At 40.6% G+C, this 72,089-nt stretch overlaps 2 protein-coding genes across 4 annotated transcripts; both read left to right on the plus strand.

The window, feature by feature from the left end:
• The first annotated feature begins 3,441 nt into the window (after positions 1-3,441).
• Positions 3,442-18,830, plus strand: LOC124860285 (moesin-like). 3 transcript variants are annotated; one of them, XM_047353463.1, is made up of 14 exons: positions 3,442-3,553; positions 7,438-7,521; positions 7,603-7,698; positions 7,833-7,955; positions 9,314-9,465; positions 9,570-9,653; positions 9,739-9,885; positions 10,076-10,172; positions 11,151-11,314; positions 11,461-11,591; positions 11,779-11,939; positions 12,285-12,377; positions 12,873-13,106; positions 18,266-18,830. In XM_047353463.1, the coding sequence occupies exons 1-14, from the start codon at positions 3,545-3,547 to the stop codon at positions 18,428-18,430; spliced, it is 1,740 nt and encodes a 579-aa protein (XP_047209419.1). In that variant the 5' UTR covers positions 3,442-3,544; the 3' UTR covers positions 18,431-18,830. The 3 variants fall into 3 exon arrangements, with proteins under 3 accessions (XP_047209419.1, XP_047209420.1, XP_047209421.1); XM_047353464.1 differs by having other exon boundaries at positions 12,948-13,106; XM_047353465.1 differs by lacking the exons at positions 3,442-3,553; positions 7,603-7,698; positions 7,833-7,955; positions 9,314-9,465 and having other exon boundaries at positions 7,463-7,521.
• Positions 18,831-19,409: 579 nt separating this feature from the next.
• Positions 19,410-43,525, plus strand: LOC124860284 (androgen receptor-like). The gene is made up of 9 exons (XM_047353461.1): positions 19,410-21,874; positions 24,704-24,840; positions 25,067-25,183; positions 26,778-26,912; positions 28,687-28,887; positions 30,182-30,326; positions 32,338-32,468; positions 32,625-32,776; positions 42,444-43,525. Exons 1-9 carry the CDS (start codon positions 21,006-21,008, stop codon positions 42,606-42,608), a joined length of 2,052 nt encoding a protein of 683 aa, XP_047209417.1. The 5' UTR covers positions 19,410-21,005; the 3' UTR covers positions 42,609-43,525.
• The last annotated feature ends 28,564 nt before the right edge of the window (positions 43,526-72,089 follow it).

The raw sequence follows: 72,089 nt of genomic DNA on the forward strand, positions 1-72,089 counted from the left end.
ATGTTGTTCTTAGAGGTAAGTTTAACAACCCAAACTGAAGGTTAGATCAGCAAATATATTGTGATTTTCATGACTGCCTCAATTTGAGGTTGTCATGATACAACCCTGATAGGTATTGTGGATTTTGAATCAGATGTGATCAAATTCAAGATCCAGATTCCTTAAAAACATTGAAATAGCTCATTAATTTAACCCTCAATAGGAATCTCAGATTATATACTAACTTTGTCATTAGCCAGCAATGGTGTAAGGTCATATTTTTTTAACTGTGCTTAAAACTGTGCACAATACAGTGGGCTTCCCGCTCTATCTCTTTCTCTCTTTTTTTTGGTGCTCATGCGCCCTTAGACACAGTTGGGCCTTGGATGAAAAGCTAAATCTCCCATATCAAAAACCGCTACCGGCTTTTCTGAGCATTGATCAGAGAAGCAGCCAAGGGGCCCATAGTAACTCTAGAGGAGTTCCAAAAATCCAAAGCTCACATGGAAAAATGTGTTGAGAGGCCCTTTTTGAAAGAAAGCCACAAGAAATCCCGTCTTCAGTTTTGCCTTTCTGCATAAAGTTTGCATTTTCTTCCTGAGTATGCACATAGAATATTCTATTCATTTAATCTGCCTTTCTCCCACAGTTCATAAACATCCATGTTAGGTTAAATGGCCTTTCTAAATAGCCCCTTTGTGTATGCATGAATGGTTGTCTGTACTGTGAGTGTCTGTATTACCCTGGGATAATGGGCAGCCCAGCCTTCATAGACTGCTGGAGATATCTCCTCTTTACCTCACAAGAATCTAGCAGGTAAAGAAGAGGGATAATCAAAACAAGACTAATAATAATTTAGTTGTTATTATTGTTATAAAATCTAAGAAACCACCCTAAATTACACTCCAAGAGCAATAAAAGATCAGCACCATGATACCACAACCATGTAACAGCAAACAGCTCTCACTCAAACTCAACATTTCAACTCAGCTCTGTCTTGTTCTTAACCCTTCTACTGCTGGTCAGTTTTCATCTGCTTTTAGTAAGAACTGTACCATCCCAGAGACTGTGGGAAATAAAACCGAGGACCTCAGCAAATGGCTTTTGATCATTAAAAATTAGACATCCTAAAACCAAGCATGAACCCAGAGTAAATGATGGCACTCGGGGTGTCAGGAGAGACTGTCGCAGAGCCAAGCGCAAATGGAAAACGGAGAAATTACAGGTGTCACTCCAAATATTAAAGGAATGCTGGCGCCATTACAAAAAGACTGTGAAAGACGCCAAAAGAAAACACATGTCAAATGAAATTGTATCGAACAATCACAATCCATCTGTTTTATTTAAAACCATTGACTTTGTTCTAAATGCTCCACATAGGAGCTGTATAGAGACATCACCTGCTGTATGTGAAAGCTTTTTACACTTTTTTGTTGACAGTCACTTCTCTTAGGGCCCAGATCATACACTCCGCTCATGATCCCTCAGTCTTTGTGTCTTGATCTCCTGTTTTCCACAGTTTGAATCTGTGACCTTGCTGTCTTTGCAGGAGGTGGTTAGTCATTTAAGACCAACAGGTTCTCCGGATGATGCTATTCCACCTCAACTATTTAAAGATGCTTTTCTTACAATAGGTCCTTCAGTCCTTGCTCTTGTGAATAGCAGTGTGTCTTCAGCTGTAGTTCCTGAAAACCTGAAACATGCAGTTGTCCAGCCTCTAATTAAGAAACCTATCTTGGATCCCTCTGTTCTGGTGAACTATAAGCCTTCCTCTAAACTACCATTCCTTTCAAAAATCCTCGAGAAGGTAGTCCATCATCAACTAATGGTCTATCTGAAATAACTAAATATTTTAGAGGTTTTACAGTCTGGTTTTAAATCTTTTCACAACACAGAGTCAGCTCTTCTAAAAGTTTGTAATGATATATTTTTAGCAACTGACAATGGTGACTGTGTTGTCTTGGTACTGTTAGATTTATCAGCTGCTTTTGATATAGTTGACCACAGAATTTTACTTTATTGTTTGGAACTGGGTGGCGCATGGTGGCGCAGTTGGTAGCACTGTTGCCTTGCAGCAAGAAGGTCCTGGGTTCAATTCCCAGCCTGGGGTCTTTCTGGAGTTTGCATGTTCTCCCTGTGCATGCGTGGGTTCTCACCAGGTACTCAGGGTTCCCCCCACAGTCCAAAGACATGCCTGTTAGGTTAATTGGTCACTCTAAATTGCCCTTAGGTGTATGAATGAGTGTGTGCATGGTTGTTTGTGTGTTGCCCTGCAATGGACTGGCGACCTGTCCAGGGTGTACCCTGCCTCTTGCCCATAGACTGCTGGAGATAGGCACCAGCTCCCCTGTGACCCACTATGGAAATGACTGACTGTTTGGAACAGCGGGTGGGTATTGGTCATATGGCCTCTAGATTGGTTTAAATCTTATTTGGCCAAGTGTACTTACTGTGTCTGTCTTGATGGCTACATCCCCTCCTCTGCTCCACCATCCTGTGGTGTCCCGCCGGGCTCAGTTTTGGGCCCTCTCCTCTTGTCATGTTGTATCATGTTGTACCACCTCCCTCTTGGCTCTATTTTTAAGAAATATAGGATTTCTTTTCATTGTTATGCAGATAACACACAGATTTAACTGACTCCACCTCTCTTCAGTCTCTGTTTTTATGCTTGGAAGACTTGAAAGCCTGAATGGCCCTAAATGTCTTAAAACGTAATGAAGAAAAGACAGAGGTGGTGATTTTTGGTAGTTCCAGTGAAGACTCCCTGACTGATGTTGGCTCCTTGGCCCAGTATGTCAGCCCTATTATTACAAATTTAGTGGTTAAAATGGATGCTGGACTTAAGTTGGAAACCCATATTAGAGCTTTTGTAAAATCCAGTTTTTTCCACTTGAGGGAACTAGCAAAAGTAAAACCTATCCTTTCTAATCAGCATTTTGAAACAGTAATCCATGCCATAACCACTTGGCTAGATTACTGTAAAGCACTCTATAAGGGTGTCAGTGATTCGTGCATTTCCCAGCTCCAAATGGTACAGAATGCTGCTCCATGTCTCTTAACAGGTAAAAGAAAATGTGATCATATTTCCCCTATTTTAGCCTCTTTACACTGTACATTTTAGGATTCACTTTAAAATCCTTTTTATTTGCTTTTAAAGCTCTTAATGGCCAGGTATAGAAAATGGACGGCTTTCTTCTGTCTCTTGCTACATACATGTAATTTATTATGTGCAGCCTTTTCGTCACCAAGTTCGTGTCAATAAATTGTCTTTTACTTCTATCCTGACCAAAAACTGTCACATGAGTATCAAAAATCATATCTTATGATAATTTAGAAGAAAGGTGTTTAAAGAGGCAAAGACTGCCTCTTTAAAATTTCTGGGCCAGAGCTGCAGATGGATTAACTAAACAAGCAGCACTTAGGAACAATACAATGGCTTATTCTCACTCACTGTAATCCTTATAGGTATTGCAAGCACTTTCATATGACTCTGCAGAGAAAAGGCTTTGACAAACGCGTCTCTGAACAAGGATTTTAGTTGCTGATAAAAAAAAAAACAGCACAAATGTCCACTGTAAGTAAATATTGTTTTATATCCATATTTTAGTTATGTTTCATTCCTATCTAATCATGTAAATGACAGTTTGTGAAATGTGTGCTCAGTTAAAGCTATATCATTGTGATAGCTTTAACTGAGCACACATCGATTTTTTTCAGTATGGCATTTAGCTAAATAAATTAACTAAATGCAATAAATTAGCTAAATGCCTATTAACTGATCTTTTCTGATTTACGATGGTTGCGTTGCTGAATTTAGTCCATTATCAAGAAAAGGGTAGCGAGCACAGTTATTATTTTCATAAATATTTAGGGGAAATTGTGTTTTAAGCAAGATAATGTTTCTTATAATGGGGACCAACTGAAGGCTCTCTCACTGCAGACAGGTTTATATTGAACCATTTTACAGGTTTACCTCTTACCCTGTTTCTTTTGCTTTCTGGATCTAGCCGTGAAATTTCCTGTAAATATAACTGGCGAAAAACTTAAGAAACCACAAACAGCAAGGTGACCTATCTCTTAAATTTTACTGTTCATGGGTATTTTTTAGGTAAAATGAATATTTCTTTTTATTTTATAAACTGCTCTCAACATTTCCTCTAAATTCCAAATACTCACATTTAAGCATTTAGTTTTATGGAAAAAGAGAATAGGTCTTTTTTTGACAGATAATTATAAGGAGTTCAGAAATTAATATTTGGATGAATAACCCTCATTTTCAATCAAAGATTCATGGATCTTGGTATGCAGGCTTTCACATTGCTGCTGGTTGATTTTATGTCCCTCATAATACAAATATTCAAGCAGCTGAGCTATATTTATTTAATCTTTCTTTTAATCACATTCCAGAGCTGTAACTTTGGTTCGGGTCTTAGGATTTGGCAAGCAATGACAGGCTTTTGATCTTCATCCACACCTTATTTGAAAGCTGTGTGGCATGCCGTTGTCCTGCTGAAAAAAAAAAAACAGTCCTTAGAGTTGGGAACATTGTCAAAGGACATTTTCTTCCAGTCTTGACTCTATCCACAAATCTAGCCTTTATGCGAGAGTAGCAAGATAAAAGCCATCAGTCCTGTTTGCAGTTTTTCATGTGATGAAAGGCACAAAATCATGTGGAATAAGGTACTCTGGTTAAACTCAATCTTTTGGCCTATATGCAAAATGCTGTATGTGAAGCACAGCTAATACTGCATATAAAAACATGTTGGTGGCAGCATCATACTGTGGTGAGTACAGGTCCTTCTCAAAATATTAGCATATTGTGATAAAGTTCATTATTTTCCATAATGTCATGATGAAAATGTAACATTCATATATTTTAGATTCATTGCACACTAACTGAAATATTTCAGGTCTTTTATTGTCTTAATACGGATGATTTTGGCATACAGCTCATGAAAACCCAAAATTCCTATCTCACAAAATTAGCATATCATTAAAAGGGTCTCTAAACGAGCTATGAACCTAATCATCTGAATCAACGAGTTAACTCTAAACACCTGCAAAAGATTCCTGAGGCCTTTAAAACTCCCAGCCTGGTTCATCACTCAAAACCCCAATCATGGGTAAGACTGCCGACCTGACTGCAGTCCAGAAGGCCACTATTGACACCCTCAAGCAAGAGGGTAAGACACAGAAAGAAATTTCTGAACAAATAGGCTGTTCCCAGAGTGCTGTATCAAGGCACCTCAGTGGGAAGTCTGTGGGAAGGAAAAAGTGTGGCAGAAAACGCTGCACAACGAGAAGAGGTGACCAGACCCTGAGGAAGATTGTGGAGAAGGGCCAATTCCAGACCTTGGGGGACCTGCGGAAGCAGTAGACTGAGTCTGGAGTAGAAACATCCAGAGCCACCGTGCACAGGCGTGTGCAGGAAATGGGCTACAGGTGCCGCATTCCCCAGGTCAAGCCACTTTTGAACCAGAAACAGCGGCAGAAGCGCCTGACCTGGGCTACAGAGAAGCAGCACTGGACTGTTGCTCAGTGATCCAAAGTACTTTTTTCAGATGAAAGCAAATTCTGCATGTCATTCGGAAATCAAGGTGCCAGAGTCTGGAGGAAGACTGGGGAGAAGGAAATGCCAAAATGCCAGAAGTTCAGTGTCAAGTACCCACAGCCAGTGATGGTCTGGGGTGCCGTGTCAGCTGCTGGTGTTGGTCCACTGTGTTTTATCAAGGACAGGGTCAATGCAGCTAGCTATCAGGAGATTTTGGAGCACTTCATGCTTCCATCTGCTGAAAAGCTTTATGGAGATGAAGATTTCATTTTTCAGCACGACCTGGCACCTGCTCACAGTGCCAAAACCACTGGTAAATGGTTTACTGACCATGGTATCACTGTGCTCAATTGGCCTGCCAACTCTCCTGACCTGAACCCCATAGAGAATCTGTGGGATATTGTGAAGAGAACGTTGAGAGACTCAAGACCCAACACTCTGGGTGAGCTAAAGGCCGCTATCAAAGCATCCCGGGCCTCCATAAGACCTCAGCAGTGCCACAGGCTGATTGCCTCCATGCCACGCCGCATTGAAGCAGTCATTTCTGCAAAAGGATTCCCGACCAAGTATTGAGTGCATAACTGTACATGATTATTTGAAGGTTGATGTTTTTTGTATTAAAAACACTTTTCTTTTATTGGTCGGATGAAATATGCTAATTTTGTGAGATAGGAATTTTGGGTTTTCATGAGCTGTATGCCAAAATCATCCGTATTAAGACAATAAAAGACCTGAAATATTTCAGTTAGTGTGCAATGAATCTAAAATATATGAATGTTAAATTTTCATCATGACATTATGGAAAATAATGAACTTTATCACAATATGCTAATATTTTGAGAAGGACCTGTATATTGATCCCTTGATCCCTCATCTACATGTTGATGGACCTTGGCATGTGGCAAGTCATTTTCCTGCTGAAAAATAATCCTCAGAGTTGGGCAACACTGGCATACCAGAAGAAAACAACCTTTCTTTTGGTATGCCAGTATACCGGTGATTAACATGTGCAATGCGAAGATGAATGTCCTGATGATGATTGAGTCCCACAAAAGCATCACCAAGCCTTCATTACATTTTCCATCAGATCTGAGACCATGGCTTGTAGGCTTCATGGGCCTTCTTTCAAACCTTTAGACAGCCATGTGTTGGGTGAAAATCGAGGTGAAATTGACATAGAGAAGATAGCCTCACTCCTGTCCAATGATTGTTCGCAAACCTCAGCCTGGTAAAGGGCTTGTTGTGAACCTTATTGTGCACTTAACCCCCTTGATGCTATTTGCTATTTTCTATGTGTGTTGATGTCATCCAGTGATTCCTGAGAGACATTCAAAAGACCTGGTGGTCAACGTGGCTGGGGAGTCATTTTAGCCCTCTGCCGGTTTATAGCTTTGCTGTCCCCAATAAATAATCCACCACTTTGGAAATTGCAGGGATGAAAGCACAGAGATGCTTGTGTAGAAATTTAATGGACACATTAATGGATGTCAAACATGTAGAGGTGCTGATTTGCAGACAACATTTGCAGTGGTTTCTTAATTGTTTTCAGAGTTGTATGTCTGGACATTTTCACATTGTTTTAACAAATCAAGCAAAGTTTACTCCAAAATGAACCCCACATTCTTAGTTAAGACTGTATTGTGCTATGGTTTTGATTTATTGTAGTCCCCAACAACCTCTTGTGATTGGATTCTCCTAGTTGAACAGAAAAATGTAGGGAACTCTCTTTTTGTTATTTTTTCCTGTAAAGAAGCCAAGACATGTAGCACCGTTGCAAAGAACAAAGCAGTGTTATCGCAAAATAAGTGTCGCTGTCCTCCCAGTGGTGGCTCTGCTTTCAATCCAACACTTTTCCCAATGACTGACACTTGAGAAAACCTGGGAGTTTTTCCTGTTTTCTCTGGCAGATCAATGTCCGAGTTACAACAATGGATGCGGAGCTGGAGTTTGCCATCCTGCCAAGCACAACTGGCAAACAGCTTTTTGACCAGGTACGACTGATTTGTTATAACCAGATAGGAAGTCTGACAGAAATAAAACATGATCTTGATCCTATCTAATGATCTACATAGGTGGTGAAGACGATCGGGCTAAGGGAAACATGGTTCTTTGGTCTTCAGTATCAGGATAGCAAAGGTTTCTCCACCTGGCTCAAAATGAACAAGAGAGTGAGTTGAATGTCTAAATATCCACTTTGTATGACCCTTGTATAAATGCCTCTGTTATTTGTTGTGTCACCCCAATGAGACTAATTAGTGTCTATTTATTTTTGGACTCCCCCACTTTGGGGCTTCAATCCCAGGTGACGGCTCAAGATGCGAAGAAGACCAACCCCCTTTTGATTAAGTTCAGGGCCAGGTTTTACCCAGAGGACGTGGCCGAGGAGCTGATCCAGGAGGCAACACAGCGCCTCTTCTTCCTGCAGGTCGAATGATGCCATATTTTTCTTCTTTCTAATGGAAAGAATTCACATTCTGCAACTGTTAGCATCCTTCTTGTTGAAACAGAAGCAAGTCTGATGCTCTATTATGCATGTGTAGTAGCGCACAGAGAAATTAAATGAAGAAAACTAATCCAAACAAGATGTAGAACCTGTCTTAATGACCAGTGGGGCTTTCCTTGTGACTCACACAGATCTTCTAAACCCACATGGGTGTCCTGTAGTGAAGAACATACAAAAACAAAACACAGATGAAAATGTACACTCCCTTTTAAAAGTACACACATCTCTTGAACCTTTTCACATTTTGTCACATTACAACTACAAACTTCAATGTATTTTAATAGGATTTTTATGTGAAAGACCAGCATAATTGTGAAGGGGAAGGAAAATGGGATATTATTTTCAAAAATGTTTACAAATAAAAATCTGAAAAGTTAAATGTGCATTTAGATGTGACCCCTATGGGTAAGTGTTTGGTAGAACCACCTTTTGCCACAACCACAGCTTTCTCTGCTAAAAATAAGCATCCCAACAACATGATACTGCCTCCACTATGTTTACAGAGGTGGACATGATAGTAGACCTGGATGGAAGTTCGCTAAACGTTGGTCATTTCCAACCACAACAAGTTTTCTTCCAGATTTAACCTGTATTTAGCTCTTTCCACCTTCCCTGACCCTACTGAAGAAAACCTTACCCATAGCATGATGCTGCCACAACCATGTTTTAGGCCAAAAAGTTATATTTTGGTCTAATCTGACCAGAGCACCATCTGTCATGTTTGCTATGCTTTCTATATGGGTCTAGTAATGGCTTCCTGTCAGCAATGGCTTTCTTTTCTGCTGCTCTTCCAAAAACACCAGATTTGTGGGTTGGATGACTAATTACATGTCCTGTCAACATATTCTCCCACCTGAGCTGTGCATCTCTGCAGCTCCTTCAAATTTACCATCGGCCCCTTTGATGCTATTTGCCACTTGGGTGACTTCTAATGGCAACTGGTTGCACTACATTTCATTTAGGGATAACAGAGTAAAGGGGACTGAATAGAAAAGCACACCTTACTTTTCAGATTTGTTTTGTCATTTGAGAAAGGTGTTACTTTCTTTTTATTAAACAGTAATGTGGTACTTTCCAATGATCTATTACATAAAATCCCAACAGAAAATGCACCAAAGTTTGTGGTTGCAATGTGACAAAACAGTCCAAAGGGTATGAATACTTTGCGAGGCACTGTATACACCTGAAAAAATATATTGTTTTCTCAGTGGTAGACACTGAATCTGTCAGCCTGTATTGTACTTTTTCTCAGGAGCCTTGGTCTTTCCTCCTTGTTTCAGGTGAAAGAGAGCATCCTGAACGATGACATGTATTGTCCACCTGAGACCGCAGTGCTCCTAGCATCGTATGCAGTGCAGGTCAAACACGGAGACTACAGCAAAGATTATCACGTACCGGGATACCTCGCCAAAGAGAAGTTGCTGCCACAGAGGTAGAGCATCCCGTGCATATAAGTATAAACCAAAAAGTTCACCCTAATTCTACTTCCAGTCACCTGAATTTTAATCGGTTTGTCCTCTTTACGGATAAAACTAGGGTTTTCGAGCAGCACAAGCTGAATAAGAATCAGTGGGAGGAAAGAATCCAGGTGTGGCATGAAGAGCACAAGGGAATGCTGAGGTAGGGAGATCACAGTACAAAAAGTGTTAATAGGCTTTTAGCAAACCGATGTTTCTGCATGTCATTAAACTGTAAATCACTGCAGGGAGGATGCAATGTTGGAGTATCTGAAAATAGCCCAGGACCTGGAAATGTATGGAGTCAACTATTTCAGCATCAAGAACAAGAAAGGGTCCGAGCTGTGGCTGGGAGTGGATGCCCTGGGGCTAAACATCTACGACAAAAAAGACAAGTGGGTCACAGCTGGATCAGACTGGACAGAATGATGCACAATAAATGGGCACAGATCCCCCAGTTTATCAAAATAAGAGATGGATTCATTTGTGAGAGTCTGCGAAAACAACTGCAGCCTTTCATTGTTACTGAACAAGTTAACTACTTACACCTTCCCACGATTATAAAACCTACTAATGTTTTTGCAGGATGACCCCAAAGATTGGCTTTCCCTGGAGTGAGATACGAAACATTTCATTTAATGACAAGAAATTCGTCATCAAGCCAATAGACAAGAAAGCCCCTGTAAGTAAAAAACATGATAAATACATTTGATGTCAGCAGTATAATTGATAATCATTATTTAAAGTTTTTTTCTGTAATTTGAAAAGAATTGGTATCTTAAATTAAAAAAACACAAACTCAATCATATTTCATTAAGATTCATTGTAATAGATCAACAAACGTAATTGTGGATGGAAAGTGATATATGGTTTTGGAAATTTTTTAACAAGTCTATAGGAGAGTAGTGAGACCAGACAGGAGACTGAGCTGGAAGTGACAGAGTTGAAGATGCTGAGATTATAATGGGAGTGACCAGGATAGACAGAGTTAGAAATGAGCAGGTCAGAGGAACAGCCAATGATCGGCATTTAGGAGATAGATTTAGAGAAGAAGGTTCGGACATGTACCTAACAGCCATGAGAAGAAGAAGAAGCTCATGCACTGCTCTGTGTTGCTCTATCACATAACATCTCTGCATTAACATGAAGCTTGTAGTTTTAATGTAGCAAAATGTGGACTGACCGCATATTCGTCTTCATATCCCAATTTATAGACTCTTCTGAGTTAAATAAATGGTCTTTCTTTAGGATCATTCCTCTTAAAAAAGTTTCTTCCACAACTAGATTTGAAGTTTTTCCTTCAAATCTAGTTGAAATGCAGATTTGTATTTCTTTCAGTGTCTGTAAACAGGAGGTGTGACAGAACCCATTTGATACTGGTGAAATGATCAATTTCCAAAAGCACAAATTACAGCAAGTAGAGTTTCTACAGCAGCTGCTACTTGATCTCATCTACAGACATGAGCTCAGCCCCTTCAGCCCATCTTTTGACTCCATGCCCAGATTTAGGGAATCATCCAAAAGACTGGGAGGAAAAAAAAAAAGAAACAAATCTTCAAAAACAAAAATCGTTTTAGATTTGGACCCATTGCTTTATTGTAAAAAGAAAATGTTGGCATGTCATTATGCCTAAAAGCATTTGCTGATTCCTTTGATCCAGGACTTTGTTTTCTATGTACCTCGTCTCCGCATCAACAAACGCATCCTGGCATTGTGCATGGGAAATCATGACCTGTACATGCGCAGACGCAAACCCGACACCATCGAGGTGCAGCAGATGAAGGCCCAGGCCAGAGAGGAGAAGAACAAGAGGCAAATGGAGAGGTAGAGGAGGCTTAAATAATAGAGGGTTTTGTTATTTGATTTTTTTTTAAAGTTTACACTGTGTTCTCTCTACTTTAAGGATGAAAAGAAACTGTCAGGAGATGAAGTTTTTCTAATGTGTATTTATGCACAATTCTCCTTGTCAGGGCTCTGCTCGAGAGTGAGAAAAAAAAGCGAGAAAACGCTGAGAAGGAAACAGAGAAGATTGCCCGCGAGACCATGGAATTGATGGAAAGATTGAGACAGATTGAAGAGCAGACAAAGAGAGCTCAAGATGGTCTGACAACTTTCTGAATACAAATCTTTGTTACCCTCAGCTTTGTAGGGTTGTTTTCTGTTAAAGAACATTAAAAAAGCAGATTAACACATTTAAGCAAGCTTGATCTTAGGACTTAAAGATGTACCATGTATATGCCCATATCGGGTGCAGTGTGTGACCTGCACATGTGGGGATGTTGGTGTAGAGCTGGAGGAGCAGACTCGTAGAGCCCTCGAGCTGGAGAAGGAGAGAACAATCGCTCAGGAGGAGGCAGAGCGTCTGGACAACGACCGCAGAGCTGCGGTGGAGGCTAAAGCGGCCCTGCTGCACCATTCTGAGACCCAGATCAAGAGTCAGGAAGGCCTGGTATTCATGCACCATGCAGATTTGTTATGATTCATCTTTAATTATACGGAGTAAAGCCCTTAGGGGCTAATAAATCTGAAAAAACATCCCCATAATTCAAGATTTATAGATCAACGCCCCAAAGTCAGAAATAAAAGATTTCAGTTATGCAAAATAAATTAAAATTTAAAGTTAAAAATATCACAATGCCTGGAAATATATTACTTGTGCAAGCACTGAGACACGCACACACGCACGCTTATTCATTCTCTCCTGCACACTCTTTACATGCACCAACAGAGCACATTGACCTTAGATCAGAAGCACTCTTAACTCTTTTTCCATTTGTGTGCATGGTTTGTGCAGGCCACTGAGCTGGCTGAGCTTACCACTAAGATCTCCCAGCTGGAAGAAGCCAAGAAGAAAAAGGACGAGGAAACGCAGCGATGGCAGAAAAGGGTGAGAGAAAATTAGAGAAGGCATGAGAGGGATAGAGAATGACAGAGGGATGTGTGACAGCAGGTCTGTGCTGGGTAAAAGCTGATTATGAGCCAAAAACAGATATTATTTTAATTGACACATCAGTAGCAGCCAAATGCTATTGTTGAATCTTGGGAACTATTAAATGGTTGATGGAAATTTCTCTAAGGGACTATGTAAAGTGTATGCAATGCAAATCCGTGTGCAAATGAGGAAAAATACACTAAGTTATTTCTTTACAAAACTGTTGCAGTTTATTATTAAAATAAAGTGACTGTGATGCAAAATCATCATAACTAGAGATTTAAAAGAAACTGTGAAAATGAAATAAAGTTGCATATGTGTTAGCATAGGAATGCTATCTTTCCTATAAATCAATTCAACTGTAACAAGTTCCATTGTTTGGAGCAGGTCTGCAGGCTACCTGTAAATCATTTTAGGATCCAACCACAGCACCTTACTGTGTGTTGACAGGCCATGATGGTAGAAGCTGATTTGGACCGAACCAAAGACGAGCTGAAGACTAAACTAATGGGTGTCCAAATCCAGAATTCCATCCAACCCCACATGCATGAGCACGACGAGGCCGATGAGAACAGCGCTGAGGCGAGCGCCGAGCTGACCTCCCCTGGCATGGTCCGAGATCGCAGTGAGGAGGAGAGGGTAACGGAGGCCCAGAAGAACCAGAGGCTGCAGAAGAACCTTAAGGTGAGATGAGGCAGAGGTTTTCAGGCAGAGGCAGCTTTTAATTTGGGCAAAATGGCTTGGAAAATGGCTTGGAAAATGACGGCAATCCATTGAGTTGGTTTGTGGGGTGTTTGGTCACAAGCACTTCATGGAATAAATTTTCATATGCGGCCGGAGAAAGTTTTCTGTTACTTAGAAACATGCCCGGTCAATGTGGGTTGGGAGTCCCTGGTAATATCCAAGGTGTAGTCACAGTCCAAACACCAAAGCTGACTACTGCAGCTCAAGGTAGCATCTGAGTCAAAGATTCTGATTAATCATTAAGACAGTATTTTTTATTATTATTTGTTTTTAAGGAATCTGATCATTTTAAACACAATTTAAAATGCTTAGACTGGACTAACCTAAGTTGGATATTTTAACACTGAGCAGAGATTCTTCTAAACTGATTTTGAAACGTATGAAACCTGTATTCTATTTGTGAAAAGACCAAAACATTTATGTTCGGTGCTTCTTGGCATTAGGACCATATTTATTTGAAGCAAGTGTGAAAACTGTTATATTTAGACTAGTCCAACCTGAAATTAATTATTCTTGTTGGGATTATGAATCTGAGAATATGTATATGACTATACATACAGGTCCTTCTCAAAATATTAGCATATTGTGATAAAGTTCATTATTTTCCATAATGTCATGATGAAAATTTAACATTCATATATTTTAGATTCATTGCACACTAACTGAAATATTTCAGGTCTTTTATTGTCTTAATACGGATGATTTTGGCATACAGCTCATGAAAACCCAAAATTCCTATCTCACAAAATTAGCATATCATTAAAAGGTTCTCTAAACGAGCTATGAACCTAATCATCTGAATCAACGAGTTAACTCTAAACACCTGCAAACGATTCCTGAGGTCTTTAAAACTCCCAGCCTGGTTCATCACTCAAAACCCCAATCATGGGTAAGACTGCCGACCTGACTGCTGTCCAGAAGGCCACTATTGACACCCTCAAGCAAGAGGGTAAGACACAGAAAGAAATTTCTGAACAAATAGGCTGTTCCCAGAGTGCTGTATCAAGGCACCTCAGTGGGAAGTCTGTGGGAAGGAAAAAGTGTGGCAGAAAACGCTGCACAACGAGAAGAGGTGACCAGACCCTGAGGAAGATTGTGGAGAAGGGCCAATTCCAGACCTTGGGGGACCTGCGGAAGCAGTGGACTGAGTCTGGAGTAGAAACATCCAGAGCCACCGTGCACAGGCGTGTGCAGGAAATGGGCTACAGGTGCCGCATTCCCCAGGTCAAGCCACTTTTGAACCAGAAACAGCGGCAGAAGCGCCTGACCTGGGCTACAGAGAAGCAGTACTGGACTGTTGCTCAGTGGTCCAAAGTACTTTTTTCGGATGAAAGCAAATTCTGCATGTCATTCGGAAATCAAGGTGCCAGAGTCTGGAGGAAGACTGGGGAGAAGGAAATGCCAAAATGCCAGAAGTCCAGTGTCAAGTACCCACAGTCAGTGATGGTCTGGGGTACCGTGTCAGCTGCTGGTGTTGGTCCACTGTGTTTTATCAAGGGCAGGGTCAATGCAGCTAGCTATCAGGAGATTTTGGAGCACTTCATGCTTCCATCTGCTGAAAAGCTTTATGGAGATGAAGATTTCATTTTTCAGCACGACCTGGCACCTGCTCACAGTACCAAAACCACTGGTAAATGGTTTACTGACCATGGTATCACCGGGCTCAATTGGCCTGCCAACTCTCCTGACCTGAACCCCATAGAGAATCTGTGGGATATTGTGAAGAGAACGTTGAGAGACTCAAGACCCAACACTCTGGATGAGCTAAAGGCCGCTATCGAAGCATCCTGGGCCTCCATAAGACCTCAGCAGTGCCACAGGCTGATTGCCTCCATTGAAGCAGTCATTTCTGCAAAAGGATTCCCGACCAAGTATTGAGTGCATAACTGTACATGATTATTTGAAGGTTGATGTTTTTTGTATTAAAAACACTTTTCTTTTATTGGTCGGATGAAATATGCTAATTTTGTGAGATAGGAATTTTGGGTTTTCATGAGCTGTATGCCAAAATCATCCGTATTAAGACAATAAAAGACCTGAAATATTTCAGTTAGTGTGCAATGAATCTAACATATATGAATGTTAAATTTTCATCATGACATTATGGAAAATAATGAACTTTATCACAATATGCTAATATTTTGAGAAGGACCTGTATATATAAATGTTGCTGAAGGAGAATGAGCAGTTTTTGTAACAGCGAATTAAATAGTGAACCCAAGCAAGGGTGTATTATGAGGAAAATCCAACTTTTTCTAGATAGCTTTAGTTTTATTGGCAAGCTGAGAAGTCTGCAGAAGTACTTAACAGAGATGTTCACAAGTCATTTTTTGCAAGTCCAAGTAAAGTCTCAAGTCTTTGATCTCAAGTCCAAGTCAAGTCTCAAGTATTTGAGTGACACAGCAGTCAAAATGCCAATCACTTTATAGTTGTAATGGTCTGTCATGATACTTCTGCTGTATGGTTTACATAGAAAGTTGCATTGTGATATCTAAGGTACAATCATTAGCTTAAATTGGTAAATAAAAAAATACAATTTAAAAAACGCAAACACACAAATGTTTCACAAAGAAATTTGTTGGCTGTATTTTTCTCCAAAAATTTTTTATCTTACAAAACTGACATGTTTGAGGATACAGTATTATTTTGTTTTAGCAGGGAACATCAACTATCTTTTATTATAAAAGAAAAATGAGGGGGGTGAAAAAAGAAAAATCTAAATCCTGCCTTTTTCCAACTAAATAAATAAAATAAAAACCAAATCTATAGGTATAAAATGAAACTTAAAACAGAATTTAAATGGACATTGATAATTCTAACTTAAAAAACCCCACAGTAACAACTAGTAATGAACTAATGTTTGCACCGCCGTGGTACTAAGCTTGTATGTAGCATAGATGCTAGCATCAACCTTTAATAGTCAGTGACCAACCTTTTCGCGTGGCAAATTAAATTAAATGGGGTGGACCCAGTGTCCTGTATTTTTCTGCCTCAGATGCTACAGTTTGCTGCTCTTTTTTTTTTTTTTTGCTCCTTATGTGAAGTTTTTGTAGCCAAAATTTATTACGAACAGTGGGACAGAAACAAACAGGTGTGCTCACCGGCAACATCATGATTGTGATGGTTTGTACATGCGCCCGCATTTGGTCACGTAGCTTCATGTTACCGCTACTTATAAGGAAAATTATAACACACAGTAGGCAGGCAATCAGAGAGAGCAGATATTGTCACACAAAACACAAAAATTATAAAAAAATTAAAAATTGTTCACAAGTCTCAAATCCCGAGTCCAAGTCGAGTCTGAAGTCTTTTGAGTGCAAGTCTAAGTTAAATCAGAAGTCCCAAATTCGAGTCCCCATCTCTGGTACTTAACACTTACTTACTTAACACATGGATTAAAGCCTTTCTTTTAATAAACGCGATCTAAGAGCAGTTTACCTAATAATTGTCCATTGACTAACAAAAGTATTCATACCCCTCGATTTTATGTGATAGGCCAGCACAAAGTAGTGAATAATTATGAAGTACAAGACAAGGATATATGGTTCTGAACAGTTTTTACCAAAACAAATCTTAAAAGTATTGTGGGTGCAGCTGGACTCAGCCCCCTTTTCAGTTCCCCTAAAATAATAATCAGTCTCAAGACTTTAAGATAAATCTAGCTGCTTGGTGATGGTCCCAGAGGTTTGAGAACATTAGAAAACAGACACCATCATGAAAATCAAGAAACACAGCACAGAAAGTTGTGGTGCGGTTTAAGGTAGGGTTCACTTATAAAACAATATCCCAAGCTTTGAACATCTCACACAGCACTGCTCAATCCATCAACTACAATGGAAAGACATAGATGTCTCCCTGAACTGACAGGGGGAGTAAGAAGAACATTAATCAGAGAAGCAGCCAGGAGCTGCAGAGATCCACGGTTCAGGTAGGATTTGTTCAGAGGAAAACTATTAATTATGTTTTCTATAAATCTGCCCTTTGAACGTACAAGTAAAACACAATGTGTGAAGGAGAACTACCACTGCACACCCTCCTGAACACAGCAACCACACCAAAAATGGTGGCAGCATCATGCTGTGGGACTGCTTTCTTCAGCAGTGACAGGAGAGCCATCAGACTTGATAGAAAGATGGACAGAGCGAAACGCAGGGCTGTCCTGGACGAAAATACTTGAAAGTTCATGTTTTCCAAAGATTACCATTAAAATGACTGAGATTGAGAAATTTAGAAAATGAGAAAATAGATCAGCCTCTAGATGTGTAGAGTTGGCAAAGATACATCTGCAGCTGTAATTACAGTAAAAGGAGGTTGTACAAAGTATTGACTGAACAATGCATTCAAGGCTTGTCAGATTTTTATTTGCTAAAAGAATTTAAAAACATGTACAGTTTCCCTTCCACTTCACAGTTATGCTCTTATTGTTCAATTATTCACATAGAATCCTAATGAAGTACATTCAAGTTTGTAGTTGTAGCATGAATAAATTTGGAAACGTTCAAGGTTTTGATACTTTTAGAAAGGCACCGTTTGTTGATATAGCTAAACCCTGATGAGTGTCAGCATTCAGCATTTATCTTAGCATACATAAATACAACTGAACAAAACCTTCATCCTCAGTAATTAGAAGAAATTATGTTGAATATGTTTAAAAGGAGACATTTTATCTGCTTTACAAGCTTTCGTTTAACATTTTGCCCTCTCAGCTAGTTCTTCCTTTCCTGTTTTGTGTCACTTGGTTAGTACTCTGTAAAGCAAATTTGATGTTTTTTTGAGATAGTCTGGTTTGTTCTCTCCTATTTGCTTTTATACAGGTAATTGCTCTTTCACATTGTGCTTCGCCAGAACTAAGTGCACTTTACTTAATTAAACATTGTTGCACTCATGGTACATCGTAATTGTTGCAGATCTCGTCCACTGTCTGAACAACATATCGTGTTTTAGACCAGACCGAACGAAAAATAGCCTGAATAAATGATGTCAATACTGGGTTCTTTTTTTCCGATGGAACTGGGGGAGTATGGTAGACAGCAGTGAAGTTGCTGAATAGTCTCCCACACTGAGGCAGGAGTATTCTATTCTCCTCTGTTCTCTTTCAGTTCCTGAGCACCGAGCTGGCCAGAGCTGTTGACGAGAGCAAGAAGACCCCCAATGACCTGATCCACGCTGAGAACGTGAGGGCCGGCCGTGACAAATACAAGACCCTGCGTCAGATTCGCCAGGGCAACACGAAGCAGCGCATTGATGAGTTTGAGTCCATGTAAGACAGTCGGGCTCAGAGCAGCATTAGCAGTGAGGCCGACTTGGAAAGTTTAGACGAGTCGAAGCTGATTATTATCAAAAAATATGTCTTGATGTAACCGAATGTGACAGCAGATTATTTATTGTACGCTGTGAGTCCTTTGCCATCTCTTCCTGAAAATAACAACTGCCTCTGAAAGCACATCTCAAGTTTCATCCAGAGTTGGAAACTTGTATCTTTATTGTCCTTGTTCCCTGATATCCTGGACGGTCTGATTAAACACAGCTGCAATTTTAAAATTGCCGTTCTGAAACTTTACCCAGTGTGGACTGATTGGAAGCACTGGCATTTGAGCCAGCTGCAGTTATTCCAAGTACACTGTTGTTTATCTTAGAGAATAAAATACAAATAAGGAAATATCAGTTCTGTTCTGTTTTTTTGTTCTGTTTCCATATGAATGAGTGAGCATCACCTTCAATGTGCCTAACGAGGCATATTGTCACCAATTATTTACTTTTGCCATTCATGAACACAAAACACTGAATTCCCAGCATCATCTTTTATTACCCAGTCTTGCAAAAATGAAGCATTTTTTTTTAAACAAATCAAGCAGTTCTGTTGGTTCTTTCTTCCTTAGAGAATCAAAATACAAAGGTAAGTTATTAAGCAAAATTTTTCAGATTACTGTAATAACTGTTTTAACTGTCAGTGATTTGTTCACACTTGTAAATATCTCATAATTAGAAAATAAACACAAGAAAGTACAGCATTGGTATATTTCATTATGCATTTCATTTTGGGATTAAACTTGACTACAAATGATTGAATGGTGCCTTGGAAATTCACCATGCATCTGTATTAGACCCTCTCTGACTTATTACTATTACTCTAGAATAGGGGGGCACCGATTGCAGTTTTCTGACCAATTACAGATTACCGGACCGGCCAAATCCAATTTTGGCCGATACCAATTTCTTTTTCAATCTTATTTTATTTAAAAACATTGAACAGCACCCATGAAACAATACAAACGTGTTTAACCTGCACGATGCAGTGCTCTCAAATATAAAATACATTTTTATTTTTCATATTAAAAAAAGAAACAACTTCCACAATACGTAACACAGGTAGATAAGATTGGTGGATAAGATTGGTAAATAAGATCGGTTTCACATGTAAATATCGTCCAATCACAGATCTCCCAAAAGTAAGGAAATCGGGGGTGATCGATTGGCTGGCCAATCTATCGGTGCACCCTACCATAGAACCACATTTTGCTGCAGTTAGTTACATCCCCAAATCTTTTTGGGCTATGTTTTGTACCTGTTTTGCTTGTCTAGAGACCAAAATTTTTGCTCGTTCCTAGTTGCTCAAGCTCAGTCAGACTGATTAGAAAGTGTCTGTGAACATCAGTTGTGAAGTCCTGCCACAGAATTCCAATTGGATTTAGGTGTGGACTTTGACTATGTCATTTTAACACATGAATATGCTTTGATTTTAACCATTTCAATGTTGCCCTGGTTGTATTCGGGGTTGTTGTCCTGCTGAAAGATGAACCTCAACCCCAGTCTTTTGAAGCCTCTAATGATTATTCTTCCACGATTGCCCTTTATTTAGCGCAATCCATCTTTCCATCAGTTCTGACCAGCTTTCCAGTCCCTGCTGAAGGAAAGGTATCCCCACAGCATAATGCTGCTATCATTTAACTTCACAGTGGGGATGGTGTTTTCAGAGAGATGTGCAGTTAGTTTTTGCTATACAAAAAGTTCAGTTCAGTTTAACAATATGCATTGTTTTCCTTCCACTTGACACTTAAGTTCATCTTTCGAAAATCCTTTAAGATGCATTGAAGTTTGCTGCTATAAGGTGACAACAGATAAAAAAGAAAAGTTCAAGAAATACTGTTTTTAATAATGAATATTAGTAAAAAAAAAAAAACAGTCCATATGTCTGCATTTAACAGACATTGATTATTTGTAATGACTATTCGTGAAAAAAAACAGTCCATATGTCTGCATTTAACAGACATTTATTATTTGTAATGAAGGCAAAAGGGGAGCAAACAAGATTGTGTAACTGAAATATGACAGCTGCAGTCTTGCTGTTCAGTGTGGAGAGCGACATTAAGTAGATTTACTGTCTAATCGCAGCAATTCTCGCGAGACCTAGTACTTTTCGCACCCAAAAAACAGGGGGCGAGTCCACACCGAGATGAGTTACGTTACGGGTCGCCTGTTCCGTGTTCTTATTGTTTGCAGATCTGATTGAGTAATCAATCAAGATATAAAGTCCTTCCACCGCTGTCTCTATCGGTTACCCCCCAGTTTAATTTTAGTGGCGTGCAAATAACCGAACCGTCGCTCTGGAAAATGGGTTCTTTGTAAGTAAGACAGACAGTAAAAAGTTCTGCAGCGCTTCATTCGCAGATCTGTGGGACGTCCTTTCCCTTCAGCAACGTCCTCGGTTGATCTGAATTCCTCGTCCGCTGAGACGCATGAGTGGAGTCTAACTGAGTAGGCGTATTCTCACCGGGAGGGAAAAAGTCGTTTGTTTGCTCTCTGCGCACTCTGCTTTAACTCCAAGGACGAGAGCCGAACATGGCCTTTCGCCCCAGCCTGTCCGACCGAAACGAAACGGTAAACTACCTGATGATGACCGAGAGGGATCGCTTGGAGACCATCGACGCATACGCGTGCCCAACTCTGGAGCTCAGCAGAGCCGTATCGGTGTCGCTGGGGTTGGACTCACTGTCGTCTCCGCTCAGCGGTGTGAGCCAGTGCCCCAGCAGCGCTTTCGCAGACTTCGACCAAGCGGCCGCTGGCGGCGGAAGCAGTTCCAGCGGAGCGCAGGAGTTGCGCACGCTGGGAAATGCGAGCTCAGATGGCAGCAGGCTCGTCCGAATTGACAGCAGCCTCGGAGTGGACGAATTTGTGGAGGTGTGCCACGGCTTGCGGCAGGTGAGCTGCGTGGATCAGTTCACGTCCGGGGAGATGAATGGTGCACAATCTGTGACGCGCGGCTCGGTGATCTCCAGATTTGTTTCCAAGGACTCAAGCATGTTCATGAACTCAATAGCGCAGGTTCCCACGACCCCTCAAGTAACTGAGGTTGGACCTCTGAAACCACTCTCTGCCGAGGCGAACCTGTACAGAGAGACCCAAGGTGTGTGGTGCGCAACCGAGCGCGCATATGGCGAGCGATCCGAGCCGTATGGAGGCGCGTACGACGGACACAGTTTCTTGTGTAAATACTGCGGACAAACCTCTTTCGGACCCAGGCAAGAGTGCAACTGCGTGTGGTACAGGAGAGGGAAACGGAGCGGTAAAGGTGGCTCGCCAGCTTCCACGGTTCAGGCGTACGGCCAAGTGGAAAGTTACCCAGACGCGATTCCTCAAGGGCAAAGCACTTTTTCCACTATCAAGACTGAACCTTCCGTTTGGGTGCACTGTACAGATCGCAGGTTCAGGTAAATGACTGATTCTGAGTTCCTTTATTTATTTTAAAACAAGAGGACGGTCCCCAAGGCATAGGCAAGGTAAGCAACTGCTTAGGGTGCTCGGGCCATCAGGAGGACCCCAAGGGTGATATGCGTCTCACAAAGAATATATGGTGTGTACTTGGACTTACCAAGTTTGTAGTCTTAAAGAAAGCCCCATTTAGAAAAGCCAGAGTCGTCGTTCAGCATGAAACTCCGAATCCAACATGGCTGCCATGCATATAAAACATGGTGAAAGTTGCAGAATAAAAAAACTAATTAATATTAAGACATGTTATTGTCTCATCACACCCGTGGCACACATAAAGTTGTGCAGTCGTAAAGCTGTACATTCTTTATTTGTGAACCTGTTCTGGGGTTTGGAGACATACAATTGAGAGAACCACGTTATCAGTGTGTGTCCCTCCAGGTAAACACCACATTAATTAGTTGTATGAGTCTGACTCCTGTGTTATGCCTTCACAGATCCATGTTTCTACTTCTGTGACAAATCTAATATACTAATAGATCTCAAAACTTCACATTTATAGTTGGGTTTGGAAAGAAAAAAAAATTTTCTTAATTTTTAGCTTGAATTATTTCTGGAACAGAACAAACTCACCAATACATCTCAAGACTGTAAACTTTAAATAGTTGCGTTGAATGAAAATGTGAAAGAATTCTACAATTCTTCAGAGTTTTAAAAGTAAAAAAAATTACAAATGAATTACAAAATAAAATATCCATATTCACAGTTCTAATTTAATCTCACTACTTTAATCATGTCTGCTGCTCTTTGTATCAGTGCTGGAGACACATGTTGTGCCCACTATAATTGCAGCTTAATCAATAATTAAATGAGAAATATTTTCTTCCTTTCAGACTCTACTGAGTCTGCATTGAAACGTTGCATTCCAGGCATGAATTCCAAACCCAACAAGTGAGGCAGAGAAATAATCTCATCTCCACAGTTTATTTACTGCGTTTTATTTAATTGTGAACTGGAAAGGGGGCCTCAGATGATGTTCTGCTCAGTGTTCCATAAAATCATGGGTCTGGGTTCTGCCACTTTTAATCTTCACGGGCTATCAGTCAGTCTCTTCTGCATGTCACGGAAAACAAAAGAGCAAAGTGTTAGGGATCAGTCTTTATCACAGTATCCTTAGTGACAGGCATTAACTTTCAAAGTGCTGTGGTGAAACTAACTAATTTTAGATTTTAAACCTAATTTCTCTTCCTTTCAAAGGCCACTTGGCTTCAATAGACTGTTCAAAAAAACGTGACTATGCCCTGTTATTGGCCGTAACTTGCATTGTTACTTTGTGGAATCATGGCCCCATCCCACTGCAGCGGCTGCATATCTACATGAAACAGTTTGAGCTCTAGCAGGCTGCACCGTTGCACTCTTCTCATTTTGGCCTTGGCCAAGCTGCGTTTCAGCATACAGCCTGAGTGAAGCAAAGTTCACCTAGTCCCCAAACTTTCCAGAAACGCCCTTTTATTTGTGCCGCAGCTAACGCGACTTCCAGACAGGGAGTTCATCTATCAGTGGGGCTATAAACAAGAGATACAGCACCTGTTGCTGATTCTGTGTTTGGAGTGGAAGAGTTTAAAGTTGTGGGTTATGATTTCCAGAACTCTGGCATTCTTAAATCACAAGTTTTTAATTTTATTTGTATCGTAGTTGAATTCACTGGAGCTGATCAGCTCTGGGATTGGGAAATTCACTAGGCGTAATTGGATTGTATTCGAAGGTTAAGTAGTCTAATTCTCCACACAGAAAAGCTCCCTGTGACCCTAATCTATTAATATATATGTTTCACTTTGTCCTTAAATGCTTTCAAATGCATGCCATGGCTGAAAGTAATAAAACCATTTTTGAAATATTTTAAAACCATGAATTCTCATGGTACAAATGTTAAAATGTTATGGTTTCAAAATCGTTTAAGTCTTTCTTCATAATGTTGCCATATAAATAAGATAATCACTTTAAGTACAAACACCCCGATTTTGCAAGTTTTTACACATTTTGAACCAAAAATGTCTTCCAAGCATTAATAGGTATTGTTATGGGTGATATGGCCCACTACCCAGGGTGCTCTGGTGTTTGTGATTCGCAAAATAAAAACTCCTATTGCTTATTGTTCTTTTCAATATGGATTGGAATGCACTAAAATGAAATTCACTGAACTAATCAATTTATTAAACATCTGCTTTTATGATATTCATATATTTGTTAAACCTTAATTGGAGGATTTAAATCCAATGAAGCCTAATTGGTGGTTGCTTTTGATATGAGCAATATGGCTCACCGCCCAGGGTGCCATTGTGTTAGGGTGCAGCATGAGTACCCCCACCCTGGTGTTGTGTACGGTGTAAGCACTGTTACATATTTGTGAGTACACTTAGACTTGTTAATAAAATTGGCATTTGATTTGGGTTTGTTACCTATTGCATTTTTATTTTTATTTAGTTGAAATGTAAAACACACTAAACTTAACTGCAGTTTTCAAGTACTTTTTGTGCAAATTATATCCTTTTGCCATAAAGGTTTTTATAGTTACATAAGTATATTAGAAATATTGTTAGAGCTTTTTTTCAGCCAGCTTGATCGGCAGTATGCAGGAATGTGTGGAGGGTGGCAGCGCTATGTTACTCCACACTGCATACAGCTGGAAACGTCTCCCCTGCACTTTCCTTCACCTCTTAATTATATGGCAACATTATGAAGAAAGACTTAAGCAATTTTGAAACTGTAACATTTTAAAGCCACGGTTTACATTGATAACCATCCACGTTTGTATCTATGTGCACCTCCAGGCACGAGGATTTTTTCCCAGGCGTGTTCCTGTCAGACAGGAGAGTGTGTCAGGTGTGCGGCGACGATGCCTCGGGTTGTCACTATGGAGCGGTCACCTGCGGCAGCTGCAAAGTGTTCTTCAAGAGGGCCGCTGCAGGTGGGAGTGACACGCACACACACTCTCACTCAAGCATCTCTGAGTACACATGAAATTTACCGCATGCATCCCCTGATTTAATTTCTTACACCCACTCATTCTCTAATGCCTACAGGGCACAGTGACCTGACATTATGAGGCTGAGCAGTTTGTTATCAGTAAACACCCACGTGGGGTTGCTATGAGTTAAAGCCTAAGCAATGTGGATTTTGTTGTGTGCCTCCAGGAAAGCAGAACCACCTGTGTGCCAGCCGGAATGACTGCACCATCGACAAGCTGAGGAGGAAGAACTGCGCCTCGTGTCGGCTAAGGAGGTGCTTCATGTCCGGAATGAGCTTGAAAGGTACAAATCTACAGGCATGAAACCGTAAAGAGGAGAAATGGGCAGTGCCTTGCCAAAGTATTTGTACCACGTTACAACAGCAACCTTCAGTGTAATGTATTAGAGTTAAATGTGATAAACCTGCACAGAGTAGTGCTTAGTTTTGAAGTGGAAGGGAAATAATGCATGGTTTTTGAATGTTTATTAAATGCAGTTCTGAAAAGTGTGGCGTGTTTTTGTACTCAGCCCTCTGAGGTGATACTTTTTAGAACCACCTTTCCCTGAAGTTATTGATGTGAGTCCCCTGAGATGTGTCTCCCTTTCTTCTTTGCAGAATAGCTCAAGCTCGGTGAGAATTGATAGAGTGTGTCTGAGAAGAAGTTTTGTAACAGATTTTCCATTGGACTTTGAGCATTTCTAAAAGATCAATATACTTTGATCTAAACCTGCTAGCTGTAGCTCGGATGTATGTTAATGAGCCTTATCCTGCTGGAACCTCCGCCTCAGTCTCAAGTCTTTGGCAGACTCTAAACAGGTTATCTTCCATGGGTGCACCACATTTAGCTCCATCCGTGTTCTTCTCAGCTCTGACCTGCTTTTCTGTCTTTATAGTTAAAAAAGTATCCTCAAAGCATGATGCCCCCAGCATTATGTTTTACAGCTGGAATAGTGTGTTCAGGGTGATGTTCAGCACCTTCCCGTGACATACCGCAAACAGAACCTCTTATGGCTTTATTCTTCTCATTCCTCCATAAAGACCAAATTTGTTACAAAAACTAATAGTGATGCTTAACAAATTTTACCAACTGAGCTGTGGAGCTCTGCAGTTCCTCCGTAGTTACTGTGGACCTTTTAACTACTTCTCTAATTTTCTAGAACTCCGAATTCATCTCTTACTCTTTCTGTTTTTAGGTCATGGTTTAAACTATGGTCTTGGGCATCGTTTTATAACCTAGCTCTGTATTAAACATCTCCACAGCTTTCTCTCTGACCTGTCTACAGTGTTTATTGGACTTCATGATACTGTTGGTTCTCTAATGTTATTTAAGAAACCTCTGTGGCCTTCACAAAACACGTGGTTTTATGCTGCAATTACATTACACACAGACTCAATTTACTAATTAGGTGAAAGCAATCTATTTTCTCTCGACTTCACAATTATGTACTACTTTGTATTGGTCAAATGCATAAAATCCCAATAAAACACCATACAAGTTGAGAGAGTTAGAATAGTTTAGTAAGCTGCTGCATTCGGTGTGCATGTGGATAAAGGGGGTCAGTGTGGTTAAATGCCTTACATTCAACAGATCAGAACTGTTCCTGCTAAAATTTAGTGTAACAAATTTAATTCAACAGAGGTCAAAAAGAGCTTTTCATTTCGTTCTTATATCTGTTCAGTGGCAAAAAAAAAACAAAAAACTTTCCGACGTGTCGTTTATAGGATACCGCACAAGAAGCTTGTAAACAATTTTAGCCTCATTTGTAGTAACCATGTGCTGCTGTTTTCTATGGTGGCATATTTTGGCAAAAAAAGTGTGAGATCAGTTGTAACTAGGGCTTCCTGCTTTTAGTCATTTGTCTTTCTCCTGTCTGTGTCGCTGGTGTGTGATTTTAGGCCGGAGGCTGAAGGGAGTCGGACAGACGAGAAGCGGAGAGGAGGAGCAGCAGCCCGCTGCCTGGGGGCATGGAGAAAGGGAAGGGAAGTACGACGTTGTCTTGGAGCCTGGAAATGCTGCTGCCAGGGCTCAAGGTGGGGAGGATTAGTGGCTCACAAGCTTCAATATCAAAGAGATTTCCAAAGAGTGTAACCATATATATATATAGTGAACCTGGAGACCAGTCTTTTACATGATCTTCTTCCGCTGCTTCAGATGCTTCAGACACTCCATTACACTCACTTAGTCTCGCCGATCAGTGCTTTTCTTAAGGCTACATACAGGGGTTGGACAATGAAACTGAAACACCTGGTTTTAGACCACAATAATTTATTAGTATGGTGTAGGGCCTCCTTTTGCGGCCAATACAGCGTCAATCCGTCTTGGGAATGACATATACAAGTCCTGCACAGTGGTCAGAGGGATTTTAAGCCATTCTTCTTGCAGGATAGTGGCCAGGTCACTACGTGATACTGGTGGAGGAAAACGTTTCCTGACTCGCTCCTCCAAAACACCCAAAGTGGCTCAATAATATTTAGATCTGGTGACTGTGCAAGCCATGGGAGATGTTCAACTTCACTTTCATGTTCATCAAACCAATCTTTCACCAGTCTTGCTGTGTGTATTGGTGCATTGTCATCCTGATACACGGCACCGCCTTCAGGATACAATGTTTGAACCATTGGATGCACATGGTCCTCAAGAATGGTTCGGTAGTCCTTGGCAGTAATGCGCCCATCTAGCACAAGTATTGGGCCAAGGGAATGCCATGATATGGCAGCCCAAACAATCACTGATCCATCCCCATGCTTCACTCTGGGCATGTAACAGTCTGGGTGGTATGCTTCTTTGGGGCTTCTCCACACTGTAACTCTCCCGGATGTGGGGAAAACAGTAAAGGTGGACTGATCAGAGAACAATACATGTTTCACATTGTCCACAGCCCAAGATTTGCGCTCCTTGCACCATTAAAACCGACGTTTGGCATTGGCATGAGTGACCAAAGGTTTGGCTATAGCAGCCCGGCCGTGTATATTGACCCTGTGGAGCTCCTGACGGACAGTTCTGGTGGAAACTGGAGAGTTGAGGTGCACATTTAATTCTGCCGTGATTTGGGCAGCCGTGGTTTTATGTTTTTTGGATACAGTCCGGGTTAGCACCCGAACATCCCTTTCAGACAGCTTCCTCTTGCGTCCACAGTTAATCCTGTTGGATGTGGTTCGTCCTTCTTGGTGGTATGCTGACATTACCCTGGATACCGTGGCTCTTGATACATCACAAAGACTTGCTGTCTTGGTCACAGATGCGCCAGCAAGACGTGCACCAACAATTTGTCCTCTTTTGAACTCTGGTATGTCACACATAATGTTGTGTGCATTTCAATATTTTGAGCAGAACTGTGCTCTTACCCTGCTAATTGAACCTTCACACTCTGCTCTTACTGGTGCAATGTGCAATCAATGAAGACTGGCTACCAGGCTGGTCCAATTTAACCATGAAACCTCCCACACTAAAATGACAGGTGTTTCAGTTTCATTGTCCAACCCCGGTATATATATATATATATATATATATATACTCTTGAAGCTCATCAACAGAGTACCAAGAGTGTGCAGAGCAGTAATCAAAGCAAAAGGTGGCTACTTTGAAGAACCTAGAATATAAGACATATTTTCATTTGTTTCACACTTTTTTGTTCAGTATATAATTCCACATGTGTTAATTCATAGTTTTGATGCCTTCAGTGTGAAGCTACAATATTCATAGTCATGAAAATAAAGACAACTCTTTGAATGAGAAGGTGTGTCCAAACTTTTGGTCTGTACTGTATATCTATCTCACTTCTGGCTTCTGTGTAAACTCCTGCAGGGCCTCAGCTTTCAGGGATCCCTCCAGCTATGCGCTCCTGCCTCTCTCTGCTCACCATCCTGCAGTCCATCGAACCTGCTGTGGTCAACGCCGGGCATGACCCAGCCCAGCCAGACAGCCCCGCCTCTTTGCTCACCAGCCTCAACGAGCTCGGAGAAAGACAGTTGGTGACGGTGGTGCGCTGGGCCAAGGCAATACCAGGTAAACCAGAATGAGACGAGCTGACAGGTACAACATATTACCTTAAATCGATTCAAGCTGTAAATACCTGTAGTTGATTTCTCTGGATGAATCTGTGATAAACTAAAGCGCTAATAAGTTAGACCTGTGAACAGCCTTAGGCAGTTGAGCACACCTGTGTGACTCAACAGACTGTCGTAAAATGGAAACGTGTCAAACCTGGCATGAGAAGTATAGAGCATCTTTAAGCTATGTGCATTGCATCAATAGAGTTGGTTCAGGATTTTTGAATGGTTGTAATAACCGGATCTTAAGCAAGTAATATCTCTTTTGGCATCTTTATCCTGTATAAAACTGAAATGGATGGTCCATCATAAAACATTTTAATTTTTCACAAAAACATCTCAGTGTTTTATGCTGCTATTGTGTGAAACTTTAAACAGTTTTCACATTTGCATTGTGCAATTATTTACAAAGCAGCTGAGGATCATTTACACAAAAAAAGGAGTTGGGAGGCAGTGCACAACCAGTTATATTCCAGAGTGAAACATGAACTGAGAATGGAACATGTAAAGCATTTCAGATCTGAATAACTGTCTAATAAAAACTGGTTAGCAATGGAAAATATAATAAAATAGCATTCCCTGTGCACAATGGACTCCCCTGCAGAATCCACCATGCAGATCTCCCGCTGCACGACATCTCTTCTGCCATATCAGGCACTGCACTGTTGGCATGACCACAACACTCCAGGCCACAAAGTTATGCAGAAGGTTGCAAAAATTGGCAAAGGGTTCTATTCAGCTCATGCTCCTACCTCCACCTATCCATGAAATTTTGTCCTACACCATTCACCATTTAATGCAAACATAATGACTGTGGAAAGGGTCATAAAATACGATTCAAGGTTTTAAGACAGTAGGAGTCCGCTTTATTCGCTGTCCCTCTCAGACGTTTGGGATTAACTAATCTGGATTTAAACTAAACGAAGAAACCACGCAAGTTGTCTACTGCAGGTAAAATATCAACTGCTTGTAACCTTTTAACAGAACCTCACTTAAAAATACTTTATCTCTTTAGCACTGGAGCTGTCTGGTGCAAAGTAAACTAGCCTGTCCAAATATTGACTACTAGAAGAAAATATGTTCTTGTTTAAGAAGATGATGGAGAACTGAAAATAGGGGAGCACTGTCTCTTGTGTGATCTTTGTTGTTACTAGGCTGGATATTTAATTAATTGAGGATATTATTATTAAATTAGCTTTCCACTTCATCTTGAGCAGAACATTTTTCTTAAGTTTCAGTTTTATTAACAGGTTTCCGTGACTTGCATGTGGACGATCAGATGTCAGTGATTCAGTTGTCTTGGATGGGGGTGATGGTGTTCGCTTTGGGCTGGAGGTCCTACACGCTCACAAACTGCTCCATGCTCTACTTCGCCCCCGACCTGGTCTTCAACGAGTAAGTCATACAAAAAATGTTTGTTTTTTTTTCATCCCAGATGTCTAACATTAATAAGTTTTTTGGCTGCGAGTTGAGTAGTTGACAAAGGTTTTCCAAGCCTGTCGCCTCTTTATCAAATGGTGTTATCTTGGGTGTAATCAGCTGTAATAATCGCAGTGGTGAGGGGTTTGTTGGAATATCAAGAGGTTTTCACCTGTCACCATCACTAGGAAAGGGAACCATGGTGGAATACATTCTTCAGAGGTAGACTGACTAATCAAACAATGAATTGTCTGTTCTTAAGGCGAGACGGTAAACAAGCACGTTCTGATCTTACCACTACCTTTGCGTCTGATGCATGTGGCCGCAGAGAGATCAGCTCTGATGATTTATTCCATTTTATCTCTTTATAGAAGCACTCATCTCACCAAGATGTTCGCTTTTATTCACCTTGATATGTGCTGATTTGATTTGCGGCACAAACTTCCAGCCTCAACCAAAAATCTGCCTTTAACTGTCTTTTTTCTTTGCTTTGAACTTCCAAAAAACATACTAGTGCTTTTGTAACAAATTGCAGTGCGTGATATGCATATATACCTTGCAAAAATATTCATATGCATTGAGTGGTAAAAGGCAGCCATTGTTGAAACAAATCTATAGGAAGTCTTGTTTGCAGTTTGTCACAATTGATGTAGGAGAAGGTGTTCTGATCAGATAAGACTAAAATTGAACTTTTTGGGTTACATGTCAATGTGTGTTTCAAAAAGACAACTCTGCACAGCATGAACATACCACCGCTACTATAAGACATGGTGGTGGCAGTATCATGCTGGGGGGTGCTTCTAAGGACTCAGGGGGAGCTGCAGAACTACATATAGCACACTATATTTGACTAACATTAACTATCACCTTGAATACAACATCCTCACGGTGAAACATGGTGAGTGCAACATCATGCTGTGGGGACAGGGAAGCTGGTCAGAGTTGACAAGAAGGTGAGCGAGACGAGAATACTGGAAGAAAACCTGTTAGAGGCCATAAAAGACTTGAGACTGAGGCTGAGTTACATCTTCCAGCAGAACAGCAACCCTAAACATGCAGACATGTTTAGGGTTTAGAGAAGGGTTTAGTTTAAAATAGATAGTAATGTTTAAATGGCCCAGTCAAAGTCCAGACATAAATCAAATCCAAATCTATGGGAGCCCTCGAAAGTTGCTGTTCAAAGACAATTTCCATCCAATCAAACTGATCCTGAGCTATAAGACAAAAATTGTCAAATTTTAGTTTCTACATGTGCAAAGGTCCAAAAGACGTTGTTATTTAGGTTTATCAAAGTAAATGGGTCTAAATATAAATGCATGTCAAATTTTTAAAAATACTGATTTGTAAATATTTTGGAAAACCATGGATCGTTTTCGTTTTACTTCACTATCATGCATTACTTTGTGTTTGTCCTATAAAGTCCCAGTAAAATACATTGGAGTTTGTTGGTTGTAACGCAATAAAATGTGAAAAAGTTCCGTAGGTATTTTTTCCTTTGCAAGGCACTGAACCGATGCTCCTGCTTTGCAATCTGGTGAACTGTTGTGCCAGCAGAGAGTGCTGTTCAGATGGCTTACGACCAGTCATGGGCCTTTTCAGTTTTTCTGGGATTTTGTGTTACATTAGTAAAACGCTTTTTCTCTGTGCATTAGACCTCTGTCACTCCTACAGGGCCGCCTGTTGCTAGCATGGTTAATGGATACGCCTGCCCGTGTTGCTGACCCTCATTTTTCTCTGCCTATCTGTCCTTCTCCTTTTCCATTATCCATCTTACTCATTTTTCTCTCACCCCTGCTGTGCTTTCTCCGTTCTCCACTTTTCTTGTCCAGGCAACTATTAATCCTCTTCCTCCTCTCTGTATGTTTCTGTCGCAACATCTCCTGCCTTCACACTTCTGCTTTTGTCGCACCTTGTATTCAATCTCTCCTTATCCCCTTTAATGCTGTTTTTTTTTTTTTTGTCCCTAACCTCCCTCCCTCTCTCGCAGCCAGCGTATGCAAGTGTCCAGCATGTACGAACACTGTGTGAGGATGAAGCTGCTCGCCCAGAGGTTCTGCAAGCTGGAGGTTACCGAGGAGGAGTTCCTCTGCATGAAGGCCCTGGTCCTCTTCAGCATCAGTGAGTCAGCTGGCATAAATTCAAAAAAACAGTCTGAGCGTTGATCCTGCAAAGTGAAATACTACTTGAACGGAGCTGGGCCCATAAGCCGAAGAATTGATGGGGAGGGAAAACGTTTGTGAGAATAATTGTTGTGTTCTGGTTTTGTGGTCACAGTGCCAGTGGAGGGCCTGAGAAGCCAACGCTGTTTTGACAAACTGCGGACCTCCTACATCAAGGAGCTGGACCGCTTGGCAAGCCACCACGGGGAGACCACCCGGACACAGAGGCTGTTTCAGCTCACACAGCTACTGGACTACCTTCAGTCGGTAATACGTGCGACTCTGTAACCCAACCTCCTCCGCTCCTCACGTGTCTGATCTGTTATGTGTCATTTTGTCATTGGCCTAGAACACAGAAACTGTATTTGGCTCCCAGCAGTACAGTGTTGGTATATTTTTACCTAACACGTTCAGGTTACTTTACCAGAGTCTGTTTTCTGTTTAACAACAACAAAAAAGTGTCTTGGCAGAGGGGCTTCAGTTCAGTTCTTTTCATCTTCTCTGCTCTGGCTCCACCTACTGGCTACCGAGTGGCACTACTGGATTTAAAAATTTTCTGCTTATTTGTACTTTCTTAATTACTGCATCTGATTTGGTTTTATACACTACTGTATATTGCCAAAAGTATTGGGTCAGACCACCAAATCAATGAATTCTGGTGTTCCAATCACTTCAATGGCTGCAGGTTTATAAAGTATGGTGTGGAGAAGCCTGACTGGCCTGCACTGAGTGGTGACCTAAACCTTCTTGAACACCTTTGGGATGAATTAGAGCAGAGGCTGCAGTACTGTTTTTCTCATCTAACTATGAACACACTCCTAAACCTTGTGGAAGATGTTTACAGTATAGTTAAAGTTACTATTGCTAGCAACGGTTGATCCATCAACTAATTGGTCCTTATATATTAGGAATAGAGTGTCATTAGAGTTTATGTACATGTAAAAGTAGACAGACTAATACTTTTGGCATTATAGTGTATGTCAAGATAAAACATATTGAAAGCAAAATTTATTGTGATTTATTTCCATCCAGAGTTGCATACATTTTTTGCAAAAATCTTTTAAGAAAAATTATGGGAGAGTCAGACTGCTGTGCAAATTCATCTCCAGCACATCCCGAAGATTCTCAGTGTGGTTAAAGCTTACTCGGGTAATGAGCTGATCTTATTCTTTGGGCACATAACATAGCTGAACCTAGATCAGACCAACTGCAGCAATTCCAGACTAGGCACCAGACATGATGGGTGCACTCTCTCCTGATTCACCCACCATTTTGGAACACAGAAAATCTGGACTCATCAGAACACAAGGCAAGGCAAGTTTATTTAAATAGCACATTTCAGTAGTAAGACTATTCAAAGTGCTGTACATGAAGAAAAAAGAAAAAGAGACATAATAGGAAAAGTACATTACAGTGGCATAAATGTAATTAAATAATTAACAAACACAAATAATTAAAGAGAATAAAAATTAATAATTAAAATAAGATGATAATAAAAAAGATAAACATGAGAAATTAATGATAAAGTGATTGATAAGAAAATGAAAGAAGTTGGACTGAAAACTTATCTGATAATGTTTAGATGGCACAGTCAAAGGCCTCTCTAAACAAATATGTTTTTAATCTTGATTTAAAGTAACTTAGGGTTTCAGCACTTTTATAGTTTTTTGGGAGTTTATTCCAGATTAGTGGATCATAAGAACTAAAAGCTGCTTCTGGATCAACTGCAGCTGTCTAATCGACTTTTTAGGCAGACCTGTGAAGACACCGTTGCAGTAATCAATTCTACTAAAGATGAACGCATGAATTAGTTTGTCAAGGTCCTACTGAGACATTAGTCTTTTAATCCTGGAGATGTTCTTTAGGTGATAGAAGGCCGACCTTGTTACTGCCTTTATGTGCCTCTGAAGGTTTAGGTCCAAGTCCATCACTACACCCAGGTTTCGAGTCTGACTGGTGGTTTCTAGCTGTATTAACTGAAGCTGTGTGCTAACTTTTAAACACTTTTCCTTTGGTCCAAAGATTTGTACTTCAGTTTTGTTTTGATTCAGCTGAAGAAAATGTTGGCACAGCCAAGCATTGATTTCTTCTAAGCATTTACCAAGCGCTTGAATGGGTTCATGGTCACCTGGTGACATTGTAACGTATAGCTGTGTGTCGTCTGCATAGTTATGATAACTTCCTTTGTTGTTTATTATAATCTGAGTTAGGGGGAGCATGTAGATATTGAATAGGAGGGGCCCTAAGATGGACCCTTGGGGAACGCCACATGTGATTTTTGTGGTCTCTGATTTAAAATTACCTACTGACACAAAAAAGTCCCTGTCCTTCAAGTAGGATTTAAACCAGTTGAGTGTTGTACCAGAAAGGCCGACCCAGTTTTCCAGGCGCTCTAATAAAATGGAGTGATCAACAGTATCGAATGCTGCACTAAGGTCCAATAATACCAGCACTGTGGTTCTTCCACAGTCTGCATTTATACGGATGTCATTGAACACCTTGACAAGAGCAGTCTCTGTACTGTGGTGACCAGGAAGCCTGACTGGAAGACATCGAAGCGGCTGGTTGTTGTTAGGAAGTTGTTTAACTGTTGAAACACAGCTTTTTCAATAATCTTACTGATGCAGGGGAGGTTTGAGATAGGCCTGTAGTTCTGTAGTAGCAGCTTGTCCAAGTTGCTCTTTTTCAATACAAGTTTGATAATTGTTGTTTTCAGGGCCTGGGTGAAAACACCTGACAAAAGGGACGTGTTTATTATTTGAGTTAAATCAGATGTTATTACAGGCAAAGCTTTCTTAAGGAAAGCTGTGGGTAAAACATCGAGACAGCAGGAAGAAGAGCTTAGTTGGTGTACGATTTCTTCTAAGTTTTTTGTAGCTTATTTGGTGAAATTGTGAAATTTTGTCAAAATCAGTTCTAGTTGGAGACAACATTGGTACTGGAGTTGATGTGGATGTGCTGACTGGCCCTCTGATCTTTTGGGTTTTTTCAGTAAAGAATTTAGCAAATTCGTTGCAGGCCCTGGTAGAGTGGAGTTCAGATGCTACAGTTACAGGAGGGTTTGTTAACCTGTCAACCGTGGCAAATAATACACAAGCATTGTTAATGTTTTTGCTGATAATCTCAGAAGAAAGATTCTCTCACATGGAGACTTTGTAGATTTTATAGTGAACCTGGAGTCCAGACTTTTACATGATCTTCTTCCGCTGCTTCAGGCGCTTCAGACACTCCATTACACTCACTTAGTCTCGCCGATCAGTGCTTTTCTTAAGGCTACATACAGGGGTTGGACAATGAAACTGAAACACCTGGTTTTAGACCACAATAATTTATTAGTATGGTGTAGGGCCTCCTTTTGCGGCCTATACAGCGTCAATCCGTCTTGGGAATGACATATACAAGTCCTGCACAGTGGTCAGAGGGATTTTAAGCCATTCTTCTTGCAGGATAATGGCCAGGTCACTACGTGATACTGGTGGAGGAAAACGTTTCCTGACTCGCTCCTCCAAAACACCCCAAAGTGGCTCAGTAATATTTAGATCTGGTGACTGTGCAGGCCATGGGAGATGTTCAACTTCACTTTCATGTTCATCAAACCAATCTTTCACCAGTCTTGCTGTGTGTATTGGTGCATTGTCATCCTGATACACGGCACCGCCTTCAGGATACAATGTTTGAACCATTGGATGCACATGGTCCTCAAGAATGATTCGGTAGTCCTTGGCAGTGACACGCCCATCTAACACAAGTATTGGGCCAAGGGAATGCCATGATATGGCAGCCCAAACCTTCACTGATCCACCCCCCATGCTTCACTCTGGGCATGCAACAGTCTGGGTGGTATGCTTCTTTGGGGTTTCTCCACACCGTAACTCTCCCGGATGTGGGGAAAACAGTAAAGGTGGACTCATCAGAGAACAATACATGTTTCACATTGTCCACAGCCCAAGATTTCCGCTCCTTGCACCATTGAATCCGACGTTTGGCATTAGGATGAGGGACCAAAGGTTTGGCTATAGCAGCCCGGCCGTGTATATTGACCCTGTGGAGCTCCTGACGGACAGTTCTGGTGGAAACAGGAGAGTTGAGGTGCACATTTAATTCTGCCGTGATTTGGGCAGCCGTGGTTTTATGTTTTTTGGATACTATCCGGGTTAGCACCCGAACATCCCTTTCAGACAACTTCCTCTTGCATCCACAGTTAATCCTGTTGGATGTGGTTCGTCCTTCTTGGTGGTATGCTGACATTACCCTGGATACCGTGGCTCTTGATACATCACAAAGACTTGCTGTCTTGGTCACAGATGCACCAACAATTTGTCCTCTTTTGAACTCTGGTATGTCACACATAATGTTGTGTGCATTTCAGTATTTTGAGCAAAACTGTGCTCTTACCCTGCTAATTGAACCTTCACACTCTGCTCTTACTGGTGCAATGTGCAATCAATGAAGACTGGCTACCAGGCTGGTCCAATTTAGCCATGAAACCTCCCACACTAAAATGACAGGTGTTTCAGTTTCATTGTCCAATCCCTGTAGCTGTTTGGTCCCATTCCCTTTAGTTCTCTTTGTTCATGTAAACATGCTTTGACTTTCATCCTTGAAATTTTTTTTTACAATTTAAATTCACAAAATATTTAAATGAAAGCCGATCCCAATCGTTTAACATTTTTTTGCCAACCCCATCTCTTCTGCAAAGGTGATGGTTCCCCACCATCTATCCAGTTTGTTGTGCTGGACCATTCTTAATCTGGTTTTAGTAGTTTCAGCAATGATGTGCTTGATGCATGCCGGTGATTTGACCCTTCTGAAACAAATTAACATCTTTTTCATGACAACAAGATGTGTCCATATGGTTGTCTAAGAAATGAGAAGCTACTCACTCCATTAGTTTGGTTTATAAAACTTATTTATATAAAATGTAAAAAACACAAAAGTGGACTTTATTTTGTAGTTGAGGGACCTCTCAAGTAAATTTGTTACACTGGGTTTGAACTAGGGGCATCAGAACACTATATTTAGGCAGAAACTAACATCACATCACCTTGAATACAATATCCACACGATGAAACGTGGTGGTTTCAACATCATGCTGTGGGGACAGGGAAGCTGGTCAGAGTTGACAAGAAGGTGAGCGAGACGAGAATAGTGGAAGAAAACCTGTTAGAGGCCATAAAAGACTTGAGACTGGGGCTGAGTTACATCTTCCAGCAGGACAGCAACCCTAAACATGCAGACATGTTTAGGGTTTAGAGAAGGGTTTAGTTTAAAATAGATAGTAATGTTTAAATGGCCCAGTCAAAGTCCAGACCTAAATCGAATTAGAATATTTGGGAACACTTGAAAATTGTTCAAAGACAATTTCCACCTAATTAATTCAATTCAGTTATATAGCGCCAATTCACAACACATGTCGTCGCACTTTACAAAGTCAAATTAATCAAAGAAAGCATATTTCAAGTCAGGTTCATACATTCCAATTAATCCTAACTATCAAATGGTGCAGTCAGATTCAGTTTATTATTCAAATTGGTTAAAAAGTTTTCCGTCTAAGGAAACCCAGCAGATTGCATCCAGTCAGTGACTTGCAGCATTCCCTCCTCCTGGATGAGCATGTAGAGACAGTGGACAGTCACTGACGTTGACTTTGCAGCAATCCCTCATACTGAGCATGCATATGAGAGGACTGTGAGAAAATGGTTACAGGAAGCTCAAGAAGCTCTGCAAGGTTGCTTTGAGGCTACAGACTGGGACGCACTGTGCCAGCCACATGGAGAGGACATCAATGCCATGACTGAGTGTGTAACCGACTATATAAACTCATCCCCACCAGAACCGTGAGATGCTTCTCCAATAACAAACCTTGGATCACCAGTGACCTGAAGGACCTGCTTAACAAGAAAAAAAGAGCCTTCAGAGAGGGAGACAGAGAATTATTGAGGATTATACAGAAGCAACTTAAAGTCAAGATAAGAGACAGCAAGGAGGTGTACAAGAAGAAGCTGGAGTGCAAGCTCCAGCAAACAATATCAGAGATGTGTGGACAGGGATGAAGAAGATCACGGGCTTCAAGCAGAAAGAAGATCAGACTGAAGGAGGTCTGGACAGAGCCAATGAACTGAACACATTCTTCAATAGGTTCAGTTCAGAAACCAGCTTCGCATCCTCCTCTCCTGCTCACAGCCAAACAGACATTCCATCTTCCTTTGACCCACAGGACCCACAGCTGTCCAGTAACACCTCACATTTTTTATCTTCTATCTCAGTCCTAGACCCTTCTGCTTCTACATATTTGCCTTCAACCATATCAAAAGATGCTGATGCTTCCTTTGCTTCCCCCTTCCACCTGTGTGTCTCAAGACGTCAGGTGAAGAGACAACTGGAGAGACTGAATAGGAATAAGGCTGTAGGTCCAGATCATGTCAGCCCTAGAGTCCTGACGGCCTGTGCAGAGCAGCTCTGTGGGATTCTGCAGCACCTCTTCAACCTTAGCCTCACCCAGAAGAAGGTTCCGGTGTTGTGGAAGACCTCCTGTCTTGTTCCGGTACCAAAGAAAACTCACCCATCAGTCCTCAATGACAATAGACTTGTTGTCCTGACATCACACATCATTAAGGTCCTAGACAGACTGATTTGCTTTGTCAGAAACTCCAGAAGACTCAGGTGGAGGCCTCAACAATCTCCTGGATCAAAGACTACCTGACAAAAAGACCACAGTTTGTGAGACTGAAGGGTTGTGAGTCTAACCAGGTAGTCAGCAGCACAGGAGCACCACAGGGGACTGTACTCTCACCATTCCTTTTCATTCTGTACACCTCAGACTTCCAGTACAAGACAGACTCCTGTCATCTGCAGAAATACTCGGATGATTCTGCAGTCGTGGGGTGGATCAGAGATGAACAAGAAGCTGAGGACAGGAAGGTGGTGGACCGCTTTGTGGCATGGTGTGGAAACAATCATCTCATTTTCAACGTGACTAAAACAAAGGAGATGATTGTAGATTTTAAGAGAAACAGGAATAGGTCAAAAACTATTTATATCATGGGAGAAGAAGTGGAGGTGGTGGAGGAGTATAAATACCTCGGTGTTCACCTGGACAACAGACTAGAGTGGAGATGCAACTGTGAAGCCATCTACAAGAAGGGACAGAGCAGACTGTACTTCTTGAGGAAGCTTTGGTCCTTTGGTGTTTGCAGCAAGATGCTGCATATCTTCTATAAGTCTGTTGTGGAAAGTGTGATCTCTTCTACCATCATCTGCTGGGGAAGCAGCATCAGAACCAGGGACTTAAAAAAGCTCAACAAGCTGATAAAAAAGGCTGGTTCTGTTCTGGGGACTCCTCTGGAATCTCTGGAGATCATTGTGGAAAGATGGATTCTTCATAAAATGAAGAACATTATGGAGAACCCTGAGCATCCTCTTCATGAGACTGTCCTACAACAACAGAGTGTCTTCAGTCAGAGGCTTCTTCAGATTTGCTGTAAGACGGAGCGCTACAGGAGATCCTTCCTGCCCACAGCCATCAGCATCTACAAAGGCTCTTTGAAGAAACCTTCATAATATGAGCTACAACAACATTTAATTTCCCTTTGGGATTAATAAAGTATTTTTGAATTGAATTGAATTTAATTGAATGTAGCGACAGCGGAGAGGAAAAACTCCCTTTTAACAGGAAGAAACCTCCAGCAGAACCAGGCTCAGTGTGAGCGGCTGTCTGCCACGACCGACTGGGGGTTTGAGAGAACAGAGCAGAGACACAAAAAGAACACAGAATGTTCCAGGAGTACTTTCTATAGGAAAGAAAAGTAAAACACTAATGGTTGTAGCTCCTTCAGTGGCTTCATCTAGGAGAGAAAGACAGCTAAGCAGATTAAGTCTGAGCCAGTTTTCAAGTCTAGAATATGAAAGAGAGCATATACAGTTAGTCACAGTAGAAGGTCAGCCTGTAGCTTTGTCTAGGAGAGAGACGGGGTTAAACATTGAAAGACAGGACCAAGTGCATCATCTGTTGAAGGTAGCATTAAGCTGTTGGCAGCAGCAGCTTGGCCGATGCAGCAGCCATGTCAGATGTAGCTTCTAGAAAGAGAAAAAAACAGTAGTTATTATGTCCTCCAGCAGTCTAAGCCTATAACAGCATAACTACAGATAGCAAAGACAGCTCAGGATAACCTAAGCCACTCTAACTATAAGCTTTATCAAAAAGGAAAGCTTTAAGGCTATTTTTCAAGCTAAGCTCAAGCTATTTTGCAGGGGAAAATGGGCAAATTTCAGTTTCTAGATGTGCAAAGGCTCAAAAGACATTGTTGAAATGGAGGGATATCAAAGTAAATGGGATGAATACAAATCGATTGCACACTTTTGAGATTTTTATTTCCAAAAAGAACTTTTGAAAACTTTACATAATTTTCCTTTAATTTCATACCCATGAGATTCCTTGTGTTGGTTTATTTGAAGAAAAATCTGTATAAGACATTGAAGTTTGTGATCGTCAGTCATGTTCTATACCGCTTATTCCATAGTGGGTCACGGGGAAGCTGCTCCAGCAGTCTATGGGCAGGAGGCGGGGTACACCCTGGACACGTCGCCAGTCCATCGCAGGGCAACACACAAACAACCACACACACACACACACACACACACTCATTTACACACCTAAGGGCAATTTAGAGAGACCATTTAACCTAACAGGCATGTCTTTGGACTGTGGGAGGAAGCCAGAGTACCTGGGGAGAATCCACGCATGCACAGGGAGAACATGCAAAGTCCATGCAGAAAGAGCATAAAAGCAGGGAGTAGAACCCAGGACCTTCTTGCTGCAAGGCAATAAATAAAAAGGAATAAGTTCAAGGGGTGGGAATACTTTTGGGTTAGTGTCATTAAACATCTGTGCTATCAGGTTGTGAACTATTGAAGTAATTAACTATATATACCATTTTTATTAGTAGTATCAACTTTGGATAATTGAACACCTCGCAGGAATGCTTATTTTCCCCCTGGCAAACCAGCCCGACAGAGGGAAATTGGCAGCAGACGCTTGGCTTCTAAAAGTCATAAATTACACTGCGTATCTTTACATCGACTGAAGTCTGAGACAGTGGGTATGGCCAGACAAGAACCTCAAAACACAGAATGTGTTGCCATGTTAAAGGGGTCACCGTGCGTGTTTTTTCTCCATCCATCCATTTCTCTGTCTCTTTCTTTAAAACATCTGGGCACATTTGCCTCCAAGATAAATTCCATCAGTAAAAGCTGAAATAAATCACTGGCTGAGAGCTTGTTTATCATGCAGACATGTCAGGCAGGCTGTGAGCTTTCTTTCTGCAGAAATGTATCGCTTGAATATTTGTCGTTACGACCCGAGGGATCGCCTGAAACCAGAGTTGTATTTAGACAAAATAAATATTTTTGGTCAAGAAAACGCTTACAAATCACCTATGGTTATGGTTGGAACTGTGTTCTCACTGTATATCTTTTTATTTTAGAAAATTAATACATCAGCAGCTCTATTAGTCCACTGGCTTTTTTAAAAATGAGATACTAACAAACATTCGACCACTAGGGGGAGCAGATCGACCACTTTCCATCAGAAGTAGCCTAAGAACTTGAGTGAAAACAATTAACCACCAGGAGACAAACTCCTGAGATCATTGATTGTGTTGTAACCTCAAGAGGATCAGATCTCTGCTGCAGAGAGCAGTTTTGTCCCTTAAATGCTCAGCTATGTGTGTCATGAGCTGGAGAGCAGCCAGAGACGAGGGAGAAGAGCAGAACTGATTAAGGTCTCGCAGTTCAGGCTCTTTCTGTTTTTTTTCCACCCATCTGTAGAGCCTAGAGTGTTAGATGTCTTTTTCAGCACTAATAACCTCATATATATTTATATATATATTTCTTATACCTGTCTCTTTCTTGCTCTACCTCATTCTCTTCATCTTAGGTTGTGAGAAAGTTGCACCAGTTCACCTACGACCTCTTCATCCAAGCTCAGTCACTGCAGATGCGAGTCAACTTCCCAGAGATGATCTCTGAGATCGTCAGTGTTCACGTGCCCAAGATCCTCTCGGGCATGGTAAAGCCCATCCTTTTCCACAACACGGCTTAGAGGTCCCGGCCATGTCCGGCAAATCAGAAACACGAGGACGCTTTACGGTTTTACGAGGTGACGGAGCCATTGAATTGGACCCTGACAGACGGAGGGAATGACGCATTCTTATAGCGTTTTGTAATCCAGTAACGTCCATTCTGCTCTTCTTTCTGCTCACTCCATCACACACATCATATGGTTCTCTTTTTATGTGGGGGAGGGGGGCTGATCACAGCACTTGCATGCATTCCTGAACATCAGGGGCATATAAAACCTCTTCAGCTCTTCTTACTGATTATTGTCAGCTGAAAGATAAAGCCAGTACCGTAGTGAGAAAAACATGTTTGCAGTGTTCTCATCCCCAAAAGCTTTTCTTCTGTGTGCTGCAGTTTGACATTTGAACTAGCTTTTCTCCACAATGAATGTTATTGTGTGCACCTGAGAGAGAGAGAAAACTGCTTGATTGACAGTTATTAATAAGGCAGTTGTGACTTGCATGCTAAGAGGAAAGGCTATCCTGCCTGAAAGCATATAAAAACATTTTTTAAAGCAGTTCTCATGTCTTATAAAACTTGACTAATAGTTTCATGTATTGTTCAGTGTGTTAAAATGAGCACCTTTAAAGTGCAAGTGACTGCGGTTAAGCTGATTTTCAGTGTATATTTATGAAAAAAAGTAAAATAAATACTCATGATGCAAGTATAAAATGATCAGACAGAAAGGTCTCAAAGACTTGTCCATTAACACTGGGTGACTTTCTAAAAAAGAAGCTTTTTGGAGTGCCAAACACTGTCCATGTGCAACTTTTTCAAAGTGGATATTTCATACTGCTGTGGAACTTTTCTACTGTTTCCTAAAGGTGTTCTTTGCAAATGCTTTCTGGTGTGTCGTCATGTGTTCATTGTTGCTTCAATAATAAATGTTCAACAAAGACACTCCTCATTGGTCGCCGTGTTTCTTGCAAAAGTGGTGTCGGATTTAAGCGCTGAAGCATAGAAGGTATTAATGCAGACAGGAGACAAAGGGCATTGTTTTGTTTTAATGTTTGTCACTTCCATCTGTCTGAAGGCTGAGTTTACTTCAAGAGCAGCCTTGTTGTCTCATTGGAATCCCTTAAAAAAAAATATGGAAAAACCTAACAGGGTACCGCAACCTCTATAAGTGATCTATACTCTAGTTACAATTAAGTTATATATACTAACTAACTCTTGCATAAATATTGAATGTGAAAAATATTACCTTAAAGTATGAATGTGAAGAGTGACTGGTTTTGCTTTTTTACTTGAATGTGCACTGATAAAACAGACTTACAATTTCACCAATGAAGTTGGGGGCTAATGGAGCTAACGGTGGATTCAAGCTTAAAAGTCTTGCTCCAACTTAAATAAACACGTCTTATAACTGTTAAAATATTCATTCATAATGGACTCCCTGTAAACATATCAGCTTCAGCATTCCCTGCTGGACCTCGCACATGACGGATTAGAACAACAGTTGACTGAATCAACATCCTCATTCAAATTCTGACTAAAAGGTTTAGGTAGGGTTTGTTACCAAAATAAAGTAGCTCATGTTGTTAGAAATGTACCCTTTATGGACATTACACTTAGAAACTAATGTGCTTCATTATAGTTAAAGGCTGACATTTAATAGCTTCCAAAAATCCATTTTATAGTGTCAAGCTGCATTTATGTTTTTTAAGCAAGGATCTTTCTGCTGGAGTTTAATTGTCTGTCAGATTGATTTATTTCCGCCACGTTTTCCACTGGCTGGATGGTGTTTGGAGGACAAAACACAAACAGAAATCAAAAGGGTTGAAAGCTAAACATATGTAGCAAATTTCAGCAAGGACTTATGATGGGACAGAAACAAGAAGTAAAGTCTTGACAGTTAATTTCTGGTGAAAACGAGAGACAAAAAACACTTTCTAATCCTTTTTAAATTAATAAAAAACTTTTCAAATTTTCTTTGGTACATCTCGACTTTCCTTGACATTTTAATCACTATAAGCATTTTCTTGTATTGTATTTCCTGATTTGTGAAGATTAACACTGATCAGCCTCACTTGGCATGTGTTCTTGTTTCCCATTTTCAGAGAGAAAGAAATGGTTGTATATATACACACAGATACACATTATGTACATTGTACCATCTCGTGCTCCTAGAAAAATGAAATCGGAAATAAGCATAAGTGGGCGACATCTGTCAGATCTATTGACATTTGCCCTGTGATGTAATTGGACACAGATTCACTCCATGTTCGAGAGCAGTTTCCAGTGAACGATCACAAGAGTGGACCTCTCTGTACTGAAGGGTTACGGTAAATAAAAGATACATGAAGCAGACAAGGAATGGTTCGGGGTCAACTGACTTAGAAGTCAATCAGTCTGGCAATGTTTGCTCTCACTTCTGTTAGACAACACTTGCTTTCTATTTCTTAGTGATTCTGAAGACTGGAATGAGCTGATTTAGGATCAAGTCAACAAAGTGTACTTTACTGTGTTGAACTATGCAGGCTTTTTTTCAGAGATAACTAAATACATTTAAGCACATTACGGTAACTGGAGCATTTTTGTTAAAATATTTACTTTAAATGTAATACATTGTTTAAATGTAAGCCATTACTAAAGCAGTTAATTCACATAAAAAGGGCTTAATAATTGGGATTTGTTAAAACCCAATGATGCTACTCTTAGTTGCTTCTAACATCTGACTTGTAACTATGTATTAATTAAACAAATGCTGCTAATTGGTGTTATTTAAAGAGATAAAATCTAAAACCTAAAACTTCTGAGAAACATTTCAGAATTAAATCTATTAGTGGATCAGATTTATTTTAAAACATCTGGCATATTTTAATTCATTAGGAATATAGAAAAGACTGTTATTTTTAATTAGCAACCATAATTGCATTCTGTTTAGGTCATAGAACCTTCTTGTTTCCCATTATTGTTTTCTCTATGACAGATCTTCAGTCTCTTACTGGTGTTTAAATTTTATGACTGAAAACTCATCTGTTTAAATTTGAATGGCTTTATGACTTTTTTTTAGGGACAGAAACAGACAGATACACAGAGAAAAGGAGCAAAAACATCACAAACGCTGAAGCTTGTTTCAGGAGGATAAATGTTTGCTACAGTTCGCCTGCACAGCACAGTGGGTTCTGTCTACTCCACACAGGAAGAGTGTAAAGCTTTGTCTGCTGCTCTTAATACATCAACTGGATATAAGTACCTGAAAACTAAGTACAAAAAGAAATCTAGAATAGCACATTTATTGCTCTTGGAGATTTAAAAGCAATGCTCATGTTCTCAGATGTCTCTGAAAACAAAGTTTGCGTGATTTTGTAGCTTTCTGAAGGAACTGGCAAACTGTAGAGACGACCGGCAATTATCTAAGAGATTTTTATAGCAGCTGTCATGTGGCATTGTAGTCTTGGTGTGCAGCTCAGTGACTATTTTATACTTCCCTCATGTTTTAAATGTTGGATGTGACAATGTTTTATTATAAGGCCGTTTCATTTCTAAAGATTATTATTTAAAGATTTTTTATTTAAGAAAGTCCATATTAATTATATTTACATACCCATGAATTGGAATACTGTTGAAAAGTTCATAGAGTAACTTAGCTCATTAAGTGAAACACATTTTATAGATTAACTGCACACAAACTGATGTTTTCAAGTCTTTATTTCTGGTAATTATGAGGATTTTCTGCTTACAGCTAATTAAAACACAACATTTAAGATTACAATATTACATCAGACCAACAAAAAAAACAGCTTCTTGCTTTTTGAAAGGTATGTTTTATAACTGATTAAAGGTTGTTATTGTCAAAAAAATACTCTTAATCTGATAAACAATCCTCATTGGAACACATACTGTAATTTATTTAATATGACTGTATATGTGTTTTTTTATTTAACTTGAGAAGAATAGCATGGTTACATATTTGATGTAGTAGTCTTTCCTATTCTGCCTATTGTGGCCATTTCCATATTTGGGAAAAGAAGATAAAATAAACAGCCACCACTGAAAGTTACTGTAAAGCAAAGCAGTAAAATAGCTGCACTATAGTAATAATAACACTGAGCATAAAAATTATCCCCTATAGTGCCTTTCTGTTGGGAAGTTTGAACTAAACTATTTTTGTTGAGTTTTCACATTTATAAAAATAGTTGGAATTTATCTAATTGAATTACTTCCAGCTGTTAAACTTACCTAATATCTACTACTTAAAAATCTACCCAAATGAAATGTAATGTAAATTGTTGCACCAGTTTATTGGGTAAAATCAGTGACAGTTTTTACACCAAATGGAGAAACTGGATTTTTCTCTGCCCATCACAAAAATGAACATTGCTCATTTCTATATGAGGCATTTTCAATAAAAGAAAAAAAAGTAAGAAAAATACAGTAAAATCTAAATAAATACCTTTGACCTGAATAATTTTTTTATGTTGTGACAATATCTGATTTCATTTAGCAGTTTTCAGAAGGTATGGTCAGGAAATGGATTTACTGTAAGAGCTGGCTGTTGTTGGAGTGTTTTTGAAAGCCCAATCTATTTTAAAAAACTGTCTGTCTGGGTAAGCTCCAGCGCCATTTCAAGTCCTATTTCCTGAACAACTTCTTTCAACAAGTATTTGTCCCTCTCATACATGAACTGGCGCTGCAAACGCTGAAATATCACTTATTTCTAAATTTATATTTCCAACTGTCCTTACCAGCCTGGCCTCCCCCTTAAAAGGAGCGGCGTCACGTAGGTTTGCAGAGATCAAAAATGCATGTGTTGATGTCGACATTTGAACTTAGCTCGGATTCCATTTGATTTCTGTGTTTCTCCGAGTCTGCTCTGCATCAATATTACATGTGTGCTCCCGCGCAAGAGAGCTTTTTTTTTCTTCCTTTCTTTCTTTTCAGTTGTTTGTTTCTGCTGGATGAGGACGACCACAGAAAGTACAGTTATGCTGACCACAAACAACAAAAGTGGAAAGTATTTCCTTATGTTTCAGAGGGTGGGAAGATTTGCACAAGGACAAAGAGAAAAACAATGAACAATTAACAGAGCGCACTATTCAGTTAGAACATGACACCAAAGTAACAGAACAGGTTGAATATATTACAAGGAAATAAGTTTGAGAAAAGGTGGAGCAGTTCTTACATAAAAAAAGAAACTTGAGCAATATTGTTTTTAACACCAAGCTACTCAGCCCCACAGCTACAGTGACCAGAAACCAATTAGATTAAAAAGGTGGTAAGATGACACCCCTGAATGGGGGTGTTGGTGTGGTCTATCTAATGGAGGGTGACTCCTGCCCAAGCACCAGTCCATTAACAACCAATTAACTTCCTATTAATATTTTACCAGACAGGGCCTCTCATCCTGACATGTTTTAAGGAGCTTTTCCCAGGAGGGTCTGAACATGAGCAGCTTTTAGCGCAGCATAAAGAGGCCTGTGTAATGGGCTGAAGGAGGAGTAGGGGCAACCTGATAGCACTGAGAGCTGAGGAGGGGAGACAGACTTCTGCAGCTGGTCCGCCCCAAGCCGAGCCAAGCCTGAGTCGGGCCAAACACGCACAGAGTGCAGCAGTGTTGGGAAATCCACCGACCCCGACACAAGATCAGACATGAGTAACGGGCTTGTGCTTTGTGTTGAGTGTTTTGTTGGTTTTAAGATATGAGTGATGACTCATATGTTAAAATGGTGAAAGCAGACAACAGTTTTTGCCTTCAGGAATCCAACTTTCTATTTACTATTCGGGAGTTCATCACTAAAGACAGTGCCCTGCAAGGTTACACCCCTTGAACTTTTCTAAGTTTTGCCTCTGACTCCTAAAAACTTTAATATATCTTATTAGGTTTTTATGTGATACACCAACACAAAGAGGTTGATCATTGTAAAGTAGGAAAAATGGATTTTAAATGTATTTGTTGAACTGAAAAGTGTGGCATGCATTTGAATTTACCTCTTTTACCTAATGCCTGCTAAATAAAATCCAGTAACTTTAAAAATCACCTTATTAGAAAACAAAGCCTTCCTGTGTGTACTTTAATATAAAAAAAAAAAATCCAGAAAATGTAGAGCATAGCATAGCAGTAATGCAATCCTACCAAGACATGAACATTCTCCTCAGTTGAAAGGATGGGCAAGGAGAGCATTGATCAGTGAACCAATAGGTCCCAGGGTCATTCTGAAGGAGCAGCAGAGGTCCACAGCTCCGGTGGACCACAATAACTTTTTGTTATGCATTACACAAATTTGGCCGTCATGAAAGGCTGGCAAGAAGAAAGCCAAAAGAGGTCCTGTTAAAAGGTTGCCACAAGTCATGGCAAAAGACATCGCAAACATGTGGAAAAAGCTTTTTTTTATCTACATGCCAAACACTATTGGTGAAAAGATAACACTGCACATCACTCTAAACACACCATCCCCACTGGAAAACTTAAAATGGCAGCATTATGCTGTGTGAAAGCCGGTCAGACTTGATAGAAAGATGGACGTCACTGAGTATGGAGCAATTTTGGTAGAAAACTGATAGGAAACCGCAGAACACTTAAGACTACACTGAAGGTTTACCTTCCAGAGGAACAACGATTTAAAACATACAGCCAGAGCTGCAGTAGAGTTGTTTAAATGAAATCTATGGGCCATTTGAGGGGCTTAGTCAAAGTCTAGTACAAAGTTCAATTGAAAATATATGGCAAGATTTCAAAAACTGCAGTTCACCTATTCTCTCAGTCCAATCCGATGGAGGTCAAGCTATTTTACCGAGGAGAATGATTAAAAAGTTTTAGACTCAGTTAAGCCCAAACGTATTCATACCCCTGACATATTTAGGTTAAAATTAATCTTTTTATTTCAACCACATGTTGTACCTGACTGGAAATAGTGTTGCCATTTTGGAGTGGCCCTGCCACAGTTTTGACGTGAATCTGATAGAGAATCTGTGGAGGGAGCTAAAGATTAGAGGGATGGCAAAGAGGTCTTCTTACCCTAAAAGTCTTAGAGTGTTTCACCAAAAATAAATCATCATAACACCAATGGAAAGATGCAGAATCTCCTCAGTTATATTAATAAGAGTTTGATTGCTGTAATGTCAAAAACGATTTTTCCACTGATTACTGCAAAGAGTATAAATACTTTTCGACATTCCGTGTTTATTTAAAATGAAAATACAACCAATAAATAAATTTTTTTTCAAAATTGATACTCCTTTTGCTTTTTACTTTCTTATCTTTGGGAAACAAAATTGCTTGAATATAAATAATAATACGTTTAAATCTGCCTGAGGAATAACTCTGGGCTTGACAAAGCTGGCAGAGACTTCCCCCTAATGACTTGAAGCTATAATTGCAGCAAAAGGTAATGCTAAGTATTGACTCAGTGTGCTGAATTTAAAGGCACGACACACTTTTCAGACTTGTGTTGTTTAAAAAACAGGTAAAATCATGCGTCCTTTTGCTTCACAATTATGTACTACTTTCTGTGGGTCGATAACATAAGATTCATTTAAAATACAGTGAAGTTTGTGGCTGTAATGTGACAAAATCCTAAAAATGTCAAGGGGTGTGAATACTTTTGCAAGGTGGTATAAGCTAAAATAAAGACGCATCTCTGATCTTCTGATCTTCCCTGAACTGTAGCTTTCTGCTGCGTAAGGCTGGTCTGTGCGGATATTTAAGAACTGGTTCAGGGGAAACTCCCTGCTTTGAGAGGAAAGAGAAACAGAGAGGAAAGGAGGCCGAAAGAAAGAGAAGCCATTATGACTATAGCCTCGAGCTACTCCCAACGGATGAGGCATTTGTCTTCACTAGAAACTATGATTTATTTTTCCAGCAGTCGGAAGGGTTATGTTTGTCACCGCGCAGTGAAAGGACTTTTTAGAAATAGCAACAAAAAGCTGAAATGGGAAAAAAGGAGGTCTATATTCTAATGCAGACCTAATGTTTTCCTCAAATACTTCCCTTCTACGGTTACCTTGTTTGGGATCACTTTCAGTGCTCATTAGCTTTAGTTAATCATACTGAACCTTGTGTCTAATTTATCAGCGGGGGCATGTGTCTCTGTGAGTTGATGGTTAAGAGAAAGAAGGAAATGGGGAGCTGGGGGAAGATGTGGTTGTATCAGGTTCCCTCCACTGGGTGTAGATGTGGTCTTAGATTTCTCTTTGGGCTGCTGATTAACTGTGTGTGTGTGTGTGTGTGTGTGTGTGTGTGTCAGAGCTGGGAGTGCATCAAGGAGGGGAAGAACCTCAGCTTTAATTTCCCCCAGCTCCAGATATTACACCCCCCCGTTGCTGCTCTGTTTTTATTGGAACAGAGACCAAAAAACAGCAAGTGTTTACGATGCATTAAAACATGCTGGGGAATTTGAGTCTGCAATTGTAATCTATATATTTGGCTCCATCTCTCTCTCCCCGGCAGAATTAATTCTTTTATAGAGGACGTTTGCTGTGTTTTACAAAGACTGATGTTTGTAATGTGCCGTGAAATCTTGTTTATCGTCTTGATATGGATGGTAAGGTTGGGGGGGCAATGGTGTGGCGTGTTAAGCATCAATAAAAGGTGGTGGTGGTGGGGGGGGGGGGTGCACATCAATAAAAGGTGGGGGGGGGGGTGCAGGGAGGAATTTAGGGAAGGAAGAATAAGGGAAAAGTTGAGTGTCACATGGAGAGGTAGGAGGAGTTGTTGAGTTTTGGCTTTGCTTTGCTCTAATGTCCATTTGGACAAAGCCATGGTTTAGGAAACCGCATTACATTCTATTAACTGGGCCTGTGTTGTCAGTGAACTGTTAATGATGTACAAAGGAAGCTCTGCAATGCTCTTCTGGACAATGCAAGCTCTGTGCCTCTAATTATTCTCAGGGAAGCACGGTAACCTTTATACCTGGGGACGCATTAGCCATCACTAATTAGAGTAAATATTCTTTCTGCTATAACACCAGCATTGCATCGTCACTCTAACAGTAATTAACTCTTTTTCTGCAGAGCTCTTCATATCTCTCACCCTATCACCCGCCCCCCTATCCTCCTCGTCTCTTGTCTTCACTCTTCACTTCTCCTTTTGTCCGTTTCCCTCAGCAGCATCAGAGGTACCACCATCTGTGACAGAACCGTGGCGTCCAGCCTACCTTCCAAGTTCATTATCTGTACACACACAGACAGTTCATCCCTTGCAGCCCCTTTCGTAGCCCCCTCGTAGTTCCCACGTCGCAGCCAAATACAATGTGACAGCACCGGCATCACAGGACATATTTCCTCTTCCAATCCCCCCTGTCTGTGTCCTGATAGATGGCACCCCTGCTTTTTGCCTGTGCATGCATGTGGGCAGCCGTGTTGTTACTCTGCGTGTTCATGCAGTGCAATTTACGTCTCTCCATTCATCTTGCATGTGTAAGGAGAAGGCCTACATCGGAACACTTCCCTTTTCAGTGTTGATCTGTAAAACAATGCGTTATGATATTACAGGACGTTGCTCACACACTGTTTTTAGTTTTAATGTCCTCTGCATACATTTTCTGCCTGACTTATAGAGTGCCTCTCAGGTTTTTATTCTCAGACCTTGCATTTTCTTTGGCGTACTTATTGAAGCCCCCCTGGGGTAAGCACATCTGACGCTGGGGGAATAGCTGCAGCAGACTTCAGATATCTTTCCCTCACACACAATTTCTCATATCTCGTCTCTCCTCTTTACTCTCCTGCCTTCTAAACATTACACTTGTAGCTGGTGCCTAAGGCTTCGGCTCTGTCATACTGGGAAGGTCAAAACAGACACACACACATGCATACATATAGACACAGCACATACACACACTTATATAATTCAAATATCAGCCCTCAGAGGATCAGATTGTTTTACGGGAAATCATGTCACGGGTCAAATGATTGAATTATTAATGCAGGTTCGGTGCAATAACAATCTGCCTTTGTCTGTTGTGAGTCCAACGTGATATTCGCAGGCTCTTCCCAGTCTTATTTGATCATACAATGTTACAATCCAAATCCAATAAAAGACTCGGCAGAATAATGTCTCCCCCCTCTTCTCCCTTACTATTGTTTCATCAGTCAAATAGCAGTCGTAAGTATATGTGCCTCCGAAATCAAGAGTAAGTCCCCAGAAGCGTATTGACGTCTGTGCCATATTTCCGAGGACAAGACAATACATTTCTACCAAAGCACACGTGGTAATAGTAACCCACAATCGGGGGGCTTGATTCTATCACTGCTTCTGAGAAAACATGCCTTGAAGGGATGATGATACAGCAAACCACTTCAATAAGTCACATCATAAATAAATAATAATAAGAAAAGAATAAGGTGCAGGAGTTTGTGATGGATTTATTAAATATGCAGGCTCAGATATCTACATACATCCCCACTAATGTTTGGTTAAAGCCAGTTAACCCTCCACAGCATACTTCATGTATTCTCTTCAATGAGCTTCTGGCATATTTCTAGCGATATATTAAGTATAAATACAAATACTTTTTTATTGTTTTGCAGCACTACTGGCCTTTATTTTGTAATTTTTTTTAAAGTAGGAAGACAGAAAATGGGATGAAGAGAGGGGGAAGACAAGCTGCACAGGTCGCCGTGGCTCGAACCAGGGGACAGCACTGACGAGGGCCAAAGCCTCTCTATACATAGGCTGCGCCGTGCACTAGTTCTTTTAAATTGTTTGTTTCCCTGACATAGATCTGACAGTTGAAAATAGATTATAATATTCAGGTTTAGGTGAGGTCAGGGCGTTCCAAAAGCCTATTTTTTGCTAATCCAGAACCAATTTTAATGTGTGTTTGGGATTACTATCCTTTTGGGAAAAACACAACTGCGTTCTTAGGTTTAAACACTATACCTTGACTCCTCCAACAAGCCAGAAAGCTTTGCCTTGTCTGACCATGAAACCTCTCTCTGGAAGGCATTTGGCTTGTCCATGTGGGAAGCTGTAAATTTTAATTGAACTTGGTGCAAAAGCATCTCTCATTGCCCTCTCACTTCAAAGGAATGTGAAGCTTGCTCACAATGCGGAGCACCCTTCAGGTTTAGTGATTTCTAAGTTGTTTTTAAACATCCTAACCAATTCCCTTTCATCTGAAGGCGGCCGTTTCAGGCAGATTGTTGAAACCCGGTCACCATTAGGCGTTCTATCAGAAAAACGATCCCAGAAACACATCAGAGCTGGTTTTATAATGGATAAAGCAGGCTAACATTAAGCTTCTTGAAAGCCCTGACCTCAACCAAATTTAAAATGTGTGGACTATACTTAAAAGCTGGGAGCTTGCCAGGAAAGCAACCCAATTCTGCCAAGAAGAGTGGTCAAATATCCAGCCAGAATTATGTCAGGAGCTTGCTGACGGCTACAAAAATCATGTGGTTTCTCTGTAAATTGCTAAGATGGGCTAATGCAGAAATTAAGGGTGGGGTATGTATATTTTTGATTCTGGTGTATGATTTTAAACCTGTGTGGATTTGAAAATAAATCACATTAAACATCACTAAAAGCCTTAAAGCTTTATAAGATTTATGACCATGAGGGTATGCAAACCTCTGACCTGCACTGTAACTAACATGATATGTGTGTGCATGGATAATGCAGTTTTCTTTTTAAAAAATGCTTTTTACGCCTTTTTGCAGAGCCAAATATGGATTTTGTTTCTGCACATAGCTTAAAATCAACCAAGCAAATCTGAGGCTTCTTCATGACTCACATTATGGAAATGAAAGCAGACAATTCAGCATTCTCTCATTTGCATATGTAGAGAACGGCACTCGGAGAGGTACAAGTATTTTAACCTAATTTGAAACATGAGAGATTAAAGCGAAAGCAATATGGTGCTTTATGATGTTTTGAGAGGAGTTCACCACAACCTGAGACCATTCTCATCTTCTCTCCCTCCGGGCCTGTTTCTCCCCAAGCCTATATGGAAATGAATGTTATTGTACAAACACTGGTGATGGATGCCTGACCCCAGTCGAGGAGGATTTGGCGGCCTGGTTCTGAGCATGACCGAAGAGCAACACGCTGGAAGGAGCCGCGGGGTCAAGCCTTTAGCATTTATTATCCGCCCGCGCCAGAAAACACAACTCTTTTAGACATCCTAAACATAGCTTGCTGGACACATGGGCTGACAACTTCACTTAGGAACAGCAAATCAAACAGGCTTGTTAATGCAGCTGCTGAAAACAGTCCCATTAGGAGCAGTCACTCCTACTATTTGTTTTTTCTTATCACTTGTACTTGCCTTTTCATAGTCTCTCCCTGTTGGCCACGGAATCCAAAGTGGTGCAGAAATAAAAATATGTTCCCCCAAAACATTTAACAAAGACATTTCTCTTCCGCTTATGGCTTGGGATGGATATCACAGTGAATAAAACTGGAAAAGAAGAAAAGAGGCATAATAGATTTTTCAGTTTCATATTTCTCCGAGAGGCCGTCGCTATGTCGGGCTCTATCAAGCTTGTTTGAGTCATTATGCATTCTCATTACAGCTTTAGCAGAAGTTTCCCATCTGGAGAAGCAATGTCCCTGTTTACAGTCCTCTCTTCCTCCCATTTCAAACCCCATAGACATCCTCCGAGGCCTAAATGAGCTTGAAGACAAAAAGAGCACTGTGTAGTGTTACACAATGCTGCACAGAAATTAGCTTTTTTCCCTCATTATGTTCCCCCGCTTTATGGGAAATAGAAAACAAAAGACGACATATGTAATTACCGCATGAGTAAAGCGTAAACATGAGGCTGCGCTTTCGGCAGAAGGCTAATTGTAAGTTTCCCCCCTTCTCCTTCAGTGCCCGAGTTTTGTGATAGCTCACGGTGAGACCTGAGAATATGCATATGTGCTAGCATGCAAGCACACACCCACACAGATGCTCCCATGCTGCGTGTGCGCTCAGGGCGAATTTACTTTCAATCTTTCAAAAAAAAAAAAGAAAAAAAGAGGAGGGGATGCTCCTCGGTGTTGTTTACTCGCTTTATTGCTTTTACAGTGCTGTGAAAAAGTACTCTGACTACATGAAGTAGGACAATGAAAATGATAAAAAGCACCCCCAGGTCCACCTCTGAAAGGTTAATAAAACAAAAGTTTATGTTTTAGAATGGTCTAGTCAAAATTCAGACTTGAATCTAATTCAGAAGCTGAAGCATGACCTTAAACATCCCATTCACACTTGGAAGACTTCCAATATGGCTGCATTAAAACAATTCTACAAAGAATAAAGTCATCTTCAGCGATGTAAAAGTCTTATTGCTAGATGGCGAAAAGCCTTGATGACAGCTATTGCCGTCAAGGTAGCAAAAACCAGTTAATACGTTTAGGGAGCAATTACTTTCCTAGGGTCAAGTTTATTTGGAGAGCTTTTCTTCCTTAATAAATGAAATTATTATTTGAAAAAACAGCATTTTGTAATTACTCAGGTCATCTTTATCTGATATTAAAATTAGTTTGATGAGCTGTGACAACAAAAAACGATAAGAAATCTGTAAGGGGGTAATTACTGTTCCACAGCACTGTATACATGGAGTTACGTGGCTGGAGTGAAGAGAGGTCGAGCTATATTCTCTTGCATGTGAGAGCCATAGAGGTGTGTGCTTTGCACTTTGTTCGAAATAAAAAAAAGATTATACTTTTTCTGTTTTAAGAGATCCTGCTTGCCAGTCACAGCCTTAAAGCCTCCTCTGGCAGTTAAACCACATCGCTACAACCATGAATGGCATCCCGGCCTTGGACTACACTCAGATCATTCCACACATTACTCCCTTCAGATCTCCTTTTGATGTGTCGGAGGGAGAACTAGCCACTGTTCCACAGCTCTTTTTTTATTTTATTGCTCACTCTGCAAAGGGAATGTACATGTACAGCATATATGTGTGTTTGTGAGTGAGCCTCTGGTCTTCAAAGGCAGCTAAGGAGCTATGCTACTTAAGGCCTATTAAACCTGGAGCTCTGTTCCTTGCAGCCGGCAGAGGAAGAGCTGCTTGCTGAGGCAGACAAAATGGAGAAGGGATACCTTTGAACTGGAATCATGTGGGAGCTCACATTTTCACAAGTGCTGCAGAACTGAAAACAATGTTTTGGTGAGTCCCTTGGTACGAGTTTCTCTTTTTTTCCTGCTAAGGGCCAGCTAACAGAGAATCTGTTAGGACTTTGCCCTGATGGTGTGATATTACAAGCCCACAGTACATAATCCAACATAGTGCGAGTTATTAAAATATGACCATAGCAGCTCCCCAAGGCTATATAAGTTGCACATAAAGTGTCTCTCTCTTACACATTCACAGACACACACTATGGTATGCATTCCTAAGGCACAAATGCACACTGTTTGTCTGTCTGTCTGTCTGTCCTGCTATATTTGGCATGAACACACAGAGTTTTATCCAAACCTAAAAACAAGTTTATACAGAGCGTTAAAAAAGTTTTCATACCCCATAAACTTTTCCACATTTTGCAACATTAGACACACACAAACTTTAATGTGTTTTATTTGGATTTTATGTGTCAGACCCAGACAAAGTAGTGAAACAGAAAGAAAAGCCTACATTGTTTTCAAATAAAAGAATACAAGATGTGGAATACATTTATATGCAACCCCCTTTACTCCAATACCCCTGAAAAATGTCCAACACAACCTCTATGTATGTAGCATATTTATAGCCCAAGTTTTTAACTTTTTACAGAACACTTTACAGTCTATCATTTAAAAATAAAAAGATTGTTGCCCAACTGCAATCCTACCAAGAGATGGTCATCCATGTAAAGTGAAAAGTAAAGTGTAAAGTATTTAGAGAAGCAGTCCAGAGGCCTATTGTCAGTCTGGAGAATAGTTCTGGTCATATCATACAGAACTGGAACTTGTTTTATTATTATTACTTGTTAACCTACATGTAAAATTGTCATAACTACGGTATTTTGGGATGGACCAGAGGCAGACAAGCACAGAGAGAGCAGAGTAGGATCAAAACTCCTTCTTTAATTCACAAAGTTCAGAGCGATAACTTACAGCGTTAGCGAGATGCAGGTGTACAGGACATCCTGAGAACAAGGCAACTTTAAACAGAAACCCAACTGGGTCCGAAGCCGGGCGAGAAACCACAGAGACATCAGGAGGACATATCACAAGGACATGGAAGAGACATGACGACAGCGCGTGGAACAAAGGACAAAGGCAAACTTAAGTACAGACAAAGGTGGACATGAAACAATAGGGCAGGTAATCAGAGGAACAAGGAACAGGTGAGACAAGGAGGCAGGGAAGCAGAGAGAGCAGGTGAAGCAGATAGGAACAAACGAGGACATGGAGGAGCTTGACGAAGAACAAACTGTAAACACACCCAGGAAACCAGGACACATGGGAGAGAACAGAGACAGGAGGACAGGGCAGGAAATAAACTTCATAACCAAAAACAGGAGAAAGAGATCTAAACAGATAATCACCAAAACCATAAACACAGGGCAAAGCAGAACCTAGAAAATAAAACACCAGAAACGGGAACTCAAAGACTAAAAACATCTGATTAAACATAAACAAATACAGAACCAAAAACACACTGTGACAAAAATGGTGTTTTGGCATAGAAAATCATGCTTGTACATAATCCAGAACCATCATCCCCACAGGGAAACATACAGGTCCTTCTCAAAAAATTAGCATATTGTGATAAAGTTCATTATTTTCCATAATGTCATGATGAAAATTTAACATTCATACATTTTAGATTCATTGCACACTAACTGAAATATTTCAGGTCTTTTATTGTCTTAATACGGATGATTTTGGCATACAGCTCATGAAAACCCAAAATTCCTATCTCACAAAATTAGCATATTTCATCCGACCAATAAAAGAAAAGTGTTTTTAATACAAAAAACGTCAACCTTCAAATAATCATGTACAGTTATGCACTCAATACTTGGTCGGGAATCCTTTTTCAGAAATGACTGCTTCAATGCGGCGTGGCATGGAGGCAATCAGCCTGTGGCACTGCTGAGGTCTTATGGAGGCCCAGGATGCTTTGATAGCGGCCTTTAGCTCATCCAGAGTGTTGGGTCTTGAGTCTCTCAAAGTTCTCTTCACAATATCCCACAGATTCTCTATGGGGTTCAGGTCAGGAGAGTTGGCAGGCCAATTGAGCACAGTGATACCACTGGTCAGTAAACCATTTACCAGTGGTTTTGGCACTGTGAGCAGGTGCCAGGTCGTGCTGAAAAATGAAATCTTCATCTCCATAAAGCTTTTCAGCAGATGGAAGCATGAAGTGCTCCAAAATCTCCTGATAGCTAGCTGCATTGACCCTGCCCTTGATAAAACACAGTGGACCAACACCAGCAGCTGACACGGCACCCCAGACCATCACTGACTGTGGGTACTTGACACTGGATTTCTGGCATTTTCTTCTCCCCAGTCTTCCTCCAGACTCTGGCACCTTGATTTCCGAATGACATGCAGAATTTGCTTTCATCCGAAAAAAGTACTTTGGACCACTGAGCAACAGTCCAGTGCTGCTTCTCTGTAGCCCAGGTCAGGCGCTTCTGCCGCTGTTTCTGGTTCAAAAGTGGCTTGACCTGGGGAATGCGGCACCTGTAGCCCATTTCCTACACACGCCTGTGCACGGTGGCTCTGGATGTTTCTACTCCAGACTCAGTCCACTGCTTCCGCAGGTCCCCCAAGGTCTGGAATCGGCCCTTCTCCACAATCTTCCTCAGGGTCCGGTCACCTCTTCTCGTTGTGCAGCGTTTTCTGCCACACTTTTTCCTTCCCACAGACTTCCCACTGAGGTGCCTTGATACAGCACTCTGGGAACAGCCTATTCGTTCAGAAATTTCTTTCTGTGTCTTACCCTCTTGCTTGAGGGTGTCAATAGTGGCCTTCTGGACAGCAGTCAGGTCGGCAGTCTTACCCATGAATTGGGGTTTTGAGTGATGAACCAGGCTGGAGTTTTAAAGGCCTCAGGAATCTTTTGCAGGTGTTTAGAGTTAACTTGTTGATTCAGATGATTAGGTTCATAGCTCGTTTAGAGACCATTTTAATTATATGCTAATTTTGTGAGATAGGAATTTTGGGTTTTCATGAGCTGTATGCCAAAATCATCCGTATTAAGACAATAAAAGATCTGAAATATTTCAGTTAGTGTGCAATGAATCTAAAATATATGAATGTTAAATTTTCATCATGACATTATGGAAAATAATGAACTTTATCACAATATGCTAATATTTTGAGAAGGACCTGTAGTAGCAGCATCATGCTTTGGGGATGCTTTCTTTAGCTGGGAAAGTTAAGCTGATCAGAGTTAAGTAGATGGGAACATGGATGGAGCTACAGTGAAGCCCTGAATTATTCATATATTTGAATAAAGTTTTAAATAAATCTTTGGACTGGCCCAGGCAGAATCCTGAAGTGAATCTGGTGGAGAATCTGTGGAGGGAACTAGAGGTTAGGGCGATGGCGAAAAGCCTTCCAAAGTTTTGAGCAAGTTATTGAGCAAAGGTAAATCGTCAAAATACCAGTGGAAACATGAAAAAAGCTTAGCAGATACAAGAAGGGTTTGGTAGCTGTAATGCCAATTGAAATTTTTCCATTAACTATTTAGGTGTGGAGTGAATTTATATTGAACCCCTTAATTCTGATACCACTAAATAAAGTCTAATGCAACCAGTTATTTATATAGTGTAATTATATACATAACTGACAGTGGACAGTGCCTTTTTTGTTTATATTAATAAAATAAATGAAATCTTAAAATCTATTTGTACCTCTATATATGTTATTTTTGAGATTTTTAAATAGCAAATAAAAATAGATATATTTTTTTGATACATTATTTGATCATCTTTTTAAAAATGAGTGTCTCCTTTTATATCAAAAACAAAACTCTTGGTTGAAAAAAAAATATATTCTCCGTAAATCTGTATGAATAGTATGAATAATTTTGTGCTTAACTGTAAATACAGGGCAATCCTGGAAGAAAACCTGTTAGAGGCTGCAAAACACATGAGATTCAGGCAGAGGTTCACCTTCCAGCAGAACAATAACCCTAAAATATGCAGCCGAAGCTACAATGGAATGTTTTAGATCAAACCATTTTGATACGTTAGAATGGCCCACTCAATGTCCAGACTTAAATTCAACTAGAAAATCTCTGCAAGACCTAAAACGTAACGTTTACAGATGCTTTCCATCCAATCTGATTGAGCTAATTTGCAAGGAAACAAAGTTCACTATTTGGAAAACAAAAGGGGGGTTGCCTTTTTATAGACTATACAATTGTGCTCTACTTTGTCTTGGCCTATTGCATAGAATACCAGTAAAATACAATGAAGACTGTGGTTGCCAAAATGTGAAAAAGTTCAAGGGGTAGGAAAAGTATCACAGGACACTGTATCTCAACGTGGACTAGGTGAAATATATCTATAAATCAATACTTTACTGGAGTTTCATACCATCAATACAACCTCTTTACAGTCAGTTGCCTTTGAAGTTGAATATTAAGAAAAAGGATCATGTCTGCAGGGTGGTCTGTGCAATGCTGGATTCATCCCCAAACCTAATTTCTAATAAAAAAGGACTGATCTGACTGCAAGTCCTGCAGTAATGATGGATATGCCCATACTGGATTCATTTATAGACTGGGAGAGGAACCTATTGTTAGACTATTATTCAGACAGCCGGGCTTCTTTCAACTATTGTAGATGAGACTCCCAAGAGCACAGTGCTTCAGTTTAGTCATCTGCATTAAGTGTGCAATGGCACGCGCACACATACACACTCTGCAGGCTCGTGCAGATTTGGTGCTCATGCAGTCCCCAGGGGTGCAGCGCAGGACAGGAGATTTATGTTCTCCATCGTCCGTGCCCTGTTCTCCTGGCTAGCTCGCCGCTCATTAGGGGCTCCTGTACGGCCATATGTGTTACTCTAACAAGCCGAATGGAGTCTTCCCTCTAAAGCCTCAAGGATTCATGAGCCGAGTGTTTTCCCTCACTGCGAGAACCCAAAGGAGACGTCACGACGTATAAAGAATCGCCGGGCCAACTTATCTTCATCCAGACAGGAAGAGGACTGTGGAGCTGCTCGGGCCATCTATCATTGTTAGCTGCATTTATTAGGCCTCAGCTTAATGATCCTCTTACAGAGACAATGTGCTTTAAAATTAAAATGTTTGCTTTGCTCACTCTGTGTGTGTGGTTGTGCAGACGGCGACTTATTGCTGCTGCAACGGCAACCGAAGCGGGACAGTTGCTCATCTCCATAGTTAGCTGATATGAAATGAGTGTCATTCTCTGCCGGTTGTGGAGGCTGGAGCAAATATGAGAGGAAAAATGAACACAGAGCTGACTTGTTTGGGAACTGCTCTGCTTACAGGGTTTATCAGTATTGTTTCTAATCCGCTTGATAATGAACCCACAAGTCTACTTTGCAACTTACACCTGACTGATTAAAGCATAGTGCTTACAGGAGAGACACTGACACATCTTTCTATTAGATCAGAGCCATCTCAGAAGCTAAGTCCAATTGGAAAAAGGCTCTTTACTTTGTTAAAATATAATTTCTTGTGAAAGCTCAGGCAATAACTGGTAATATTGCTGCCATTGAAGCTCATTTCGTCTGAGTTTGTCCCGCCGCTTTGGGATTTAATCAAAAATCCTCCAGCAGTTCACTTACAAGAGTTGCGATCAGGCTTTCCATTCCCATGGAATACATTCTAATGATTTCTGTAATGAAGACATATTGCTCATTCCCCGGACCGGCCATCGAGGCTTTAATCAGAAAAATAAATGAGCTAACAACAGCTAATAATCTCCCACCGGACCGCTTCATTTGCCCTGCATGGTGAGAGCGACAAAGTTCCAGGTGGATGAAACGTTGCATTATTTACAGCCTTGTAAGTGCAGCAGGATGCACCAAAGGGATGGCCCCTGCATGCTTCAAACGAGCATATTTCAAGCACAGCCATCATGAAGTGGCAAATAAAACGTCTGCAGTCAAATTTTACAGACCAGTAAAGTGTAGGCAGCGAAATGCACGGAGTGTTGACTGCTGCTGTAGTAGTGTGGTGATTCCAGAGTGATGGAGGATGCCATTAACAGTCCCATTAATGAGCCAATTCAGTGTCTTCGTAATCAAATGAATCCGCTCAGTCCCACTGTTTGTTTGACACAAACAGTGGGAACTTAAAGCTGCGGGGAGAGCAGTGCCTTCCTCCTGAAGCCGTTTCTGAGTAATCATTCTGAAATTTTTGTGCACTAGGTCATTCACCTCAGCTCGCTTTGGCAGCAGCAAGTGGCTTGATGGCTCTTAGGAAATGGTATTTATCATCTCACCAAGTACAGGCTTTTTAAATGCGGGACAGGTCAATTCATTTTACTTTTTAAAACTGTTTGAGTTGGCTCGCTCTACAGGTTTTTAAAAAGATATTTAGCGATCTGTAGGGAGTTTTGCTTTTCGTACTCGACATCCAAAATAAACCTTTTCACGTCCAGTGATACGGAATCAGAAAAGCAGACCCAGAGTACTGCCACTGGAAATGAATTAGCAGTTTGGAGGAAGGAAGTCAGGGAGGAACGTTCTTTGAGTCAGACAAACCCCACTGCCCTGGCTGTGATGTGGCCGGCTTCCATGTTTCATGAGAAGCCAAGGCAAATTTGAGCTAATAGTGTTGGCCGGGCTCGTTGCTGTTAACCTCTGCGTTATCAGGGCTCAGGCCAATTATCTTTCCACATACAGCAACTGGTCCATCATCTATCACTGCGATGCAAAGACAGGATGAAGGCAATTGAACGTGTGTGAGTAATTTCATTATGGGAAAATCACGTTGGTGGCTTCATGGATCTTTTTTTTTCACTGCTGTGTCACTGTCAGATTTGTGTTGTTTTCCCCGACTGAGGAAGACAGAGAGAGGAGGACTTTTATGTATGCGGTCTCAATCTAAGCTGCTCCGTCTGGGGGGGAACCGAGCCAATCTGGCAGCCCCGGCCCTTTCACAGAGACAGTACTGGGTTTAATTATCCCCAGCTGTGTCTCATCTCCCTCCCCAGCTGGGCTCGGTGTCCCAGTGTCCTCTGCAAGTATGCCACATTCACAGGAGTCAAGGTGAGACACAGATATGGGTACACACACAGACACACACACACACACACACACACACACACACACACACACACCAAGGTGTCGCAGACTTACATGCAGCCACACAGAGAGACCTTCCATGCAGAGATCAGTAGAAACAGACTAAATAACAAGAAAACATGTGCAGCCTAATTCAATCAACCTGCACACAGATGGATTTAGGACCTTGTGATTTTTAGATTATATACATTAAGCAGAGTGGATTATTTGTGTGTCTAAAAAGTGTGAAAAGTAAAGTTAGCTTGTTTGAGGACATTTAGAAAAATATACATGAAATCAAAACAAAATCCTCCTATTATATGGTGATTGCATCCTGGCAGTGTGAACATGCACAATTAAGGGTTGGCAAACCTTACAGCAAATAGGCCATTTAATTTAATCACAGGAGGAGACTACTCACTCATGGACTTAAACGACTGACAAACAATTTAGGTGGCGTTTAATTAGTGCAATGATAATTGGTGAATTAAAACCTTTCACAGCGCTATGCACTTTATATTTACTCTATGCTTGTAGATTTTTGTCTTATTAGAATTTCTGTTGTGTTATTGTGTATTTTTCCTCTCCTGTGTAACAACTTCTTTAGTCACCTCTCGTCAATATTGACTGTGAATACCCTGGCAGCTTGGCTTAGCCTTTACACATTTAGCGCCTTGCACAAGTATTCATTGCACCTTAAACTTTGTCTCATATTTTCAAATATCCACCACCCAAAATATTTTTAATGAAATTTTTGTGAGAGCTCTGTATTTAGCTCCATACATCTTCCCACCAGCTCTAACCAGCTTTAAGTGTACCTGCTGAAGAAAAGCATTCCCAAACCATGATTCTGCCACCACCATGTTTTACAGTAGGTATGGAATGTTTGCCCATTGTTATTTGCCATTTAACACAAACTCAGTGAAACTGGATGAAGAGCAGCTGGGAACATCAATATTTAAATCTTGCCACAGATTACCAGTTGGATTTAGGTCTGGAGGTTTGGGGCATTCTAACACATAGGTATGCTTGGTGCTGCTGAATGACAAACCTCTGCCCAAGTTGGAATCCTTTTGCACACTTTAACAGGTTCTTCTAGGATTTTCCTGTTTTTACAAGAATCTATTTTTGCATCAATACTGACGAGTCTCCCTGTCTCTGCTGAAGAAAAGTATCCTGGCAGCATAATGCTGTCAACACTATGTTTTGCCACGGACATGGTGTGTTCAGGCTGATGTGTAGCATTCGTTTTCCGGCCTCAATCCTTTCAAAAGATTCTCTCACCTGAGCTCTGAATCTCTACAGCTCCCCCAGAGCTATGACAGGCCTCTTGGGTATTTATTTCATTAATGATATCCTTAACTGTTTTGACAGGTAAAGAGAATAACCGTAGGAATAGGTTTGCATTTGGGCCATACTATTTCGATTCTCAGATGATGGATTGAACAACACCCCTTGAGATGTTCACCTGTATTGTTCTATAACCTAAATCTGCTTTAACCTTCTCCACAACTTAAGTCTGGTGTCTTGGTCTTCATTAGGCTGTTTGTTTACTAATGTTCTCCAACAAACCTCTAAAGCCTTTAAAGAACAGCTTTATTCATTCAAAGCTTTTGTTTTTTTACATACAGACAATTTCTATTTACTAATTAGGTGACCTCTGAAAGCCATTGGGTGGCCCAGATTTTATTTAGGTGTATCAGAGTAAATGGGACTAATTAAAAATGCACTCCACACATTTCATATTGTTATCTGGAAAACAAAAGTAAATTTAAAGCCATGTATTATTTTCCTTGCTTCTTTCCACATCCCAATTATGCACCACGTGTTTTGGGATCATGTGGTTTTAGCATGACAAAATGTGTTAAATGTCAAGGGACAGCGATCATGTGTAAATTTTCTTTATTGTGGTCTCAGTCAGACTATAAAATTACCAAATGTTTAATAAAGAGTGGTTGTGGCCAAATGACTTTGAGTTGAAAGCCTGGAGACCCTGACATCCTTTTGAGTGTCCTGTGGTTATGTTTTCCCAGACCTTTCCCAGTCTGTTGCCACATTCATCTATTTCCTTGTTTTGGGGACTCTTTCCCCTTTATTCTGCTCCTCAATGTGTGGAATGCAGCTAAATCCAATCAGGTGATTGACTGAGCCAGCCCACCACATTCCACCTCCTTTAGCTCTTTGGTTGTAGAGGTAAAACCTCTGTCCTGCTTAAAGATTATGTCTAACTTTCTAATGCATTTGGTTTAAAGGCGCCTCGGAGAATGCAAAGGAAATGCATCAATAAACACCACTTCCTTTCACAATCTTGCTGAATATATTAAAGCCATTAAGCATATTTATTTATAGCTGCATTTATCTTGCTTCATCTGTGCTGAACTTAATAAAAAAAACACTTTATTTTCAGCTGCTGATTTTTCCATTGTTAAGGCCTCTCTAGAGTTTACATTTGAGGTGAATCTTCTAAGGTTTGGTTAATGAGGTCCTTTCTTGATTGTTGACATGGAAACACCTACGCCTACATCCTGTAGAACATTCTTGAGCTGATGAATCACCATAAAGGGCTTTTAGTCTTGATTATTACTCCCACATACAAGACCTGAGTCCACCAGCTAGTGTGACTTTGTCTAGTTTTCATGCAGGTGTCTTCTGTGATGGATCCAACCTAAGTGCCAGTTCTTTAAATAACCTTTCATTCTTTGGGGACATAATATTTTTCTCATGGTTTATAAACAATTTCTACAATTTAATCCTAATTTTGACATGGTATTCCACAATGTATTTATAATCAATGTGTCTGCCTCTTGAAAGTGTGTCACATGTTATGCTATCTAATGCCAAGAATGTGCAGTTTTAATTGATTTTAACATCATTAGTTGTCCTTTTGCTGTACGTTCCTGCTGAATATTTTACATTAGATAGCTACAGTTTAAAATATATTGGGGTTAGTTATAAGCAGTCAGTATCTTACCTGCATTTGGCAGTAGTATGAGTAATCTCAGTTTGAGGAATGAGGGAAAAACATCTCATTGGGGATTCATGATAACAGTAATCCAGAGCCTGACCCACTCAGGATTAACTTTATATCATCTGAAAACTTCCCTGCTGTTTGGGTAAATGCTACTGAATAGTGATATAGCGGTACATCCAGCTCAGAAGACGTGATGATCAACCATACTGGGGTCACATAAGTAAAACTAGGCAACACTTAAGCATCTTTTGTGGGGAATATTTTATTTTTTATCTTTTGTTGTTTTCATAAACATATTAAGGTTTTATAAAATCATAAACTGTGTTTTAAAGGGGTCTTTAATTAAATAGTCTGTCAATTGCAGTTTTACTGCTTGTCTCAATCTAAAGTGCTCTTAATGCAAGCTAGTATGAATCAGAGTTTCCTAAATCTCAAATTGTGTTTTGAAGAATCTCCGTTCAGTGTAGAATTATTCATTTCAGATTTAACTAGTCAACGTATTTTAGATTTTGATAAATGATCCAATGCAGTCAAGATTTCTCTAAAAACAGTGAAGCAGCCATTTGTAAAGCAGACTGTTATTTTCTTACAGTCCTTGCTAAATTATTTTAATCTTGTCTGTTACTGTCACTTTTATCTGGTCATCGCACTTTTATCATTTATAGAAATATTTCACTTTCATCAGAATTCTTTAACATTAGCAACATTATTTAGCAGATCCTTCCTAAACATTTTGAATAGAAGTAAACCTTTTAGTCAACCATTTTTCCTTCATCATGTGGCAGAGAACAGTAAGCCTGATATGGGTTGCTTTATGAGTGAATATACTCACCTGTGACTCTATTAGGTACATCTTATGGGTACCAGGTTAGAGCCCTTTCTAACTTCAGAACTGCCTTAATTCTTCATGGCAGATATTGACAAAGGTGTTGGAAACATTCCTATGATACCTTAGTCCAAATTAACACGAAAGCATGACATGGGGTTAGCAGATCTGTTGACTGCATCTTCATGATGTGAATCTCCTGTTCCAACAAATCCATTAAAGCACCCCTACCAGCCTGAAGCATTAATACAAGGCTGGATGGACCCATGCTTTCATGTTGTTAATGGCAAATTCTAACCTTCAATCTGAATGTTGCAGTTGAAATAGAGTCTCATCGGTCCAGGCAACGTTTTTCCATTATGATATTGTCGAGTTTTGGTGAACTGTTTTGTGTGAATTGTTGCCTCAGTCTCCTGTTCTTAGCTGACAAGTTAAAATCCACCCAAATAAAAGGTATGCAAAATTTTACACAAATGATTATTTTTCAAACTGGGATTTCTCTGAACGCTGTTACGTTACATACGAACTGCTCATTGTTATACCAAACAACTCACCTAAAACAAGAAATTAAAAAGACAAATCTGTTTTTATGTCTGGTCCATTTTCCGAATAGTTTAAAGCATAATAGGTTGCCTGCTATACCCAATAGTACAGCTCCCAGAAGGACAGTTAGGGCATTTCGGTGAACTGGATAGTTGGAGTTTACAAAGTTGGGAATATTTAGCCAAAAGATTCATTATTCCGCCATCTGAATGTTATTAAAATAGATTTCCAGTGCATGTCTTCATTAAGGGAAATCAGATTTAGAACAACTATGCAGAAATCATATCAGTGGTGTATTTACAGCTCGGTGGTAGAATTTGCTTACATTAAGGTCAGGAGCATTAACTGAGAACATCCCTGCTGTGGCCCTGTATATGAAACACACTGTTATGAGCTGCATGTTATACAGTTGTGAACACTACTTGCATTCATGCGCTGCAGCACATTAATCATCCCCACCTTTGTTTTAGTGCAGACATATTTGTTGAGATAACAGAGCGCTGCCGCTCCATACTGTTTCCAGAAAGAGACAAATGCTTGTGAAAGCATTCCCTGCATGACGCTTTAGCAAGACCACTGCTCCGGCAGTTTTGATTGAATCCCAGTTTGACTGAGTTTGACTTAGTCCATCTGTGCAACTGTCCTTGGCCTTGGTTTAAGGTTTGGGGTAGAGTATGGGGAAGGGGGCTGCAGAGTTATCACACTGAGAGGCTGTTAGGGTCATTACCATCCTCTGCTTCAATATTTCCACTTTTTTTTTTTTTTTTTGATGAGAGCCAAATGTTGCACTGGAATCCCCGTGTCTGTCTGTCTTTGTTCCCGTCTCTCTCCATCCTGTCCGGGGCTGTGCCAGCACAGCTGTGAGCGGCAGCGTGTAATAAAAGTCTAATGCAAGCAGCTGCTGGGGGTTTAAACTGTAATGAGATGGTGTGTGAGATTACCACACTTCGCTAGTCGCTGAGAGAAAGCTTGGCACCCCCCCCCCCCCCCCCCACCCCCCTCCCCCCCCCCCCCCCCCCCCCCACACACACACACACACACATACACACACACACATACTTTACATATGGCTAATAGAATACACACAGCGCCTGTAAGCAAGTGGCGTAATGAGCTTTAACTTAGCCTCTTCCCTTTCCTTTTCCTCCATCTCTCCCTCGCATCCCCACGGCTGCACAGGGAGCATCCACCCAAAGGAGCTGCTGTAAACTGCAAGCAGGGCTGATGTAGAAAACAGAGACAGAGTTTCTGAAATCAAAGGCACGCCTTGTCAAAAAATTCCCACAGAAGGGGACCCTTTTTCATAGAGGTTGATAGCTGGAAACACGGTTTGCCTGCTTGCATCATCTCAACAAATAATGCAGGCCTCGAGTCATGAATAGTTGAAAGGCCCTGTGTCAACTTCATTAGTCATCAGGGGAGTTTGTTGTAGCGGATGTATGCGTAGCCTCCATGGTGTACATACATTCAATAGCAGCATCACAATAGGAAGAAGTCTTGCTATGGCGTTGCTGTGGAGTTTTTGTCTTGTGCCACTTTATCATGCAAAATCTTTTCTCCTTGTTTCCCCCCACCCCCCACCCCCCTCATTGTCTTGCATACCTTCTATTGTCATCTGTGCTCTCTGTTATCCTCTTTCCACTCTCTGCCTCGTCCTATTATAGGAGCTTCATCGTAGGCATGATGGGATGAATGTAGCAACATAAAAGTCCTTCTTAAGATTTTGACACTTCTTCTGAGATTTAATGAAAGTTCAGAGTTTCTGGGTTGGAGGTGTCTGTACCTGTCACAGCATTGCTTGGATAATGGGCCCAAAGGTGCCAGCACCTCATCATGGCAAAGGAGGAGCTAGTCTTAATGCATGCTGCTCTTCATTACTTCATGTAGAAGGCTAAACTCCAGATTCGCTGCTCTGCAAAGGTTGAATATAGGGAATGTGACCCCGGGGAGTAGAGCTGCGGAATTTCAATACGCCACCGGGTCACTATTATTCCACACCTGAATGCAGAGCCTTCCTGACAATTAGTGGAGAATTATAGAAAGGGAGCCTCTAGGTATTTTGCAGTTTCTGTCTCGCCTCTGCCTTAGCCCTGGCCTTGCCAGCCAGCAGGGATATATTAGATTTTCTCACCAAGGGGAGGGCTGCCTTTTGGAAAGAAAATAGATGCTCTCAGGGTACTACAAAAAGAGCAAGTTTAATTTCTACAGGTATTTTGAAGGTGTCAAGTGAGGTGGCGGCAGTCATTCAATATCTAAGTGTTTTGGTGTCAGGGAGATATCTGCCTCAGCACATTTATTTTCAAGCTGTTCTTACTACTACCTCATCAGACGCTGACACTGAGGGTTTTTCCAGTTTACTTCTTCACAATTGCGAAATGCTTTGCTGTAGCTGTGCAGAAAATGTTGGCAAAGCCAGAAGTGTAAAGTAACAAATTACTTTTACCACATCTCTTACCGCTTAGTTCATTAGAAACAGCAACAAGGCAGTAAAAAACTAAACATTAAACATAAACACAGGCCAGAAAATAAAGATACGCAGGAGCTTAAAAACTGGTCATCCCTACAGAACCAAAGGAAAATCCATTGGTACGTGTTTTTATATACACTACCGGTCAAACGTTTTAGACACACTTTCTCATTTAATGGTTTTCTTTATGTTTATGACTATTTACATTGTACGTAGATTCTCACTGAAGGCATCCAAACTGTTAAAGAACACGTGGAATTATGTAGCAAACAAAAAACTGTAGAAGAACTTTAAATATATTTTTATATTTTAGATTCCTTAAAGTAGCCGCCCTTTGCTGTAATGATTGAAATATTAGCCTCTGGTCGTCTCTCAATGAACCTCTGGGAAGTTCTTTCAAGACTGTTTGGAAAACCATTTCAGGTGATCACCTCATGAAGCTCATGGAGAGAACGCCAAGAGAGGAACGCAGTAATCAGAGGAAAGGATGGCTATTTGGAAGAATCTAAAATATAAAAATGTTTAGACTTATTTCATATTTTTGTTTACTATATAATCCCATTCTGAGTTTTGTTGTCTTTGGTGAAAATCTACAACGTAAATAGTCATGAAAACAAAGAGAGCCATTAGGTGAGAAAGTATATCTAAAACATTTGACTGGTAGTGTAAAATGTTTTTCCCATAAAAGACCACGACAGAACATTTGATTAAAGGGGGGAGGGGGTGGAGGTCACTCATCAATAAGTCACTCATCAGTAAGTAGAGATCATAAAAATGAAAGGGAATGCTTGGTTTTGAGAAAATCGCACAAAAAAGTGACAACAGGTAAAAAAAAGAGGATTAAGAATGGAGCCTCGTAGTACCCCTCAGGGGAGGTTAATATAGATGGAATGTAACCCCTTTGTGAGGGGTAGGACCTAAACCATGGAATAGCTACACTTGTTCGCGTGTTAAATTCACCGAGTATTATTTTTGTGTACTCGTACTTTTTAAGTAGTTCCACAAATCTATACTATTAATAAAGTATTGTTTAAGTACAATTCTTGATAACATTTTAACACATCTTTCCCTACAGCGAAGAAAAGGATTAAAAACAAAGAATGGAAAAAAGGTTGCACCAGTGTGTGCCAGAAAGTGGTCTGTCTGTAACTGATCATGCTCTATAGGAGTGCTCTCAGCCTGTCAGAGCTGTGCTGCTCAGTGTAACTACTTCTGCTACTTTCGTCCGGCAAGTCTTCACTTTGTGGCACAACTCCAGAAACGTCTGCTGTGACTGATGGGCGAAACACGGTGTTGAAATCCCAAAAAAAGATAAAAACGCAGGAGCTGGAAGCACTAGTGTTGACCTGCTTGACAGCCAACCCCAGTCAAATTTTGCTGCAGCTGAAGCAGAAACCTGAGGTGAACTGCTGGCCATGTTGAAGAATCCCCTCTGGCTCCATGTAAAAGGAAGGTAACTGCTTGGTTATGCAACGTATTTGCACATAGTAAAGATGCAACATATAGAACCTGACACAAGGTTGTAGAACTGCTTCACTGGAAATAAAAAAAAGTTGTCATCCTTTAGAAAAGGCTTTGTCACAATTACT

The sequence above is a fragment of the Girardinichthys multiradiatus genome, chromosome 23 (genome assembly GCF_021462225.1).
Source record: "Girardinichthys multiradiatus isolate DD_20200921_A chromosome 23, DD_fGirMul_XY1, whole genome shotgun sequence".
NCBI lineage: Eukaryota > Metazoa > Chordata > Actinopteri > Cyprinodontiformes > Goodeidae > Girardinichthys > Girardinichthys multiradiatus.

Coding starts and splice junctions, on each gene's coding strand:
- LOC124860285 (XM_047353463.1), top strand. Junction 9,466..9,569: donor GAGAAGTTGCTGCCACAGAG/GTAGAGCATCCC, acceptor GGATAAAACTAG/GGTTTTCGAGCAGCACAAGC. Junction 9,654..9,738: donor GAGCACAAGGGAATGCTGAG/GTAGGGAGATCA, acceptor AAATCACTGCAG/GGAGGATGCAATGTTGGAGT.
- LOC124860284 (XM_047353461.1), top strand. CDS start 21,006: ATGGCCTTTCGCCCCAGCCTGTCCGACCGAAACGAAACGGTAAACTAC. Junction 26,913..28,686: donor TGCTGCTGCCAGGGCTCAAG/GTGGGGAGGATT, acceptor AAACTCCTGCAG/GGCCTCAGCTTTCAGGGATC. Junction 32,469..32,624: donor CCTGGTCCTCTTCAGCATCA/GTGAGTCAGCTG, acceptor TTGTGGTCACAG/TGCCAGTGGAGGGCCTGAGA.